At 36.6% G+C, this 71,650-nt stretch overlaps 5 protein-coding genes across 7 annotated transcripts; 3 read left to right on the forward strand and 2 right to left on the reverse strand.

The window, feature by feature from the left end:
• The first annotated feature begins 19,594 nt into the window (after window positions 1-19,594).
• On the forward strand, window positions 19,595-24,466 carry LOC107832482 (histone-lysine N-methyltransferase, H3 lysine-9 specific SUVH6-like). 3 transcript variants are annotated; one of them, XR_012707190.1, is made up of 4 exons: window positions 19,595-19,815; window positions 20,033-20,133; window positions 21,135-24,341; window positions 24,431-24,466. XR_012707190.1 is itself a non-coding variant. In XM_016660334.2 (3 exons), exon 3 carries the CDS (start codon window positions 21,178-21,180, stop codon window positions 24,220-24,222), a length of 3,045 nt encoding a protein of 1,014 aa, XP_016515820.2. In that variant the 5' UTR covers window positions 19,595-19,815; window positions 20,033-20,133; window positions 21,135-21,177; the 3' UTR covers window positions 24,223-24,386. The 3 variants fall into 3 exon arrangements, 2 of the variants coding, with proteins under 2 accessions (XP_016515820.2, XP_075104964.1); XM_016660334.2 differs by lacking the exon at window positions 24,431-24,466 and having other exon boundaries at window positions 21,135-24,386; XM_075248863.1 differs by lacking the exon at window positions 24,431-24,466 and having other exon boundaries at window positions 19,595-19,762; window positions 21,135-24,386.
• A 229-nt stretch (window positions 24,467-24,695) lies between these two features.
• Window positions 24,696-27,399, reverse strand: LOC107832483 (expansin-like B1). The gene is made up of 4 exons (XM_016660335.2): window positions 27,182-27,399; window positions 26,990-27,099; window positions 25,772-26,080; window positions 24,696-25,075 (listed from the first exon to the last, which is right to left on the reverse strand). Exons 1-4 carry the CDS (start codon window positions 27,315-27,317, stop codon window positions 24,875-24,877), a joined length of 756 nt encoding a protein of 251 aa, XP_016515821.1. The 5' UTR covers window positions 27,318-27,399; the 3' UTR covers window positions 24,696-24,874.
• Window positions 27,400-29,010: 1,611 nt separating this feature from the next.
• Window positions 29,011-29,673, forward strand: LOC142162241 (uncharacterized). Its single transcript, XM_075218570.1, has 3 exons — window positions 29,011-29,185; window positions 29,270-29,323; window positions 29,423-29,673. The coding sequence occupies exons 1-3, from the start codon at window positions 29,011-29,013 to the stop codon at window positions 29,671-29,673; spliced, it is 480 nt and encodes a 159-aa protein (XP_075074671.1).
• A 31,306-nt stretch (window positions 29,674-60,979) lies between these two features.
• Window positions 60,980-62,965, forward strand: LOC142162248 (uncharacterized). Its single transcript, XM_075218577.1, has 4 exons — window positions 60,980-61,509; window positions 62,072-62,246; window positions 62,289-62,399; window positions 62,678-62,965. Exons 1-4 carry the CDS (start codon window positions 60,980-60,982, stop codon window positions 62,963-62,965), a joined length of 1,104 nt encoding a protein of 367 aa, XP_075074678.1.
• Window positions 62,966-64,528: 1,563 nt separating this feature from the next.
• On the reverse strand, window positions 64,529-67,819 carry LOC107790386 (expansin-like B1). The gene is made up of 4 exons (XM_075248956.1): window positions 67,591-67,819; window positions 66,758-66,864; window positions 65,681-65,975; window positions 64,529-64,967 (listed from the first exon to the last, which is right to left on the reverse strand). The coding sequence occupies exons 1-4, from the start codon at window positions 67,730-67,732 to the stop codon at window positions 64,753-64,755; spliced, it is 759 nt and encodes a 252-aa protein (XP_075105057.1). The 5' UTR covers window positions 67,733-67,819; the 3' UTR covers window positions 64,529-64,752.
• Window positions 67,820-71,650: the final 3,831 nt, after the last annotated feature.

The raw sequence follows: 71,650 nt of genomic DNA on the forward strand, positions 1-71,650 counted from the left end.
GTTTTGGACAGCCTACATATCCCTGGTTATAAGGGAATCAAATCGCGTGTAGTTCAGAATTTTTTGGTAGCTGGGACTACCATGAAGCTGCGGTTTTGTTGTTACTGCTGCTGCTGCTGATACTGCCTACTGGCCTCCTTATTACACCATGAAAAAAATGAAGAAACTAGACTAAGCTATAATCTATGCTTTACAAAGATTTATTCTTAAACTTGGTCATGAGTCTATTGTTGCCTCGCTGTCTTGTTGCCTTGTGTTTCCTATGATGTTTCTTTACTTCTGGCTCGACTTGTGGTCTTCTTTATGATTTTTGCTGGGGATTTTTGTTGTAACCCTCTGCTTTACTAACTTCAAACTTCAATGTATTCCTCTATTATATGGGCGGGCTCCCAACTTCAAAACTTGAAATGTAAAGACTGAAATGTATTCCTCTGTTGTATGGGCGGGCTCCCAACTTCCGGACTTGAAATGTAAAGACTGAAATGTATTCCTCTGTTATACGGGCGGGCTCCCAACTTCCAGACTTGAAATATAAAGACTGAAATTTATTCCTCTGTTATACGGGCGAGCTCCCAACTTCCAGACTTGAAATGTAAAGACTGAAATGTATTCCTCTGTTATATGGTCAGGCTCCCAACTTCAAAACTTGAAATGTAAAGACTAAAATGTATTCCTCTGTTATATGGGCGGGCTCCCAACTTCAAAACTTGAAATGTAAAGACTGAAATGTATTCCTCTGTTATATGGGCGGGCTCCCAACTTCAAAACTTGAAATGTAAAGGCTGAAATGTATTCTTCTGTTATATGGGCGGGCTCCCAACTTCAAAACTTGAAATGTAAAGACTGAAATGTATTTATTTGTTATATGGGTGGGTTCCCAACTTCAAAACTTGAAATGCAAACACTGAAATGTATTCCTCTGTTATATGGGCGGGCTCCCAACTTCCAGACCTGAAATATAACAAATGAAATGCATTCCTCTGTTATATGGGCGGGCTCCCAACTTCAAAACTTGAAATGTAAAAACTGAAATGTATTCCTCTGTTATATGGGCGGACTCCCAACTTCAAAACTTGAAATGTAAAGACTGAAATGTATTCCTCTGTTATATGGGCGGCCTCCCAACTTCAAAACTTGAAATATAAAGACTAAAATGTATTTCTCAGTTATATGGGCGGCCTCCCAACTTCAAAACTTGAAATGTAAAGACTGAAATGTATTCCTCTGTTATATGGGCGGGCTCCCAACTTCAAAACTTGAAATGTAAAGACTGAAATGTATTCCTCTGTTATATGGGCGGGCTCCCAACGTCAAAACTTGAAATATAAAGACTGAAATGTATTCCTCTGTTATATGGGCGGGCTCCCAACTTCAAAACTTGAAATATAAAGACTGAAATGTATTCCTCTGTTATATGGGCGGGCTCCCAACTTCAAAACTTGAAATATAACAACCTCCATTCTACAGGCGGGCTCCTGACTCCTTTAACTTGAATCATCTTCTTTCAAGTGCTTCCCTCAAAACTGGTGTCTTATTCCTCCGAAAACTGCTGGGGAAAACATCGGTATTTTATTCACAACTATGTTATTTTCCTTCTTCAAAGACTACTTCCTTTAAAGCTGGTGCTTTCCTTCCACTGGAATTACTTCCCCCCGACTGGTGTTTTCACTTCTCTGAAACCTGCCGGGAATAACACTGCTGGGGAATTATCTTCCTTCTTTAAGACTAGTTACTTTCCTCCCTTTAACAATGATGGGGATGATACTGACTCAAAGACCACTACCCTTAAAACTTGGGTTATCTTGCTTCTTCCAAGATTTCTTTCTTTAAAATTTGTACTCTTTCTCCCGTAAACTGCGGGGGATTCCACTTCCTTCAAAACTTGTGTTATCTTCCATCTTCCCCAAGTGGGTATCTGATTTCAAGAAAATTTTCTGCCCCAGTTTGATAATCTTCTTTGTGGCCATGTCTTCCTACTGTCAATAATATTTCCTTTCTCTGCTTCAAATCAAAGAAAAATTTGTTAGTTTAAAACGTGGTGAGTGGTCGTGCCACTTCTGCTGGAGATGGTTTTTCCCTTTTCCCTTTCCTTGCTTTGCTACAAAACTTGTTGGGGATGATATTATTTGATGGGGATGATACTCCTATTGGGGATGGTTTTTCTTTTCACTTCCTTCCCCGCTCTATGTTGTCCGACCATTGCGGAACTTGGTCGAGAATCTGTCAGAGTTGTTCTTGTATCTCGCAAATCTGCTGGGGATCCTCATAACCTTTTAACTGTTGCTTTTCCGTTTTTCTCCAACTTCCCCTGGAAATTTGGTCCTCTTGGGATCTAGACCCATTCATCATTTGGTCTTGCGACCAACTTCTTTTTGCTTTGTCGCCTTATCTTTGTCCTGTCCTCTTTGCATTTTGCTTTGCACCATTTTGGCAACTGGTAGTAAGCTCTGAAGATCCTTTTCAAAAATAAACTGTTGGGGAGGTAAAGTCTTTAACTCAAGAAATGAAAAAGTGATGATTTCAAAAAATATAAAAAGAAGAAGTCTTTCTGAACAAATGCTGGGGAAAAAGAAAGAAAAGAACTTATCTGAATGATATAACCGATCCCAACGATCATGTCGTGCATTCCAAATTAATCAACCCGGTCTGTTCGTATCAATTAATCTTTCGGATAGCTTCATCTTGCTGGGGATAAACAAACACTCAACTTTTGCCAAATGCGGACCTTTTCCGCCAATCTTGCCTTGTCGCCTTACAGTGCCCTTCGAGAGGTTTTCACTAATAAGACTCTCTCATTTCTCTCAACTCCCGTCGCCTTATGGTGCCTGTGAAGGTTTTCACCGATAAGACTCTCTCATTTTTTTTAATCTTTTCAACTGGGGATTGGAGTGTTGCCAATATGACTCACTCTGCTGGGGATTCTTTTCGGCTATCAATTCATTTCCAGTTTATGATCCTCTTCTCTGCTGGGGATCGGGGTGTTATCCCCGACTTCTGTCTGCCTGACTTGGCACTTCTCGAATACTGATCGGGGGGTCTTTTTTGGACATCAATATGGGTTTTCGTGTCTGGCTAAAAGGAAAAAGGGTATCAAAAGGCTCAAAATAATTTTGACGGGTAAAACATTACAACTCTTGGAATCAAACTTTCTTTCCCAAAATTATAAACACAACTTCTGCCCCAGTTTTTCTTGTTTGGGGATTCTTATTTTTTGTTACACTATGACCGAGCCGTGAGGCACCTACGTATCCTTCTTTGAGGAATCAGGTCAAACGTAGTTCTCAATTCCTTTGTTTTTTTTCCTGTGACTTTTCTTTTGTCTTTATTATCATTATTTTTTCTCTTCTCTTTTTCTTTCATTTTCATTACTGATTCCAAAAGAGGGGTATGAAAGAATAAATAAGGCTCAAAAGGGGAAGCAAAGGTTAAAGAGTTTGGATAGAAGAAAGAATTGTCTCCGTCATTTTATTCTCCGATAAATGCCAAGTACAAACAAACAACAATTACAATTACAATTACAATAAATCATACATAATATCTCTTAACTGCGTCAGAATTGATAGCCATGTCGACGCATTTCCCTTCAATATCTATTAAACATAATGCGCCATTGGGCTTGCTCTGTTCAGATTGCGATAATCAACACACACCCTGATTTTTCCATCTTTTTTGGCACTGACACCACATTAGCCAACCAATTAGGATATCGAGCGACCCGAATAACCTTAGCATTCAGCTGTTTGGTTACTTCTTCCTTAATTTTCACACTTATGTCGATTTTGAACTTCCTCAATTTTGCTTGACGGGAGGAAATGCCGGGTTAGTGGGCAATTTCTGAACCACTAAATTGGTGCTTAAACCCGTCATGTCGTCGTATGACCATGCAAAATGTCTTTGAATTCAATAAGTGCTTTGATTAGTTCTTCCCTGATATTTGGTTCAATGTGGATGCTTATCTTAGCTTCCCTGATATCATCTGCATCCCCTAGATTGACGGTTTCCGTGTCATTTGAGTTGGGTTTGGTTTTTTTTTTCTTCTTCAAATTGGCTCAACTCTCTGTTAATTTCTTCGAAGGCTTCATCCTCATTGTATTCCTACTCATCATCATAATCTTGTACTATAAGTTCGAAATCAGATTGATTTTTTAGACTAGGTTGAAGATCCATCGTGCATGTCATGTCATTAGAACCAGTATAAAGAGAACTGTTCAAAAGATAAAAAGAATAAGAAAAATTAAAACAAAATAAGGAATGAAGAAAAAAAACTTTCACTTTATTAAAATACGGGATAGCAAGGTTTCACACTTTGGCAAGCACAAAAAGAAATCTGGATTACATCCCTGGAATAATCCAGACAACAAGAAAGAAAATCAGAGCCCACTACCAAGACTCCCTTCGGATAGGAAGAGGAGTAGTCATTCAATTGTTGATTTTTGCTTTCAACCCCACAAACTGTACATCCGCCTTGCTGGACCCTTCCCCCATCACCATAACTGGCTTGTCATCTACATACTGCACCACTGCTTTCCACTTGTCGGTTTTTCTTTTGAACTATTTTCAGTGGCACGGATCGTCATTACCGTTTGTGAGGGCTTCTTAAGCTCCCCTCCCTTGTGTACTAGTTCGATCATGTGGGTCTCATGGTGCGCCGATAGCGGATTCTGATTAATGTTTGGTGCTTCTGGATCCTGAACCTCGATCCTATTTGTATCAATAATCTCTTTAATGGAATTTTTCAACTTCCAACATTTCTCAGTATCGTGTTCGGGAGCCCCCGAACAATATTCACAGCTCGCTGACGGGTCAAGATTTCTAGGAAGGGGATTTGGCAATTTGGGCTCAATAGGATTCAACAGGCCTAACTACCTCAATTTGTGGAACAGAGTAGTATAGGATTCTCCCAACGGAGTATATTTCTGCTTCCTCTCATTCTTGAAAGCTTGATTCCCACGGAAACCTGACCCTGGAGGATTTCTATAGGCCCTCAGAGGTGGATATGTGTATTGTGGATGTGGGTATGTGTTTTGTGGAGATGGGTATGTATTTTGTGGGGGAGGTGCATGCCATTGCGGTTGAGCCGGAGGCTGGGTATATGCTTGGGCGTGATGGGCGGAAAAGCGTGGCTCTGATGGTGGGTAGTAGGGTTGTGGAAGGCCATATGGCATGTGTGGGTAATTTGAGTGATGAGATCTGGGCTGGTAGTGAGGAGGGGAACCTCCGAATCTGGACCAAGTACCTGCCTCGACTGTTGCGACCTCTTCTCTCTTCTTTTTCCTGAGCGCACCTCCCGTGCCGCTTTGGATAGCCTGATTTGTGGCCTCGATTGCCGAATAGCTCATTATCTTGTTGGACCTGAGTCCCTCTTCAACCATACTGCCCATTTTTATTACTTCGTTGAAAGATTTACCAACTGACGTCACCAGGTGACCGAAGTAAGTTGGCTCCAAAGTTTGTAAGAAGTAATCCACCATTTCACCTTCCCTCATTGGTAGATCGACTCTTGCTGCTTGTTCTCTCCAACGGAATCCGAATTCCCTGAAGCTCTCTCTAGGCTTTTTCTCAAGTTTCAACAGTGTGAGACGGTCAGGGACGATCTCAAGGTTATACTGGAAGTGACCTGCAAATTCTTGTGCTAGATCATCCCAGGTATACCACCTGCTAGGATCCTGCCTCGTGTACCATTCCAGTGCGGACCCGCTTAAACTTTGGCCAAAATAAGCTATCAGCAGCTCATCCTTTCCACCTGCCCCTCTCATCTTACTACATAAACCTCGTAGATGTGCCATGAGATCACCATATCCCTCATATAGATCAAACTTTGACATCTTAAAACCTGCCGGCAACTGAACATCGGGGAAGGTACACAGATCTTTATAGGCCACACTAACTTGGCTGTCCAATCTATGCATATTCCTGAAGGATTGCTCCAGGCTTTTCACTTTACGAAGCACTTCGTCCTGCTCCGGATTCTTAGCCGGCCTCTCAGTTTCTGCCGGGAGCTGAAGGTGAGGGGTGTAAGTGTATGGCTCGGGTTCTTTGAAGGTGAGTTCAGGAGGATAGTATTGGTTGTTGTGAACCTGATACACTGGTTTATCGGATGATTTTTGCAATGTGGCGGGTGGAGGTGCCACGAAAACAGGAACAGTTGGTGGAGGAGGGTTTTGTTTGGGTGGTGGAGCTTGGGGATTACAGGAAGTTTCCCCCTGATAGTATTGGGCAATGGGGAAGCTCGTTGATGGACCAGTGGAAGGGTGTTCCGGAGTCCGAGCTGGTTAGAGGGTAGGAGTAGGGGGAAGTATTGGTGATGTTTGTCCCCTAGCCCAGGCTAGGTGCATCCCAGCTATCTCTTGTCTCAACCTGTCTACTTCCTCCTTCATCATTTGTATCTCTGTCTTTTCCTCCTCAACACTTTTGTCCGAACCAGACATACTTTCCGGAATGGGCCCTTTAGATCTTGTGTGGTAATGGTAATCTGCCAGAACGTTCTAACGAGCTAACTATTTCGAAATCTCTCTCTGGATAAACAACAAACTTGTTAACGTTAGAGTTTAACACATATTGCAATTTCACATTGGGGAATGCAATGTTCCTAGGCAGTTTAACCATTTCTAACATGTCTTTGCTTCGACTACATGCGTCATTCCGGCTTACTTTGTTTATCTCTCTTTTTATGTCCTTCTTTTCCTTTCTTTTATTCACTTTGCCTTTTCTTTTTTCTTTTTAGTGGTGGTCGAATCTTATGTGGATTGCCTACGTATCATGTCCCCGCATGAATCAGATCGGGCGTAGTTCTGCCACATAAAAGGTAAACAACAATAAAACATTTTTGGAATCACTTAAAGACGAACAACAGACTCGAAAGTCAAACGGCCCACATACTCTAATCAAAAGAAATACAAACTCAAGAAAAATAAAATGATAGATTCCTTCCCCTATATGCTGATTTTAACCAAATCGCTGTTTTTGCAAACGTGGCCCTTTCCCAATTTCACATGAATTTTGAGGCCGGGAAGATTATTTTATGACACTTCACAAACTTGTCCGTTCTTTTACGAAAATAGCCTTTTGACAACTGAAAGATACTCTAAGGTTATCTCGGCAAGAACGGTTTAAGACACCGCCGAAGCTGGCTCGGCTTATTTTGAACAAAAATCTAAACGGTATTCTTGACCACTGACTCTTTTTCTTATTATTTTTCAAATTAAAATAAAAGACCGAGTTTTGCCAACGCGGCCCTTCAGCACCCCGGGGACGAAGATTTTAAGGTTGTTTTAGCTAACCGACCAAAATCCTAAAAACATGACCAAAGGTGGCCATTTATGCAAAGTCAGCCTTCCGGCGTCCTTTTTGGGAACATTCAGCTATTTCTGACAAAAACAGCATCACTCAACTCTATGACGAATTTTTTTTGGCATTTTTGGCTATTTTTGCAAAATGGGAGGTTGGACCCGATGAGGGCTGCCTACGTATCTCACATCCTATGAGAATCAAATCGGCGTAGTTCGGGCAACATAAACTATACTTGTAAACAAGACTCCTTTCTCTTTTTTTTTCAAATAAATCAAACTAAAAAAGATAAATTTTTTTCATTTTTCAAAATTTCGGCAGGGTTTTGACACTACTTGGACATTGGTTTTATTTTTCTAAAAATAAGTAGTTATCTCCCTACACTGCTATTTTCTTTTTCTTTTTTTCACAATTTTTCAAAAATTCACAATTTCAGAAGCCGGTCAACATGCAGATCTGAAGCAAATAAATGTGCAAAACAAACAGGATGCACCAGGATGGTCTTTTTCATTTCAGGTTGCTTGTCCTAGACGGACCCAACCTCTGTTTGAGTCCCCTAAGTCAAATGCAACATGATGCAAATAAACGTTCCTACTAGGGATCCGGCATGAAGTCAAGTTATTCTAGGTTCAACCTGGGTATATGTTCTAGACAGTGTACCCGAGCGGACAACTCGAGTTGAGGAAGGAGCTCCTTTCCGAGAACCAAAAGGCCAGCCGGCTTAGAAACTTTCCGAGCCTCTTTTATTTCAGGGTATGACACTAATAGAATAGGGAGTCTCAACTAGTAAACATATCCCCGGAGGTAAGAAGAGAAGGGTTTCGGCACAATTTATATACAGTTCAGATAATATCAAAACGGTAAAAGCAGCATTTAGCACATTTAAGCTCAATCACAAGATAAAGCCAAATACAACAATTATTCTAAGCTCGAATTTCTAACCCTGAACCAGTGGTTCTGGGTTAAGTCCCCAGCAGAGTCGCCAGAGCTGTCACACCTCCTTTTTTACTTGCGCCACCGCAAAGGACGCAGAAGAGAGTTTTTCCAATTAAGGGACAATCAAAACGAGATTTATTTATTTATATTAGAGTCGCCACTTGGGAGATTTATGGTGTCCCAAGTCACCTGTTGAATCCCGAATCGAGGAAAAGAATGACTCTATTTAACAGTCTACGCACCAGAAATTCGGATAAGGAATTCTGTTAACCCGGGAGAAGGTGTTTGGCATTCTCGAGTTCCGTGGTTCTAGCACGGTCGCTCAACTATCATATTCGGCTTGATTATATGATTTTATACAATTATGAACCTACGTGCAAATTTTAACTGTTTACCGCTTTGTTATTATTTATTCAAAGAATTGTAACGTCGTGAGAATGCATCTCGAATTGCGCCACATAAATGTACCCGCAATTTTTTATACGTACCAACTTCGTTGAGATTTGGATTTGGGTCACATAAATGTGCACCCAAGTTTAGGAAAATAATATTATTAAATCCGCGCCTAAAGACTAACGCGTTATTATTTTGAGAAAAGTCGTAAAGTTCGCTATGCGGCCTGTCTCAAAATCTAAGCATTCGAAATAACTATCTGTTGAGGGCCCCACAATTTGTGTATTCTTGTTTGTCGAGACTCGTCTCATTCATTATTTTTAAAGGAATTTGCAACGTCATGGACATGAATCTCGAACCACGTCACAATCAATGCACCTGTGATTAGCGACACATTTCGACTCCGTTGAGATTTGGATTTGGGTCACATAAATGTGCACCCGAGTTTAAGAAGATAACATTATTAAATACGCGCCTAAAGCGACTAGCATATCATTATTTTGGGTAGGGCCGTGAAATTTGCTAAATGGCCCGTCCCGGAATCTAAGTATTTAATACATACATTTAACGAGGGCCCCGCCATTTATGTGTTTATCCAGCGAGGCTCATCTCATTTATTTTAAAAGGACAATCCTAAAGTGACTACAGTTTTATTAAGTTTATCTCTAAAAGAAAATCTCCAAATTAATTACATGCTTAAAAAAGGGACGTGACTTATTAGTTATTAGCCTAAGACAAATGCAAATGGGAAATTGTAATCGAGCTTGTACAAAGGGAGATTATTTCGTTCCTTATTCTATTAGTTAATAACACTAAAGTTGAGTTTATGAATAGAACACGAGATTGACACCCGGTAATATCAAAACAAACCAACTACTCTTTGATTAATTTAAACTAACATTATTAGATGACTTCAACTATTGGAATTGACTATGTGTAATACAAAGTCATTTTTTTTACTCTTTTTACGACTTGTCGAAGAAATGCGTCAATGCTTAAAAAACCGACATTAGGCTAACATCAATCACTAACATTCGAGAATATTAGTTACTAACATTATTCACATGTTTGTAGAAATAGATTCAACAGTCCAGTTTATGCATTCCGCAGGCATTTGCATGATATTAATGAATGAGATATCCTAATATACAAATCAGTAGAAAAGCCAGATTAAACTTAAAGCTTCAAATCTTCATGTATATTCATGCTTATGTTTTCGGCTTGCAAATGACCAAGGTTGCAGCTGTGTACCTGGAAAATGGCAATACAAGAAGATGAAAGAGCAGTCAGCAACAGTAATAACACGGCAAGATAACAGCAACCCAAAAACATCAATTCAAACCAGATTCGACGCCTGGGAAAATTTGAAAAAAACTAAACAAGCTCAATAGAACAACCCCAAAAGTTTATAAAAGACTAAACCGCAACAACCAACATCACCACAAACAGACTCAACCACGCGTGTATTAAACCCAAAACTAAACTCGTAGACTACTTTGTTTTTGTTTTCTCTTTTTAAACTCTCTAGCACTCTCTTAAGATTTTCAAAAAAATGTTCAACCCCTCTCCAAAATGAATTCTATCCCTGTATATCCAGTGTATCCAGAGTGTATATCGAGTGCATACCTCTCTCTCCGCCCCCTCTTTTATTCTTCTCTCTATCTATTTTTCCTCTTTTTTGAACCCCCTTCTTCCTAAATTTTCTCTTCTATTTATAGCAAAATTTTCGAAATTTTGAGATTTGTTTTTTTTTTTTAATTAAAATAAATCTCACTTACAAATTGCTTTTATTTTTTTAGAAAAAGAAATCCCACCTTTATTTACTTTTATTTTTAAAATTCCAACTTTAATTACTTTTATCTTATTTAAAATCCCACTTTTTATTTTTTTAAAAGAGAATCTCACTTTATTTAACTTTTCTTTAAAAAAACAAACCACTTTCTTTTTCTTTTAAAAATGCTACTTTCATTTACTTTAAATTTTTTAAATTTTCAGATACCTTTATATTTATTTTTTAATTCCAACCTTCTTTTACTTTTTAATTTTTTAAAATTTTCACAAAACTTTTTTTTTTTTAATTTTCTACATTCTTTTACTTTTTTTTAAAAGAGAATTCCACCTATTTTTACTTTTATATTTTTTTTATTCAATACTTCCCTTTTTCTTATTTTTTAAATCATTCCCGAAATTATTATTTTTTAAAATAAATAAATAAATATTTTCGGATTTCTTTTATATAAAAAAAATAATAATAAAAAATTATTAATAGTGATAATTCACCTTTTAATTTTTTTTGGTATTTTATCCTATAATAAAAAGTGTAATAAAGCTAAAATAATAGTAGGTTAAAACCCCCTAAAATATTTACATAAAAAAGTGATAAAAAATTAAATGTTGTCAAAAATTAGGTGTTCACATTTATAATTGACCTATTGTCTGATTTTAGAACACTTTCAAACCTATGCGCATTTTTACTTTTAAACCGCTTTTATTTAGTTATTTTTAGGAAAGATTCAACGTTATCTAAAACGCGTCTTGAACCACATCACATAAATGCACTCGCGGTCCACGACACATTTTATTTAATATTGTCAAGATTTAGATTTAGGTCACATAAATGCGCACCCGAGTTTAAGGAAATAAATTTAAATAGCGCGCCTAAAGCAACTACGCATTTTCGGCTTTGCGAGGGCCATGAAAAATTTCAGAATGGCACACCTCAACTTTAAAAGAGTTATTATTAATTATTTGAGGGCCATGGATTATCTAATTTTACACTATGGCATACCTCAATTTATTTCGCGCAAATTTGTACTCAACTAAAAAATGGCATGACCTACAAATATCACAGACGGGGCAAATGGACATCTCAAAATGCAAACAACCAAACTGATTCGAATCAAAACGAACCCATTTTGCTATTTAAACATTCGTCAAACGCATCCAATAGATCAAGACCCAAAAATTTATCGGTAACACATAAACGAGATTATGCCATGGGAATGTTAATTAATGTAGTCATATATGTAATATGCATGTGAAGTTATTCTTGACAAAGTAAGGCCCAAAACTATATGCAGTAAATCATATGGTCTCATTTGACTTAATAACATCCTTTAGAGCTTTTCCTTCAGAGTTTTTCAATTTAAACTAATGATAAAATAATACTTAACTCACAAACACATGCTAAAAATAACAACACTGCAAATGCAATGATATGGACTTAAACGGTAAATAATTATCTAGAAGATCAATCCGCTAACTAGCATACAAAACAAATTTATGATAATACCATGAAACAACTGAATCTTGCTCAAACTAACAGGAACGAAAATGAAAGAGTTAATGAAAGAGAGAAAGGGACCTTGTGAAGCTTTTCAAATGTGCATTGATATGAAACTCAAATATACATCCAGGTTGAATTCCGACTGCCAAACTCGACCGGAGGAAATGGACAACAACAAAAGCTACGACCGGAACCTCAAACCGGCGACAAACTCGAATCAACGAAACATTTTCCGATGACCTCGACGAACAACCTCACCCCCGACAGTACCTCAATCATGATTTCAAAACAGATTGAATGGACGATATCTGTAATAAACCAAGTGAATCTTGAAACCATATTCACGTGCCTCTCATGCTCACAAAAACTCGACGAGTTCGCTACTGTCCCTTTCGCGTTCTGTACGCGTGTGTCGCTATGTAAGTGTTTTCCGGCGAGAGGGAGATGAGTGTCATGTTTTTCGTGACAGAATGGAAGGGAGGGGATCGACTACTGTTGTTCGTGGTTGTTCATGGTGTTGGCTGGTCGTTTGTGATGTGAAGCTTCGCCATAAATGGCAGCTTCGCGGTGAACGGAGGTCAAGCGACGACGACTGTTTGTTTGGTGTCTCTAATGGCTGCTTCAGGTTTTCAACATTTTGGTTTTCTAAGGAAGGGAACGAAGAAGATCCAAATACAGGGGTGGGGTCATTTAAATCTGAGAGGAAGGAGTTGGGGTCACTGCTCTTGGTTCTTTGTTGCTGAAGAAAATGAACAGGCGAGGGGGGGTGGGCGTTTGAGGAAGACGACGCGCAGGGGGGTGGGTCTCTCTGGTGTTTGTTTGTGAAGAAGAGAACGAACGGAGGGTCAGTTTTTTTGAGAAGACGATGCGCAACCTTTTTTGTTTTCCTTCCGCGTTCTACTTTTTTTTTTGATTTTTTAAGCACTAATTTATAGGTAGAGTCTAGGTTTAGGTGAATCTTTGTGTATTTTGCCATTAGTCCCTAGGTCTCTTGTGTTAAGTCCTTAGGGTCTTCTTTATTTATTTTTTATTCCAAAGAAGAGTCTAGAAGGGTCCCTAGGCTTAATGGACTAATCCGAATTGGGCCAAGAATTGAGTTCTAAAACTCTTAAAATTATGACCCAACACCTTAATTGACTCATTTTAAAGTAAGATGAAAATACTACCACATGCCAAAGGCTAACATGAAACTATTATATATATATTAAATTTTCAAAATTATGTAAAGATAAAAATAAGTACTATTTTTGTATATTTCTATTTGAATTTATGAAAGATACGTAAGCTAAAAATATTTTTTTTGTAATTTTCTATTTTTATGACAAAAATAAAGTAAAGAAGTTAAAAATAGTTGAAATAGCTATATTAGGCCTAAATTAAATATTTACATGCTAAAATATAATATTTTTTTGGGAAGAGTCAAAAATCACATGTCTACAGTAGGTTATAATGATGGGCGGTGCATGTGGTTGTTAATGGTGATGGGATGGTTGGTTGTGGTAGTTGAGGTGGATAAGTGTTGACTGTGGGTGAGAATAATGGTGGTTGGAGCAGTGGTGATGGTAGATGGTGATGGTCGATAATGGTGGCGACTATGATTGAGGATGATGGTGGCGTGGTGGTGGTGGTAGTTGAGTACAGTGGTGGTAGTGGCATGATGGTAGTTGATAATGGTAGGCGGTGACGACAGTTAATAATGAGTATGTGATAACATCTTAATAAAATCAAGTCTCTGTTATAGATCTTAATCATACAAACCTATTGCAGACCCATTAAGAGGTTGTGAAATGAAAAAAAACAAACACACTTAATGATTAAGATCTAATAATTAAAATTCAAACTTTAAAAACAAACACACTTAATATATAATGTCTGAGTGATTAAGATTCAGACCTACGTTAAGTGCAAACAAATAATGCCTTAGGAAACTTTTGTAGTTGCTTCCATAAATTTAGTTTCCAATTATTTTGCAGTTAATATATCCAATTTAATAAAAGGTAGTAGAGACATTTTATGCTTTATATTAAAACTTTTCCTATAAAAATAGACAATATTTGGTCATATCTATATATTATTGAAAGTAGAGGACAAAGCCCTCTCCTAAAGTCAAGTGGCATCCTAAAAAAAGCCACATGGCATAATTACTTACTAATTAGTTATTTAGTTAATAATTAGTTATTGACTAAATACACAACCTATACAGCCAGAAATGATATTATCTGACAGAGATATCGACAAGGTGGAAGAATTCCTCCAACAAATGCACAATTTGGACAAAAAGAAGACTTGACAGCTTATCAGCCGCCAGGACCCACTTAAACAGTAGATACACTGTTCATCCACAGTAGAAACACTGTTTATCTACAGTAAAAACACTGTGTAGGGACCCAGATGTGGGACCCATTTTACTATTCAAGATTCTTTTTTTGTTATATAAGGATGCTTCTTCATTTGAAGAAGGAAGGCCGGAACCCCCCCCTCTCTCTCTACTTTCTCTCTCTCTCTCTCTCTCTCTCTCTCTCTCTCAACCAACCCCCTTTGTAAACACTTAGTTCATAGCTTAGTTTATAGTTTGTAAATCAAGTTCAAGAATTAATAAAAGTTTTGAAGTTCATCTTCAGGGCCTTGCTTCTCGGCCTACAAGGTACATATTTTTATTCTTCTTTTTAGTATTTTTAGTCTCTCTCCCTAGCCGTGACTATGTCCGGCTAAACAGATTCATATCTATGTTGAAGAACTAATTTCTCTTGCATATTAACCATGAAGAATCCAGACTCTTTCAAAATATAAAGAAATTTTAATATAGTTTCTTGATTTGGTTCCAAGATGGTGGTACAGTCGGTTCTGGTACTACTCCTATTGGCTTTGCCTTAGATCTCGTGACAAACTTTTATAAAAAGGGGATATATAATTCAGACTTCCCAAAAATCTTATTGCTCGGACAAATTGGAAAAACAATTGGACAAATTGTTAATCTTATTGTAGATATATATATATATCTTATAATTAGCTATAATTAAAAAAACAAATATAAAAATATATATAAAAATAACTAACATTCAAATTGGTGGAGGTAGTTTCAAGTTGAAGTTTTAAAATTATTTTAAAATAAAAAATAAAAAAATAAAAATAAAATTAGCTATAATGAAAAAACGAAAAAAGAAGAAAAACTACCTATTCAAATAGGGGATTAGTTTCAAGTTGAAGTTTTAAATAATTTAAAATATAAAACGAAATTAAAAAATAAAAAATTATCAATTCAAATTCGGGAGTAGTTTCAAGTTGAAGTTTTAAAATTATTTTAAAATAATAAAACAAAAACAAAAATAAAAAAACTTTTGATTCATATTGTGGAGTAGTTTTTTTTTCTAATAAAAAAACTTTTGTAAATCATTTTCATTTTTCTTTTTTTGAAACAAAAGTGTATTTATTCATTAAAATTCAAACAATATTATTGAGAAACATATAATAAAAATTAAAATAAAAAATATTTTCAAGAGTAATAAAATATATATCTTTTATTATATTACAAAACAAATAGCAGAAAAAAATATTAAACAAGTAATATGCTAATAATTTTTATTAACAATATAATTATACTAAATATTAGACAATATAATAAACAAAAGTACATAACCAAAAAGGTATTTGATGACTATATAAGTGCCTTTAATTTAATAGAGATTCTATAAATTAAAATTTAGACATATCGATTCTATTTATATAGAATTGCCAATACAAATCTATATCTACATCTGCTATATATATATATTATTAAAAGCCAAAGAAAAAGGCACCGCATTAATCCAAGTGATAGCCTAGAAAAAATCCAAATGGCATAATTAGTTTATAACAAAGAAATTATTTATTAAAAATTAACAAATATATTAACTACCTAAATAATCTACTCAAAAATGGGTGAGGATTGGTTCAGGTTAGTTACTTTCTTTATTTTATTTTTTAAAATTATTTTCGTTTTTCCTTTTTGATATAAAAAGTGAATTTAATATTAAAATTCAAACAATTATTATTGAGAAAAATATAATAAAATTTAAAATAAAAAAATATTTTCAACAGTAATAAATATATATATCTTCTATTATATTACAAAAAAAATTAGTAGACAAAAATATTAAATAGGTAATATGCTAATAATTTCTATTAACAATATAATTATACTAAATATTGGATAATATAATAAACAAAAATACATAACAAAAAAGTTATTTGATGAGTAAAAAAGGTTTGTCTGCTAAATTTTCTTAAAAAAATAAAAGTTATTTGATGACTATATAAGTCTCTTTAATTCAATAGAGATTTTATTCATTAAAATTCATACAATATCTATTTTATTTATATATAATAGGAGAAGCAAATTATTGTGATAATTCCAAATGTAACATCAAAAAATTAACATAGTGTCAAATTTTAGGACAAAGCTCCAACAAATTTGAAGATTCAAAATTTATTTACAAAAAATGATTAAAAAAGACACAACAAAATTAACTACCTAAAATTAACTACTCAATATGGGTGCTATAATAAAGATAAATACAAAACAAAAAAGTTATTCGATGACTACATAAGACCCTTTAATTTAATCGAGAATTTGTTAATTAAAATTCACACAATATTATTGGGAACAATAGAATAAAATTTAAAATAAAATTATTTCAAGAGTAATAAAATATATATCTTCTTTATATTACAAAAATAAAGTAACAGAGAAAAAGAAAAAGGCACCGCATTAATCCAAGTGGTAGCCTAGAAAAAAACCACATGGCATAATTAGTTAATAACAAAGAAATTATTTATTAAAAATTAACAAATAAATTAACTACCTAAATAATCTACTCAAAAATGGGTGAGGATTGGTTCAGGATAGTTACTTTCTTTATTTTATTTTTTAAAATTATTTTCGTTTTTCTTTTTTGATATAAAAAGTGAATTTAATATTAAAATTCAAACAATTATTATTGAGAAAAATATAATAAAATTTAAAATAAAAAAATATTTTCAACAGTAATAAATATATATATCTTCTATTATATTACAAAAAAAATTAGTAGACAAAAATATTAAATAGGTAATATGCTAATAATTTCTATTAACAATATAATTATACTAAATATTGGATAATATAATAAACAAAAATACATAACAAAAAAGTTATTTGATGAGTAAAAAAGGTTTGTCTGCTAAATTTTCTTAAAAAAATAAAAGTTATTTGATGACTATATAAGTCTCTTTAATTCAATAGAGATTTTATTCATTAAAATTCATACAATATCTATTCTATTTATATATAATAGGAGAAGCAAATTATTGTGATAATTCCAAATGTAACATCAAAAAATTAACATAGTGTCAAATTTTAGGACAAAGCTCCAACAAATTTGAAGATTCAAAATTTATTTACAAAAAATGATTAAAAAAGACACAACAAAATTAACTACCTAAAATTAACTACTCAATATGGGTGCTATAATAAAGATAAATACAAAACAAAAAAGTTATTCGATGACTACATAAGACCCTTTAATTTAATCGAGAATTTGTTAATTAAAATTCACACAATATTATTGGGAACAATAGAATAAAATTTAAAATAAAATTATTTCAAGAGTAATAAAATATATATCTTCTTTATATTACAAAAATAAAGTAACAGAGAAAAATATTAAATAAAGTAATATGCTAATAAAAATTCCTATTAACAATGTAATAATACTAAATATTGGATGATATAATAAAGAAAAATACATAACAAAATGTTATTCGATACCTGTATAAGTCCCTTTGGTTTAATAGAGATACCATTCATTAAAATTTAGATAATATTATTAAGAATAGCATCATAAAACATAAAATAAAAAATATATTTCAACACTAATAAATTATATATCTTCTCTTATATTATAAAAAGAAAGCAAATAGACAAAAATATTAAACAAAGTAATATTCTAATAAATTTTTTCTATTAACAATGTAATAATACTAAACATTGGATAATATAATAAAGAAAAATATAGAACAAAAAACGTATTTACTGACTATACAAGTACTTTTAATTTAATAAAGATTTTATTATTAAGTATATCGCATTGACAAATAAGATGACAATTGAAATTTATTAAAGCAATACGATCTAATAGGATCAAACAAGCCCGATCACAATTTAATTTAATTAATATTTTTCAATATTGATCGCGCATGATAATGGTTCATGCTAGTAGCTAGTAGTGATTTGTAGTGGCGATTATGATTGGGGATGGTGGTGGTGGGTGATGATAGTTAATAATGTCGGGTGGTGGTTTGTGATGGAGGAAGATGGTGGTAGGTAGGGGTGTTCATAAAAATCCGAAAACCCGAACCAAACCGAAAACCAAACCAAACCGATACTTTTTGGTTTGGTTTAGTTTTGGTTTTGAAATTTTAAAACCGATCAAATTTGGTTTGGTTTTGGTTTTAATAAAAAAAAAACGAACCAATCCGAATATAGAAGTAGCTATTTTAAATTTATTATTACACTTATATATATATATATGTATTTTTTTTATACACAATTTCAAAATTTTTATAGTAAATGTTAATCGTTTGCACTTTTAGTACAGGTCTTTACTTTTACATTCTAGTTTGATTGGTAGTTTTCTTTTGTTAAGTGTAAGAATCTATTTCATGTTAAAAATAATATATTTTTAATTGAGTCCTTCAATTATTCATCACTATTTGATTCAATTATCATCAATATATCTTGGTAAATAATAGATTTCTCAAAGGGTAATTGATTTGATAGTGTTACGTTGAAAATGTGATCGCCGAAATATGTGTTTGGTAGTGTATGTCTTATATTTAAGAAAAAACCGACAAATAACCGAAAAAACTGAAAAACCGACAGAATCAAGAAAAACCGATTTAATTGGTTTGGTTTGGTTCTAATATTTGAAAAACCGACTAACTTGGTTTAGTTCTTTTTACGGAAAAATCGACCCAAACCGAACCATGAACACCCCTAGTGGTAGGTTTACCACATAGGCGGTGCCGGTTGTGGTTGTTAATGGTGATGAGGTGGTTGGTTGTGGTAGTTGAGGTGGATAAGTGTTGACTGTGGGTGAGAATGAAAGTGGTCGGAGTGGTGGGGATGGTAGATGGTGATGGTCGATAATGGTGGCGGCTATGATTGAGGATGATGGTGGCGTGGTGGTGGTGGTGGCATGATGGTAGTTGATAATGGTAGGCGGTGACGACAGTTAATAATGAGTATGTGATAGTATTTTAATGAAATTAAGTCTCTGTTATAGATCTTAATCACACAAACCTATTTAGACCCATTAAGTGATTGTAAAGTAAAAAAAATAAATACTTAATGATTAAAATCTGAATAATTAAGATTCAAATTTTAAAAACAAACAAATTTAATGTATGATGTCTGAATGATTAAGATTAAGACCTCCATCAAGTGCAAACAAATGATGCCCAAGGAAACTTTTGTAGTTGCTTCCATGAATTTAGTTTCCAATTATTTGGCAGTTAACATATCCAATTTAATAAAAGGTAGTAGAGACATTTTATGCTTTATATATTAAAACTTTTCCTATAAAAATAGATAATAATATTTGGTCATATCTTATTTACAGCGGTAACTCCTGTTTTATCCAATTTCTTTTACTGTCTTTCACTCGGACAGTTTCCAGAAATGGTTACAGTTACAAAAATTGTCAGTAAGCAGAAGACCACCAACGCCATTTTCCATTCATGAACCCTTAAATTGTTGCTCCCACTCAAATATCTTAACAAACCCACGTTCACATTATTTGTTAATCAAATGCCTCTTCAATTTTCATCACATTACTGGAATCGGTAGCTGACTCATTGCTTCCTTCTCCCTCTGTTTCTACACCTTTTTTTTTCTGGTATTTTTTTTGCTAGCAATCCCATTTTTTGTTTGCTTCTTTTGAAGATATTACTGTTTCAATGAGTTTATGTGAAATGCTTTGAAGTTTTCTGAATTTTTACTAATTTTTCCCACTTTTCCCCCTTTTTCGGGCTCTTCATTTCTTTGCTGAGTATTTTGCATTTTTGCATTTTGTGAACTGTTTTTCATACTTTTTGCATATTTGTTTATGGTAGGAAAGCAGCTGGTTGTGTGGTGTGTGGTGTGTGGTGAAGGATTAACTATCATCTAGTTCCCTGAAGTGGAAACGTGGAAGTTCATTCTCAAAATCGGCATGGTTTAGTTCCTTATTCTCTGCTTTTTCCTAGCATGATAAACCCTAATGTGCTCTAAATTCTTTGTCTGTTGTAGCTTAGCTTCACTTTGTTTTCTGAAATATTTTTAATTTTTAATTCTAGGAATAATCCCTTTATTCTACTCCACCACCTTTTCTGGGGGCCCCTTTGGTAAATGGGTTGTGAATATGTTAAGGGCTATCTAGAATTTGAATCTTCTTCAGCTGACATTTTACTTATTGTTTTTTTGGTTTCCCACCCGGCGTCCGGTATCCGCATTGGAGTCCGACTATATAAAAGTCTCATCCACTGCACCACATCCTTTGGTGGTGACATTTTACTTATTGTTATTGGTATATTTTGTATACAATGTAGTCTAAACATCGAGGGCGGATGTAGAGTGTAATGTCTTTGGCTCGGACCCCGTATATGTGTTAAAAAATTCACTATAAATAAGTACAAATACTGATTTCGAGCCCAGTAAGTCACTGGAGTTGTGGTAGAATCCAAACTTGAATCCGCATAGTTCAAGTTCTAGATCATACCGGGTTCGTACTTTTTGCTCTTGGAGAAAATAGAAGTTTCAGTCATTATCATTTAGAGTTTTAGGCTAAGATAGCAAGAAAGGCCCCAAGATGAATATCCATCAAGGTCATTAACAGAATTTGGTTAGAAAAATGTCACATGACCCGTGTGACCTTTTTTTTATTTTTTATTTTTATTATTATTTTTTTCTTAAAATTGTTTCTTGTCTTTTTAATTTGAGTACTCATATGTGAAGCTCAAAATTTTGTCTCACTTCTCATTCACCACATAAAAGCAAATTAGTTAGAAGATACTTAACCAAAAAGATTTTAACAATGTAAGTACCGAAAAACAACTCACACTTAAAACTGGTAGAGAATCAGAATGTTATCCAACTTTCAATGATCATAGTATGTCACATAAAGCTTTTGCTTCTCCGTTATCTATTAATTCTAATATAAAGTATTTGTTGTTTCAGCATTTCAACTAGCCAAAACAAGGATTCATTCATTTGGTGGAGGATGGTGTCACTTTCAAATAATGGTTTATCCGATGAATGCATGAAGAAGCGGCCATCAGAAAATGGTTATCACACCTTGCATTTTGGCGTTACTCCAAAACATAAAGTTCGAAAAGTCTGGGCTGTGCGGGATTTCCCCTCAGGTTGTTGTAGAAATGCTCCAAAAATTGACTTGAGCCACAAGGAAAATGCTGTGGTCACCATCAGTGAAAATATAGCGGATAAGCTGGTGGCTCATGGTGGGAATGGTCCTAACAACGGGATTGAGTTCTGTTCTGTTGAAGTTGTGGACTGTCTCTCTAACATCCAAGAGAATGAAGAATTGGATAAGTTGGCCGAGAACGCATTAGCCAAAACCACGAGTGTGGTAGAAAACAGGGTGGAAGAACCAACAAGTCATGCCAGATCTCTTGGATTTGAGTTGTCTAAAGATATTGAAAGTAGTGAAATGTCATTGCTCAAGAAAGCAAAAGTCATTCAGTGTGATGAATTGGTGAAGGAAGTTGATGGGGAGAGAAGTTCAATTTTGGTTAAAAATGTGGTCAGTATGACTGATGGGGCAATTCCTGTTTGTGATGTGAAAACTTTCTCACCACCTCAGTGGCCAGTCAAGAATGGAAATGCTGCAGATAACAGTTCCTCCTTGCCAAAGAATAAGTACTGCCAAAGAAGAGTCTTCGCTGTTCGTGACTTCCCTCCATTTTGTGGAAGAAATGCTCCTATGCCAACTGAACAAGATCGCTTGGGTGGTAATGAAGCAAGCAAGAGAGTGGTTGTGCTCGATAAGGAAGTTACAGAAAATGAATCGATTGAGACGTCGAAAAATGTTATGGGTACTGGGACATCGCACATGAAGTTGACTGCAAGTCAAGAAGCTGATTCTTTGAGTAAGATAGAGGTTACTGGTTCCAAATGTAGCTTAATGGAACGAACAACAGTTTGCATTGAAAATCCCGAAGGTGTCCATGACAGTTATATTGGGAGGAGCCAACTTGAAAGAACTATAATTTTGCCAGAGACAGTGACGAAAAAGGAGAATGATGATGCAGGAAAAATTGTGGGGAAGGAGAATATCGTATATTCACAGAATGAGTGTGAAAAGGCTACTACTGCAAGGCATGCTCTTGGTTCTGTAAATGAAAATATTAGGCCAATTGTGCATGATCTGATGGCAGAGCCATACTGTCCCTGGAAGCAGATGAATCAAACTAGTTTAGATGGTGTGACGAGGAGAAACCAAGTTCAAAAGCCTAACATGCATCGGCAGAAGAAATCCTTAGCTGTTGCCAGAAAAAGTATTCCTAAAACAAAATTTTCACGGAGACAATTTGGCAGGACTAAATCAGGTTTCATTGGTGAAGTTGCGGAAGGATATTCAAATGCACTGGTTGCCAGCAACGGTAGAGCATGTGGTTTGAATAGGGAGGCACTACCTGAAGAATCTCCAATTGGACGGGGGCACCGTGAATTTAATGTGAATCTGCCCCCTTTTGGTTCCAGCAGCAATGATGCTCGTAGTAAAGTCAGAGAGACTCTTCGTCTGTTTCAGTCTATTTGTAGAAAAATCTTGCGAGGGGAAGAATCAAATGGAGAAGTAAAACCTAAGCAAAAAGATAAAAAGAACAGAAGGATTGATATTCAAGCATCGAATTTTATCAAAGAAAAAGGGAAGGAAGTTAATACAGGACCCCGGATACTGGGAGAAGTTCCAGGAGTTGAAGTAGGAGATGCGTTCCAATACAGGGTTGAACTTGCTCTTGTGGGAGTTCATCGCTTATATCAAGCCGGTATTGATTTCCTGAACAATGGAGGAATGCTGGTTGCAACTAGCATTGTTGCTTCAGGGGGCTATGACGATGATTTGGGAGATGCTGATGAGCTGATTTATTCTGGGCAAGGTGGAAATTTGACTGGCAAGGACAAAATCCGTGAAGACCAGAAACTTGTGAAAGGTAATTTAGCCTTGAAGAATAGTATAGCTACAAGGAATCCTGTTCGGGTGATTCGTGGATCTAAGGCTGAATCCACAGATGGAAGAGCTAATTTGGTGACAACTTATGTGTACGATGGCTTGTACACTGTTCAAAATTATTGGACAGAACGAGGGCCACATGGTAAGATGGTCTTTATGTTTAAGTTGGTGAGAATTCCCGGACAAGCAGCGCTTACTTGGAGAGAAGTAAAGTCATCAAGAAAGTCCAAAGTGCGGCATGGTGTTTGTGTTCCTGATATTACAGAAGGAAAGGAGTCATTGCCAATAACTGCTGTGAATACAATTGATGGTGAGAAACCCCCACCATTCAATTACATCAAGAAGATGATATATCCGGATGGTTTCCACCCTGCTCCACCTAAAGGCTGTGATTGTATTGGTAGATGTTCTGATGCCAAGAGGTGCTCATGTGCAGTTAAAAATGGAGGCGAGATCCCATACAACCGCAATGGGGCTATTGTTGAAGTTAAGCCTCTTGTGTATGAGTGTGGTCCTTTATGTAAGTGCCCTCCTTCGTGCTATAATAGAGTGAGCCAACATGGTATTAAAATTCCGCTGGAGATCTTCAAGACAGATACAAGGGGCTGGGGTGTGAGAGCTGTAACTTCTATCTCTTCAGGAACCTTTATCTGTGAGTATGTAGGAGAAATTCTTGAGGACAGAGAAGCCGAACAAAGAATTGGTAGTGATGAATATCTTTTTGATATTGGAAAGAACTATAGTGATTGTACTGCTAACTCTTCTGGACAAGCAGACCTAAATGAATTAGCAGATGAGGGTGGTTTTACCATTGATGCAGCGCACTATGGAAATATTGGACGATTTATCAATCATAGTTGTTCACCCAACTTGTATGCACAGAATGTTGTTTATGATCACGAGGATAAGAAAATGCCTCATATCATGCTATTCGCAGCAGATAATATTCCTCCCTTGAAGGAGCTTTCTTACCATTACAACTATGCTGTGGATCAGGTTTATGACTCTGATGGCAAGATCAAGGTGAAGAGGTGCTTTTGTGGATCTTCAGACTGTACTGGTAGGATGTACTAGGATTCGTAAAGTTCCGCTACTGTAGTTGAATGGAAGAATTACTCATATGTCATTGTCTTTTTTAGACCTGAAATATGTTTCTGAATAGTGTTACCAAGTCAATTTGTGCAATTGCATGAGTGGCTGCTTGTTCAAGTGTATTCTCTTATGTAATGGAGCTACAAACCTCTTTTGTACCTACTGCATCGTCTTGATGCCGTCAATGAAGCTTCTTACTTTATAAAAAGCTTGTATAGGCTGACTAGTGTGATCCCATTCGGAACCAGACATTTTTGCACCAGTACTCGGCCTTTTTGTTTGATCTTTTAGACAACTTTATGAATCGGTTAATTTGCTTTCTCATCTCCTAATTACATGAATCAGGTTTCACTTTACTCTTTTCAGTTGCCAAGAATAGCATTTTACATCTCTAGTGGAGGATGCAGGATTTCTGCGGTTGACATGTAAGGAAATGTCAAGACAAACTGCACGAATAACACAAGATACGGCAATGTTTTATTTCATATTCTCTTTACAACAATACACGAATTTCAGCCTTATTATTAACAAACAAACATTTGGTTAAACCACAATGGCTGATGACCTACACAAACTTCATTTGACTCCAAACCATAACAGAGAAATTACAAACTAGCGAATTATATATACTTGTTCAAGGAATCTGAATGTCAGTTTCATAGGCAGATCCAGCCTTCCAGTGATCAGGGATAACAGTCTTGTCAGACTGCACCCATTTGGTTTTTCCATCTTCTTTTATTTGGATCTTCAGCTTCAGATTTCCCTTTGGTGGGTTGGACAAGTCGAATACTGCTCCATATGACCTCCTCATTGCTATCCATTTGTGGCTTTTTTCCTGTGTATATCAACCCATAATTTTAATATCAAAAACTAAGAATAATTTATTCATACGTATTCAATCAATTCATTTTAGTATATTCTTTTGTTCAATGGTCGGTATCCATTTTCCAAATTAGAGCTTATACATATTAATAGCTAGCTACTCAATTGCTTAAACTAAGAATGCCTAGGGGCGGCCCTTCCCTAAAGCAGGTAAAACAACTGCTTTAGACCTCACATTTGTGGGGCTCTATTGTTTTTTATTACACCTAATCGGCTATATATAAGTTAAAAAGAAATTTCGTGAATGGAAAAAGTAAAATTACATGGGAAGTTGTATAAAAAGAGAAAACAAATTTGACCTATATTGTCAATTGAGAAAGACTTATTAAAAGAAATTGATTATAAGATAATTATTAATAACTTTGCATCTAAAAAAGTAGAAAAATAGACTTCAAATAAGATAATAATATTTTTTTTTTAAAAACGTTAAAGGCCCCTCATTAAAGTTTGGCTTTAGGCCACAAAATTTGCCGGGCCGCTCCTGAGAATACACAGTGAATATATAATAATATTTATTATCCATGTATAATCAATGTATAATTTATGTATATCGAAAAGTATATAATGAATCTAACTGGCTATTTGTGTAAAGATTCCAAAATTAATCATCAAATTGAAGTTTAGAAATGGGCATATATAGTAGATATACCTCGTATATTTCTACGGCTAGGATATCAGCGTAACCACCGTTGTTCAATAGAAGTATGGCAAGGTAGCCATTATAGTTGCTATGTTCATTGACCTTGATAATGAGATTGCCATATTTGCAAGAAACTCTTTTGTAATCGACATCGACCACGCCCTTTGGGAACAACATGTGAGCTAACTTAGGATGTTTAGCCATTTTGGCGAAAGCATCTGAGCTTAGAATGAAGTCAGTTCCTGGCCCTTCTCCACTGTCTGTCACCTTCACCTTAACTCCCACGTCACTGCATAGTGCCTTGTCCTTGCACCTCACCTGTTAATATTTCGTGTCGGAAATACTGGGTTAAATTGAAGTTATAGAAGATAATTATTAAACTCTATTCGGCTCTACTTGCAATAAAATCTTATAATCAGCTATATATACTTTGTGAAACACACATGTATAGACTTAGGAAATTTGGGTCCACCATAAAGGTGAAAATAACACGTACTAGACAGTTTTTGGACTGACAATTGAAAAATAGTCAGCGTTTGCAAGTTCATTAAAAAATAGCGACTATTAATTTGCTGAAACACAGAAAGTTCCTCCAGCATAATATGCTGGATTATGGAGCTCATGCGTATAAACTTCCAGCATATTATGGTGAACTCCCGCACATTATGACATTCAACACATTATGTTGGAATCTCATATGTAAAATATTCGAACTCCAGCATATTATGCTAGAATTTTTTCGGATTTTAAGGATATTTTTGTTCAAATTTTATCTTTATGTGAAAAAGTAGCTAAATTCCCATTACTTTCGAAACTGTGACTATTTTTCAATTACCAATTGTAAATCTGGCTATTTCCAACTTTTTTTCCTATATAAGGGAGTGTTTTAAGGCCCGTTAGAGTTATTAGTTAACCTTACTATTCTCTATATAAGTACACTTATATAGTACAATGACTTATATAGTACAATGAAATATACTCTCTGCACTATAGTTTTACGCTCTTTCTTTCTCAATCCCACTCAGGGTTAGGTGGTTACTCCAACATATCGTGATAACCATCGCCGCCCGCCGGTCAGTAATTCCAGCCGCGGTTCGCTTGCTCCCGCTACGAAGAACAAATAATTTCTCTTTTACGTTTTACGCGCTATCTACTTAGCATAGATTAACGTAATCCTTCATAGACTTTAATTATGACGTAAAGTAATATGCAAGTATTTAGTAGTACCTGATAACATGCACCACAACCAACTCCATTCTTATAGAGTTTCCAGGATGCGGCGGTAACCAGCCCATCATTCACATTTCTGCCATACTCTCCATAACCACAAGCTCCACCTGTTCAAATATTGCAAATTCAAATGTTAATAAAGCAGTTATACAAGAAACTAAAAACAGTTGAAGAAACAAGTCAACTTACTTGGTGTTCCTTTGCCATCGGAGGTCTTATAAAATGTAGCTTTGGAATCATAGCTCTGAGTACCATAGCAAAGTGCAGGCAAAAGCAAAATCATGCAGATCATAAGAGTGGAAAAATAGTTGACAGAAATAGCCATGTTTTCTTGTAATTGTGCTTACTAGAAGATAGACTTGAAATGGATGCTAAAAATGTAAAGAAACTAGTTTTTGGATGAAGAGAAGTGCAGGAATGAAAATCCCTATTTATAGTTGAGTGTCCTAAGGGCAACTATTGACTTTACTTCATGGCCAACTTTGTAATAGTCTTAATTAGCTTTAATTTGATACGTAACCAAATATTCAAAGTACCATATGGTTTTGGTCTTCTGACCCAATTATAAAATTTAGATTATCAGATCATGGAAAAATACTTGCTTTCTGATGTTAATTCCCATAGTTTTAAAATAGATTAGCGATACTTGGTGCTAGAACAAGCCATTATTTCTAATTAATCAATGGGTGGCGCTTTCTTTTCTCGCGTACGTTTGCTTGACTATATATTTATCTTAAAATCTGGTTTGGGAACAGCTCATTGTTTGGGAATTTAAGTCATATGTCGTACAGGAATGTCTTTATTAATCTTTATTAATTTATTGTTTAATCGCTAGACTTGTAATTTATGTTTTTTTAGACTAGGCATACACTTCTAATTATAATTTTTGTATAAAATCCCTATTTATAGTTGAGTGTCCTAAGGAAGGTATTGACTTTGTATTAATCTTGGCTTTATCCAAAAATAAATATTCAAAGTACCATATGTTTTTGTGCTTATAAAATATGGATCACACCATGGATTTTTTTTCAATTCTGATTTTAGTGTAAGCTAACAATTTCACGACCTTCTGCAAAACAACAAATAGCTAAAGATGAAAACAACTCATTGATTAGGAGTGTAAAGTCATATGGCATCGAGGAATTAATATCTTTATTTCTTGTTTAATCACTAGACTTGTAATTCAGTAATCAGACTGGCTATAGACTTGTTATAATTTGTGAATGGCATACCACACATGCTATCTTCGAGTTCAAATTGTTTTTCCACATTTTCATGGCTTTTTGTTGAGCTAATGGAGTACTTGGCTTCTAAGCTAAAGCACAAATAGTTACACATAGCAGTAGCAGTTGTTTATTTAATTTGTTCATTTGGGCCATTTTATATATTAGGCTATTTTTGTAGTAATTGTATTTAGTGGTCGCAGTATTGCCGGGTTGGCAGTTTTATGCCTAGACTATAAATAGAGTATGGTGGCTGTTTGTAAGACCGATCGAGTCATTATTCTTTACACTCTAAGAGACAGATAATAAAATAGAGCTTTTTCTCTCTAAAGATACATTCAAAACCCTAATCAAATCCCTTCAATTTCTGCTCATCTCACAATGTTTTCATGGTATTAGAGCGGTGATTCTGGTGCATCTCGTGCTGCTTGTTCTTCCGATCCTACCCCGGTCAAGTTTGGTTGTGTTTTCTTGTCTTCGATTGTTTGAAAAATCGGAGATTTTTCTTTCAAAAGGAGCGAAATTTTTGTCGATCTATACTCTACACCAGTGTTAGGGTTATTTTCTGAAGTTTTGGGTTGAGGCTCGACAAGTGTTCATTTGCTCAGTGTTTGGAGATATGGTTACAAATGTTTTCCTTTATTTGCAGACCGTTCTTCTCCGGTAGTGAAGAAGTTGGGTAAATTCGCTCCTCTTCTTATGTTTAGGACTGCTGCATGTATCTTTGTTTGTTGAAATCTTTGTTGCAATTTTTTCTACCTGTACTCGTCGTTTTGTCGATACCGTGTGATAGCCATGGGATCCACTAATACATTTTCTCCTGATACCTCAAGTATCCTGTTTGTACATTCCTCTGATATTCCTGGTATTTTGTTAGTTCCTACTCCTTTTTTGGGTAGTGATTTTAGGGGTTGGAGAAGGAAGATTATAGTTGCTTTATCTACTAAAAACAAGATAGCTTTTGTTGATGGTATATTCCCTCGACCTGTTACTGCTGGGCCTGAACACAAATTATAGGATAGGTGTAACAACATGGTAATATCATGATTGACAGGCTCATTATCCTCTGAGATAGTTGAAAGTGTGCAATACTCTGAGACTGCTCAGAGTATTTGAGTGCAATTACAAACTAGGTATGAGACTGCAAATAGGACCAAAATATTTGAACTAAAAAAGAAACTTTCCTATACTTCACAGGGTGCATTAGATATAACTTCATACTTTAATAAACTGAAGATGTTATGGGATGAGTTGGGAGTAATGTGTACTAACCATGGGCAAAGATGTACTTGTGCTGCAAAGCCTGGTATTCTGCACGAGGATGAGGAAAATAGGTTATTTCAGTTCCTCATGGGGTTAAATGAAACATGTATGAGGGTAAGGAGTAATCTTCTTATGATGCAACCTCCACCTATCCTTGACAATGCTTATAACATCCTTCCTAATGATGAAAAGTAGAGGCAAGTCCAGTTCTACTTTCAGTTAAACACTGACTTTATGTCCTTCAATATTAGTACATGGATTAAGCATGGCTTTGGTTTTGGTTTTAACCCTAGTGCCACTTCCAATCTTCCTCTTCCCAGACCATATGCACAAAGAATTAACTTTGATTAGAATAGAGCACCCATGTTCTGTAAATATTGCAAGAAATCTGGACATCTGGTTGACAAGTGTTATAAACTCCATGGGTATCCACATAATTCCAAGTTTAACAAGGGTAAAAAGGCTGCAGCTCATGCATCTACTGCAACACCTACTAACTATGAAGGTAGTGTTCTTGAACCTGCTGGCACTTTAGATGAGGGAATCAATGCTGCTTTCAATATTGATGGTCAGGGATCCATTATTCCTGAGCAAGCAGTAATATGATCAGTTGATGAATTTGTTACAATAGTCTCATATGGGGGATTCTTCCAATTTTCAAGCCAATCTCATGTGCTCTGCTAATTTTGCTGGTACTTTGTTAACTGAAAGCCCAGTTTGTGATTCTAAACTTTGCTTGCTTACTCTAATTAATTCTGTCACCTGAATAATAGATTCATGTGCTTATGATCACATGACTTCTAATAAAGAACTATTTTTTGATATTACACCTTTAACTATTCCTTACCTTGTAACTCTTCCTAATAAATACAAAGTGAAGGTGACCTCCACTGGTTCTTTTGCTTTGACTCGTTCAATCATACTTCATAATGTGTTATTCATTCCTTATTTCCAACACAACTTAATTTCGGTTCGTAAGCTAATCAAACAACTACATTGCATAGTGTTATTCACTACTACTTCTTGTCTATTGCATATATTACATGCCCCTTCTCTGAATATACCTCTGGATCTTGGTAAGGAGGAGGATGACCTGTACAAGTTCACTTGGGTGCAACCATCAGATTCTTCATTTTTTTCTACTTCCAATTCATGCAGCACTATTCCTGTATGCCTTGTAGTTGAATCTTGCAAATCTGTTTTTCCTTCTAGTTCCAAGAATGTTTCGAGTACTAGTTCTTCTTTGTGTAATAATGCTGCTATAAATGATATAAACTTTGTTAGTTTGTATGAGTCCACCAAACCGTAGAGTGCCTGGTCCTCTACAAGATTTTGCTGAGAATGCTGATAAAACAGTATGTAAATAAGGCAGAGAATTTTAACGTGGAAAAATACCACCCAAGGGGATCAAAAAAATTACGACCTACACCTGTAGGCTTTTAACTTCACTAACTTGTAAAGAATCAATTACAAGCCACTTTGCAATGACTCCTATTGCAAAATATTTACTCAACTAACTTGTGGTACTCTTACCACAAGCCACTTTGTGACTTCCTAGTTACTTGTGATGTTCTCACCACAAGCCACTTTGTAATTCTATAATTACAAAGACTTTTGCTTATGACTAAATCTAGTCACAACATAAACTTAAGGAGTTTACGAATTTACAAGAGGATTCCTAATCAAACGCTTCTAGGTAAGAAGTTTAGGAGATACAATAAGTACAAAAACAAGGTTACAACTCAACTAGGACAACAACAGGCTATCTTTTAGGAACTGGTCCGTAGTTGCGTTCAACCTTGTTCTTCAAGCTTGTGAGGATTGATTTCTCTGTTTTTGCAAGAAGCTTGAATGAGAAACAGAAACCTTCAAGTGATGTTTTGTATAAAACTCATTGTAGGTACATCTTGATCACATCACTTGACATGATGTGAGTACTTTGTTTGGTTAGAGAATGAGTGGGCGCTGGAGATAGTGCAGTGCGGCAGAAACAGTGCCGTGAGTCACTTTATTTCCAACTATGTCCAATTGACTCTGTACTGCTATGAGGAAACCACAAGAGTTCTTTGTGTGGGTTCCTAGCTCCTGAAGCTGTAGCAGTTCACCTTTAGCTGGAATCCGTTAAAACTTGTAGTAGTCCAAGTAGGTCAGGTTCCCTATCTGGTTCTTAACAATAAGTTTGTTATATTATCAAAACATAAGGCAAAAGTATTTAAAATCTATTAATTTCCCCCTTTTTGATGATGACAAACTTAACATTTATTGATTGGAATTAGGGCAGTAAGAACCAGTTTTAAAGTATCAGGGGAATACAGAGTCCCCCATGAGACTATGCCTTATCGTAATAATAGTTCACATGGTTAGAGAAGTAAGAACCAGTTTAAGTATCAGGGGACCACCGAGTTCCCTTATGTGTTCCCCCTAAGTATGATTTTCCCCCTTTTGGTATCATTAAAAAGAATAACAACACAAAGAAATCCAGTTAAGCTAACTCATGTCATATTTGTGCACACAATCATGACAGAGAATAGAACACAGAAAGAGAGTACTGACATAATAAAATGAGGATTAATATTAATAAAGATTTAATATGCCTCTATTTTTGAAAATGCGAGAGGAAACATTGAACTTGTTAACGGGAGCAATAGTATTTCATCCCAACCACAAAAAAGAACACCAAAATTTCTGCCAAACCATCAACAAAGAACAAAAAAAATATAACAAACATATCCAGAAAACTGGTCACTGAAGGGGTATTTAGAGGGCACTAGTAGTAAAAGGCTTGGTAGTTGCAGCAAGTGTTTGGAGAACAAGGCTTATTCGGGCGTTTGCCGACTTTTTCTCATTGAGTAGTTCTGCTTTCAGGTTCTCTACTTGCGCCCTGAGATCAGCATTTCTGGCCTTCAACCGATGAATTTCCCCAGCTGCACTGTTCTGAGCATTGATAAGCTGTGTGTCACACCTCCTTTTTCGCCCGCGCCGCCGCGAAAGGGGCGCGGAAGGGAGTTTTTTCCAATTAAAGGACAATCGAAACGGGATTTATTTATTTATTTCAGAGTCGCCACTTGGGAGATTTATGGTGTCCCAAGTCACTGGTTGAACCCCGAATCGAGGAAAATATTGACTCTGTTTAACAGTCTGCGCACCAGAAATCCGGTTAAGGCATTCTGTTAACCTGGAAGAAGGTGTTAGGCATTCCCGAGTTCCGTGGTTCTAGCACGGTCGCTCAATTGTCATATTCGGCTTGATTATCTGATATAATACATGTTGAACATAAGTGCCAATTTTAACTTTTAACCTCTTTTATCATTATTATTATTTTTATCGAGAATTGCAACATCGTGAAAATATATCTCGAACCACGTCACATCAATGTACCCGTGGTTATCGACATATTTCGACTCTGTTGAGATTTGGATTTGGGTCACATAAATGTGCACCCGAGTTTAAGAAAATAAATTGTTAAAGGCGCGCCTAAAGCGACTAGCGTATCATTATTTTGGGTAAGGCCGTGAAATTTGCTAAACGACCGATCCCGAATTCTATACAATTATTAACCATTTATTGAGGGGCCCGCAACTTGTGCGTTTTATTAGGTGAGGCTCATCTCATTTATTTTAAAAGGATAATCCTAAAGTGCCTACATTTTTTCTATAAAATTTGTCTCTAAAAAATGAAAGAGAAAAGGTCATAATTTATTTACATGCTTACGAGTTGTTATAGTCGGGTTCCGAAAGCAATTTGTTAAATCAGAATGTAAACACAATATGGACAGCCCATTGGCCAACGTGGACCCAGGCCCAACGTGTATGGCACAAAACTGGACCTGGGCCATCTCATTCACATGTTACTACCTAGTTATATTATACTAGGCATGCTCACAGTTTGTCAAATTAAAAAAAAACTTGGCAATATAATTTTAATCCTAGACCATTTACATGCTGAAATTAACCAATAGTATCTAGCTAAACAATATTCCTACAAGTTCCGAAACGGTTTATTCGTTTAATGAGCTAACTGTTGAATGTTTAAGAATAGTCTAAATCAGCTAACATGCTTTTTGAGACATGATAATCATCAAACAATAACGAACTAACTGAACAGAGTTACTACACCATTTATTTATTTTTTAGCAATACATAGACTGTTCGTCCACTAAGCTACTGTCAGATGTTCCATTATATATCTTAAACAACTGCATGATTCTGATTAGAGGAAGCTAAATAATGTATATATACAACTAAAATTCAGAATATAACTAAGATAAATTCAGAACTTCAACTCTTCATTTCATATTGATGCTTCATGTTTCAGTTTACAGTAACCAGCGTGTCAGTTGTATACCTGATATTGGAAGCAAAAGAAAAGGAAGATCAGCAGAAATGCAGTAGCATACAACAACAACAACACCCAGCAACAGATTTAAAAACCGAGCAGAAATCCAGCCACACCCAATGAAACAGTGGCAAATAGCCAAATAGCAACCCAGGAAAAACCAACTTGAAACCCAGCAATACCAAACAATCACAGGCAGAATGCAGATTGAACCAGAAGCAAAAGATGCAATGGAATCGTTCTGATTTTTGTTCTTTTAGCACTCAAAATAGAACACGCTCAAACTACTGACTCTCAAAAAGAAACTGAATTCTTAACGTTAAAATCTAGTTCTTTTCTATCAAATTCTGACTCTCCAAGATTTAAAAGTCAGTCAATTTTTAACTTGAATTCTGAATCTCTTCTCCTTCTTTTTTTAATATTCAGAAAATTCTTTCTTTTAAACTCTCTTCAAATTCGAATCCTCAAAAATCTTTTTATCTTTTCGAATTCTTCTCCCCTTAATATTCAGCCAATCTCCCCCTATTTATGTCCAAAAACAGACCACTTTAAACAATTAAACAAATAAAGAAGAGGTCCCATCTTCTTGAGCCCTGTAATCCCACTACTACATGTCTTGTCCCCCACTTTTATTAAACAAATGTATTATTCCCCACTAACATATGTCTTTTCCTTATTTAATTCCCTTATTGCCCCACTACCGCATACTTTGTCCCCCATTATATTAAACAATGTATTAATTTCCCACCATTATGTCTTGTCCCCCACTACGTATTATTTTATGTATTATTTTAATATTATTTAATACTTCTTGGACAAAGCACTCATTAATTATTTTTTAAGACTCATTTAAAATCTCGAAAATGCCCTTGAAAATACTGCAATTACCATTCTACCCCTGAAAATACTGTAATTTACCATTCTACCCCCATCAGCTATAACCAATTCACCTAATCAATCTAACCAAAATACAACAGCTATAACCAATTTCTAATCAAATTTCGTCAACAAATTTAGGCTAGAAACTCAATATTTTTTTGACTGAACAATATTCTTAACAACAAACATACTTTCAGATTCAATAACAGTAACAAATTGAACATAACAAACAAGTAGATTCAAATCACTAAACTCAATAATCAATTGAACCTTAAATTAAATCTGACAACATGATTAAATTAAACACTTCTATATTAAAACTAAACAAGAACATAAAACAAACTGAAGAAATAATCAAGAAATGATAAACAACAAACAAGAAAAGAATCAAACATATACTGATTTCAAATACGAGAATATCAAACAAAATACGGACAGAAATGAAACTTAAACCAACTAACCGGAAATGAACAATGACGAACTCGAACGGAAATGGAAAACTCGGACAACACCCTCGACGTACCGGATCTCGACTCAACGAAAAACCACCTTCTCTTTTAACCTTGACGAACTCAGACTGGACCTCACCGAACGACGAACAACAACGGACTCAAACAAAAACAAATGAGACCTTGACAGAACTTTGCCGGACTTTAACCGTACTGCTTCGCTTTTCCTCCGTGTGTGTGCGTGTGGTCGTGGAAGCAGCAGGGTGGGTTCTTGGGCGTTCTTTGCTGGAGGTCGACGAGGCAGTGGACATGGTGAAGAAGAAGAAGCAGCAAGGTTTGGTTGGAGCTCGACGAAGGCAACATCAATGGTGGTTTGGGTGGTGTTGTTGTTTCACCGGTCGTTCATGGCTGCTGGACGAAGAAGAAGAAGCAGCAAGGGTGGTCGACGCTCGACGAAAGCAGCAACATGCTGCTCGTTAATGGCGGACCACGGAGGAGGGTCGACTGGTTTTTCCGCGACTGGAGGGGTGTTGTTCGTTGATGAAGATGGAGCTTGGGCAGCAGCTGGTCATGAGGAGGAGGCTGTGGTCGTCATGGGCTGGGTGAAGCAGCATCAGAAGGGCAGCCATAGGAGGTTGAAGAAGAAGAAGAAGAGATGGGGGGGGGTGACTGGGTGACTTCAGGTTTTTTTAGGGGTTTTTTTCAAAATAAATGTCCAAATGGAAGAAAGGGTGGGGGTGTTTGCTTGGGGTTAGGGGCGGACCGGGTCGGGTCGACCCGGTAGGAGTTTATTTGGTTTGGGCCTGGTTGATTTAAATTAAAAGGTGGCCCAATCCGATTTTTCTTATATTTTTTGCTCTCTTTTCTTTTACTTTCTAATTAATAAAACTAAAATTATAAATTAAGTTATAAACTAAATTAACTTATAAAAAATACTAATTAATTCCTAGCAACAATTATCATACATAATTAAACATCAATTAAAACAAAAATGCACAATTTGACATTGAATGCTAAAAATGCAAATGTGACGTGTGTGAAAATTTCAGGTCATTCAAAAAGAAGCCAAAACCTGCTTGTTTAAAGAATCAAACTCTTCCTGTCTGCTTTTTCTTTTTTTATTTTATGATCGAGGAAACCCTTTTTGTTATATGCCCTATACCCACCCAATTTCTTATGTACACAAGAAGGATACTTCTAATTGTAGAATTATATCCTAAATGCAAATGCGGCATATTTTTGTATTTTTTATTAATTTAACAAATAAACATGCATGGACAAATACAAATAATTATCCAAAAATCCTCAAAATTGCACACAAAAGGAAAATTGTTTTATTTTGAATTTTTGGGAGTAATTCTCATATAGGCCAAAAATCACGTGCTTACAGCTGCCCCTCTTTGTCTGAAAACACGAAGAGTTTTCGTGCAAAGATAAAGTGAGCGATTTTTGCCCATCCGAGTACTCCGTGTGAAGCATTTTTTGAAAAAGATTTAACCGAACCTTTGCTTCAAAGGTTTCGTACATATCCCTGGCTAAAAGGGAATCAGGTTAATGTAGTTCGGGAAGTTTTGGTAGCTGGGACTACCATGGGATAGCAATGTTACTGCTGTTGCATGTTGTTATTACTGCTTGCCGACTTCCTTATTACACCATGCTGAAAGAAAACAAGAAGCTAGACTAAACTATAGTCTATGAATTACAAAATCTTATCTAGATATTCAGCCATGCTCTTGTGTCTCTTGTTGCTTTTATGTCTCGGTGACTCCTCGGGTATTTCTTTACTTCTGATTTGTCTTCTATTCTCCCTTGACTGCCGATCTCAAACTGCTTATTTCCTTCTCGGGAGCTTCACATTATTTTTCCATCGAGTCTTGGACTTCCTTCCTCTGCTGGGGATTCTTGTTGTTTCCCGCTGGGGATTTAGGTTGTATTCTTCTGCTTTACTGACTTGAAATGTATTCCTCTGTTATATGGGCGGGCTCCCAACTTCTTTAACTTAAAATGTAAAGACTGAAATGTATTCCTCTGTTATATGGGCAGGCTCTCAATCTCCACAACAACTTCAAAAATAAATCGCCATTCCTTTCTTCAGGCAGGCGAGATTTCAACAACTTCGAAAAATAAATCGCCATTCTGTTCTTCAAGGGGGCTCCTGACCTCAACAACTTCAAAAAATAAATCGACATTCTGTTCTTCAGGGGGGGCTCCTGACCTCAATAACAACTTTGAAAATAAATTGCCATTCCTTTCTTCAGGGGGGACTCCTGACCTCAACAACAACTTCGAAAAATAAATCACCATTCTGTTCTTCAGGGGGGCTCCTGACCTCAACAACTTTCTTAAATTTTAACACCTCCATTCTCCAGGCGAGCTCCTGACCTCAACAACAACCTTTTGCAAAACTTCAAACTTCAATGACTCAACTTGGAAGTGCGTCTCCTATGACTGAACTATTGATTTAGGAAGTGCTTCTCCTATAGTGAAAATAAACTTAGGAGGAAGTGCGTCTCCTATGGGTAAAATAAACTTAGGAGGAAGTGCGTCTCCTATAGGTAGAAATAAACTTAGGGGGAAGTGCGTCTCCTATGGGTAAAATAAACTTAGGGGGAAGTGCATCTCCTATGGGTAAAATAAACTTAGGAGGAAGTGCGTCTCCTATGGGTAAAATAAACTTAGGAGGAAGTGCGTATCCTATGGGTAAAATAAACTTAGGAGGAAGTGCGTCTCCTATAGGTAGAAATAAACTTAGGGGGAAGTGCATCTCCTATGGGTAAAATAAACTTAGGGGGAAGTGCGTCTCCTATGGGTAAAATAAACTTAGGAGGAAGTGCGTCTCCTATGGGTAAAATAAACTTAGGAGGAAGTGCGTCTCCTATGGGTAGAAATAAACTTAGGGGGAAGTGCGTCTCCTATGGGTAAAATAAACTTAGGGGGAAGTGCGTCTCCTATGGGTAAAATAAACTTAGGAGGAAGTGCGTCTCCTATGGGTAAAATAAACTTAGGAGGAAGTGCGTCTCCTATGGGTAAAAATAAACTTAGGAGGAAGTGCGTCTCCTATGGGTAAAATATAACTCGAAAGACCCAGACTAGGAAGTGCGTCTCCTAGGGGTGAAACTTCAATGATTCGAACTAGGAAGTGCATCTCTTACGAATGCACTTAGATGAACCATACTAGGAAGTGCGTCTCCTAGGAATGAATTTAAATGACCGAGACTAGGAAGTGTGTCTCTTAGAAGTGAGAATTTTAGTGACTAAAACTCATATGATCCAAAATAGGAAGTGCGTCTCCTAAGGGTAAAATCTCAATTTAGGAAGTGCATCTCCTACAACAAAATATAACTTGAAAACCCAGACTAGGAAATGCTTTTCCTGGTGGTGATGTGTGATCTTCTCAATAGCCTTTGCGTAAGTCGAATTGGGGAATTACACCTGAAAATTTCAACCTTCCAAGCTTTGATATGAACATAGCTTCCATCCCTGTTTCAAACAAAGAAAACTTGTGAGTTTAAACATGGTGGTTGGTTGTGATACTCCTGCTGAGGATGCTATCAACCATTTTCCATCTATGCATTGTCTGACCGTCTTGAATTGGGCTAATACCTTCCGACCTTCTTGACGATTCCTTATTTACAAACCTCTTAACCATTTTTCCAGTCTCCTTATCTGACTCATGTATTTTCATGCCAGCTAATTTCACTTGAAGATCTTGCATGTTCATTGATTAACCACTTCCTCCATCGTCTGTGTTACTGAAATACCCTTTCCCGGTGTAGACCCAATATCTTCTTTTGCGGTACTGTCCGTGAACTTGGCATTTCCCCAACCTTTGAGTCTCCTATGAATTTCCCAATTATGTCCATTGCTTTTCCGCGTTGTTCTTTCTTGATTTTCCGCTGGCCTTGGCCTTATAACCCTCGATTTCTGATGGGGATATCCTTCTTGACGCTGGTCCATCCTTTTGTCAATCTCATCATCGAATATACCCTCGGCTCAATCCCGTTAGCCCTCTTTTTGTTGCACTGTACCTGAATTGATATGGACCAATCTTGGGTATTTTGCGCAAACCTCAAAGCACGTTGACTATTACCAGCTCATTGCGCTTGTTCTTTCCTGACTTATACCCCTTAGTCAGATCTCGTCTTGCATAATTGGAAAGTTGATGGCAAATTTTGAAATAATTTCTCACTTGTTCTGACAAAAGAGACTCAAGAAGAAGAAATGACAAAGGTAAAAGGAACAGAGTAAAAGACAAAGGAAAAGATGACTCCTAACGAGAAAAACTACAAAGTAAAACCTATCAGATGTGGATGCCAACTCCATTGGTCATGACATGCATATGTGGCCTATCCTTCGTTGTTAATCGCCTTTCACAATCTTCGTCTGGTGCTTTCCTGTATGACTCTCAATCTTTATTTGTCTTGTAGTGCCCGAAGGGTTTTCACTATCAAGCCTCTCTCATTTTGGTTTTTCTCTCAACTTATAGTTGCCTCAAGGTGCCCGTGAAGGTTTTCACCGATAAGACTCTCTCATTTTATTACTTTTCTGTCGGGGATTAGAGTGTTATTCTCGACTTCCATTTGCATGACTTGGCATCTTTCGAAGACTGGTCAAAAGGTCTTTCTTTGGACCGTAACGTGGGGTTTTGGTTAGGGCTAGAAAGAAAGGGTACTAGCGGCTCAAAACGAATCAATTTGGGTTCAAAATTTACAACCTTTAGAACCGTATTTCTTTACCTCAGACACAACTTCTGCCCCAGTTTCTGCATGAGGATTCTTGATTTTTTGTTACACTATGCACACTATGACCGAGCCGTGAAGCGCCTACGTATCCTCTTTGAGGAATCAGGTCAAACGTAGTTCCCAATTCCTCTCTTTATTTTATTTTTTTCATTTACCTATTATTTTCTTTTCTTTTCTTTCTCTTTCTCATTTCTCCTTTTCTCCTTTTCTCTTTTGTCGTTTTGTTGTTTCTGTTATTTTCTTTTCTCTTTTTTTCCTTCTTTTTCTTTATCTTCCATGCTTGTGTTTTCTAGTCTTTGCTACTGATTCCGAACGAGGTGTACGAAAGAAAACCAATAAGGCTCAAAAAAGGGTTAACGAAGTATAAAGTGTTTAGATAGCAGAATAAAATGTCTTCGTCATTCCAATCTTTAAAACATGCCAAGCACAAACAACACCATTAAATATTCGCCACATCTTCTGATTGTGCCGGACTTGATAACCATATTCATACATTTGCCTTTTCATTTGTCATTTTTTTAAAATACCGTTGGGCAATACTCTCAATTGATTTTATGGTTTTTCTTTATGTTTTGCTTTCCCCAGTTTCACGTGGCTCGGGATTCAAAGAATCTCAAGTTGTTCCTATTTTCCTTAAGTATTCCGATCATCCCCCGATGGCTTTATAATTAACTCTTAAGATTAGGCCCAAACTTTGCATGCATGTCATGTCACTAGAATTAGCGTTTGAACAAGGACAAAAAGGATAAAAGAATTAAACAAAGAAGATGACTGAAAGTAACATAAGACCGAAATTTGCATTATACAAGTGGTGAAACGGTTCGTATAATGAAACAAGCAAAACAACTGGGGTACGACCTTGGAACAAACCCCAAAACAAATCCTAGACAACACTAAACAAACCACTATGACAAAATGGAAGGATAAAAGGGTTTGACACAAGACAATATCTGGATTACAACCCTGCAAATAATCCGAACAACAGAAATGATAACAAAATGAACCACCAAAACTCCTCCCTGACCAACCAAGAAAGGAGCGTCTTTCCAATTGCCAAGCTTGGCATCTCAACCACTGGGTTCCCCATCAACATTGCCAAAACCATTAACAACTTCAATATCATTAACTTCAGTCCGCAAATTCCCAAGAGGATTCGCATGCTCCTTGTCACTGTCATTGATCATAATTACCCCTTCTTGAATCATTCTTTCTATTTCCCTTTTCAAAGAACGACAATCTTCAATACTATGCCCTTGGACATTAGAGTGGTACATGCATCGTACAGTAGGATCAAAGCCTTTTGCATATGGGTCTAGAGCCGAGGAATGGTTCAATCAGGCCAGAATGCTTTAACTTTTCAAACAAGCTTGTGTAGGACTCCCCAATTGGCGTGAAACTATTTCTTTGCCTTTGTTCCCCTCCCTGCCCCTGTTTTCTAGGGTCGTTGGGTGCTCGAAAACGTTGTGAAGGCAAGAATGCATTATGTGGTGCTGGCGCTCGCCATAGGGAGTGACCTGATGGTTGGATATATGACCGGACATTGTTCGGAGGATAATACTGAAGTGGATTATGTGGATCTCGGGGACAGGTTTGGGCGTGATGGGCGGAAAATAGTGGATCTGATGGTGGGTAGTAGGGTTGTGGAAGGCCATATGGCATGTGTGGGTAATTTGAGTGATGGGGTCTGGGCTGGTAGTGAGGGGAAGGACCTCTAGATTTGGACCAAGTACCTGTTTCGACTGTTGCGACCTCCTCTCTCTTCTTTTTCCCGAGCGCACCTACCGTGCCGCTTTGGATAGCCTGAGTTGTGGTCTTGATTGCTGAATAACTCATTATCTTGTTGGACCTGAGTCCCTCTTCCACCATGCCGCCCATTTTTACTACTTCATTGAAAGATTTACCAACTGATGTCACCAGGTGACCAAAGTAAGTTGGCTCCAAAGTTTGTAAGAAGTAGTCCAACATTTCACCTTCCCTCATTGGCGGATCGACTCTTGCTGCTTGTTCTCTCCAACGGAATCCGAATTCCCTGAAGCTCTCTCCAGGCTTTTTCTCAAGTTTTAATAGTGTGAGACGGTCGGGGACGATCTCAAGGTTATACTGGAAATGACCTACAAACGGTTGTGCTAGATCGTCCCAGGTATACCACCTGCTAGGATCCTGCCTCGTGTACCATTCTAATGCAGACCCGCTTAAACTTTGACCGAAATAGGCTATCAGTAGCTCATCCTTTCCACCTGCCCCTCTCATCTTACTACAGAAACCTCGTAGATGCGCCATGGGATCACCGTGTCCCTCATATAGATCAAACTTTGGCATCTTAAAACTTGCTGGCAATTGAACATCGGGGAAGGGACACAGATCTTTATAGGACACACTGACTTGGCTGCCCAATCCATGCATATTCCTGAAGGATTGCTCCAGGCTTTTCACTTTACGAAGCACTTCGTCTTGCTTCGGATTCTTGCTAGCCTCTCAGTTTCTGTTGGGAGCTGAAGGTGAGGGGTGTAAGTGTATGGCTCGGGTGTTTTGAAGGTGAGTTCAGGAGGATAGTATTGATTGTTGTGCACCTGAAACACTGGTTCATCGGATGATTTTTGCAATGTGGCGGGTGGAGGTGCCACGAAAACAGGAATAGCTGGTGGAGAAGGGTTTTGTTTGGGTGGTGAAGCTTGGGGATTATAGGAAGTTTCCCCTTGATAGTATTGGGAAATGGGGAAGCTCGTTGATGGACCAGTGGAAGGGTGTTCCGGAGTCCGAGCTGGTGAAAGGGTAGGAGTAGGGGGAAGTATTGGTGGTGTTTGTCCCTTAGCCCAGGCTAGGTGCATCCCAGCTATTTTTTGTCTCAACCTGTCTACTTCCTCCTTCATCATTTGCATCCCCGTCTTTTCCTCCTCAACACTTTTGTTCGAACCAGACATACTTTTCGGAATGAGCCCTTTTGATCTTGTGTGGTAATGGTAATCTGCCAGAACGTTCTAACGAACTAACTGTTTTGAAATCTCTTTTTCTGGTGGAAACAACAAAACTTGTTAGCGTTAGAGTTTAACACATATTGCAATTTCACATTGGGGAATGCAATGTTCCTAGGCAGTTTAACCATTTCCAATATGTTTTTTCTTCGATTGCATGCATCATCCCGGCTTACTCTTTCTTTTTATGTCCTTTTTTCCTTTCTTTTATTCACAATGCCCTTTTTTTCTTTTAGTGATGGTCGAATCTTATGTGGATTGCCTACGTATCTCACATCCGGTGAGAATCAGACCCGCGTAGTTCGGGACACGACAATAAACTAATTCTGACAACAAGACTTGTTTAAACAAATACACTTAAAAAAACATTTTTTTTCCACAAAATTTTGGCAGAGCTCGCCGGTAACTCAGAATTATCTTTCTACACTGCTATTTTTTTTTTCTTTGTCACAATTTTTCAAAAATTCCTGATTTCAGAAACCGGTCAGCATGCAGATCTGAAGCAAATAAATGTGCAAAACAAATAGGATGCAGCAGGATGTTTTTTTTTCATTTCAAGTTGCTTGTCCTAGACGGACCCAACCCCTGTGTTGAGTCCCCTAAGTCAAATGCAACATGATGCAAATAAGTGTTCCTACTAGGGATCCGGCATGAGGTTTTGTTATACTGGGTTTATCCTGGGTGTTTGTTCTAGACCTGGCTTACCCAAGCGGACAACTCGAGCCGAGGATGGGAACTGCGTACCGGTAACCAAAATATCATCCGATTTTGCAACTCCTTCGAATCCTCGTTCTATTTTTGAATAGGACACTAACAGAAAGAAGTCACGACCAGCGTGCACTCCTCAAGAGAGAGAAGAGAGGGATTTCGTAGCAGTTTTTATATACAGTTCAGATAATATCAAAGCGGTAAGAGTAACATTTTGCACATTTAAGCTAAAACATGTAATAAAATCAGATAATAAATGAAGCCAAATAATAACAATTATTCTAAGCTCGAATTTGAACCCTGAACCAGAGATTCTGAGTTACCTCCCCAGTAGATATTCAGTCCCCTAAGTCAAATGCAACATGATGCAAATAAACGCTCCTACTAGGGATCCGATATGAAGTCAAGTTATTCTAGGTTTAACCTGGGTATATGTTCTAGACAGTGTACCCGAGCGGACAACTCGAGTTGAGGAAGGAGCTCCTTTCCGGGAACCAAAAGGCCAGCCGGCTTAGAAATTTTCCGAGCCTCTTTTATTTCAGGGTATGACACTAACAGAATAGGGAGTCTCAACCAGTAAGCACATCCCCGGAGGTAATAAGAGAAGGGTTTCGACACAGTTTATATACAATTCATATAATATCAAAGCGGTAAAAACATCATTTAGCACATTGGGCCCAAACATGTAACAAAATCAGATAAAACCAAATATAACAATTTATCTAAGCTCGAGTTTCTAACCCTGAACTAGTGGTTCTGGGTATAGTCCCCAGCAGAGTCGCCAGAGCTGTCACACCTCCTTTTTCGCCCGCGTCGCCGCGAAAGGGGCGCGGAAGGGAGTTTTTTCCAATTAAAGGACAATCGAAATGGGATTTATTTATTTATTTCAGAGTCGCCACTTGGGAGATTTATGGTGTCCCAAGTCAGCTGTTGAATCCCGAATCGAGGAAAATATTGACTTTGTTTAACAGTCTGCGCACCAGAAATCCGGATAAGGAATTCTGTTAACCCGGGAGAAGGTGTTAGGCATTCCCGAGTTCTGTGGTTCTAGCACGGTCACTCAACTATCATATTCGGCTTGATTACTGATATAATACATGTTGAACATATGTGCCAATTTTAACTTTTAACCGCTTTTATCATTATTATTATTTTTATCGAGAATTCAACATCGTGAAAATATATCTCGAACTACGTCACATCAATGTACCCGTGGTTATCGACATATTTTGACTCTGTTGAGATTTAGATTTGGGTCACATAAATGTGCACCCGAGTTTAAGAAAATAAATTGTTAAAGGCGCGCCTAAAGCGACTAGCGTATCATTATTTTGGGTAAGCCCGTGAAATTTGCAAAACGAACGATCTCGAATTCTATACAATTATTAACCATTTATTGAGGGCCCCGCAACTTGTGCGTTTTATTGGGTGAGGCTCATCTCATTTATTTTAAAAGGATAATCCTAAAGTACTTACATTTTTTCTATTAAATTTGTCTCTAAAAAATGAAAGAGAAAAGGTCATAATTTATTTACATGCTTACGAGTTGTTATAGTCGGGTTCCGAATGCAATTTGTTAAATCAGAATGTAAACACAATATGGACAGCCCATTGGCCAACGTGGACCCAGGCCCAACGTGTATGGCACAAAACTGGACCTGGGCCATCTCATTCACATGTTACTACCTAGTTACATTATACTAGGCATGCTCACAGTTTGTCAAATTAAAAAAAAACTTGGAAATCTAATTTTAATCATAGACCATTTACATGCTGAAATTAACCAATAGTATCTAGCTAAACAATATTCCTACAAGTTCCGAAACGGTCTATTCGTTTAATGAGCTAACTGTTGAATGTTTAAGAATAGTCTAAATCAGCTAACATGCTTTTTGAGACATGATAATCATCAAACAATAACGAACTAACTGAACATAGTTACTACACCATTTATTTATTTTTTGGCAATACATAGACAGTTCGTCCACTAAGCTACTGTCAGATGTTCCATTATATATCTTAAACAACTACATGATTCTGATTAGAGGAAGCTAAATAATGTATATATACAACTAAAATTCAGAATATAACTAAGATAAATTCAGAACTTCAACTCTTCATTTCATATTGATGCTTCATGTTTCAGTTTACAGTAACCAGCGTGTCAGTTGTATACCTGATATTGGAAGCAAAAGAAAAGGAAGATCAGCAGAAATGCAGTAGCATACAACAATAGTAACACCCAGCAACAGATTTAAAAACCGAGCAGAAATCCAGCCACACCCAATGAAACAGTGGCAAATAACCAAATAGCAACCCAGGAAAAACCAACTTGAAACCCAGCAATACCAAACAATCACAGGCAGAATGCAGATTGAACCAAAAGCAAAAGATGCAATGGAACCGTTCTGATTTTTGTTCTTTTAGCACTCAAAATAGAACACGCTCAAACTACTGACTCTCAAAAAGAAACTGAATTCTTAACGTTAAAATCTAGTTCTTTTCTCTCAAATTCTGACTCTCCAAGATTTAAAAGTCAGTCAATTTTTAACTTGAATTCTGAATCTCTTCTCCTTCTTTTTTTAATATTCAGAAAATTCTTTCTTTTAAACTCTCTTCAAATTCGAATCCTCAAAAGTCTTTTTATCTTTTCGAATTCTTCTCCCCTTAATATTCAGCCAATCTCCCCCTATTTATGTCCAAAAACAGACCACTTTAAACAATTAAACAAATAAAGAAGAGGTCCCATCTTCTTGAGCCCTGTAATCCCACTACTACATATCTTGTCCCCCACTTTTATGAAACAAATGTATTATTCTCCACTAACATATGTCTTTTCCTTATTTAATTCCCTTATTGCCCCACTACCGCATGCTTTGTCCCCCACTATATTAAACAATGTATTAATTCCCCACCATTATGTCTTGTCCCCCACTACGTATTATTTTATGTATTATTTTAATATTATTTAATACTTATTGGACAAAGCACTCATTAATTATTTTTTAAGACTCATTTAAAATCCCGAAAATGCCTTTGAAAATACTGCAATTTACCATTCTACCCCCATCAGCTATAACCAATTCACCTAATCAATCTAACCAAAATACAGCAGCTATAACCAATTTCTAATCAAATTCGTCCACAAAATTAGGCTAGAAACTCAATATTTTTTTGACTGAACAATATTTTTAACAACAAACATATTTTTAGATTCAATAACAGTAACAAATTGAACATAACAAACAAGTAGATTCAAATCACTAAACTCAATAATCAATTGAACTTTAAATTAAATCTAACAACATGATTAAATTAAACACTTCTAAATTAAAACTAAACAAGAACATAAAACAAACTGAAGAAATAATCAAGAAATGATAAACAACAAACAAGAAAAGAATCAAACATATACTGATTTCAAATACGAGAATATCAAACAAAATACGGACAGAAATGAAACTTAAATCAACTAACCGGAAATGAACAATGACGAACTCGAACGGAAACGGAAAACTCGGACAACACCCTCGACGTACCGAATCTCGACTTAACGAAAAACCACCTTCTCTTTTAACCTTGACGAACTCAGACTGGACCTCACCGAACGACGAACAACAACGGACTCAAACAAAAACAAACGAGACCTTGACAGAACTTTGCCGGACTTTAACCGGACTGCTTCGCTTTTCCTCCGTGTGTGTGCGTGTGGTCGTGGAAGCAGTAGGGTGGGTTCTTGGGCGTTCTTTGCTGGAGGTCGACTAGGCAGTGGACATGGTGAAGAAGAAGAAGCAGCAAGGTTTGGTTGGAGCTCGACGAAGGCAACATCAATGGTGGTTTGGGTGGTGTTCATGGTTGAGCTGGGACGAAGAAGAAGAAGCAGCAACGATGGTTGTTTCACCGGTCGTTCATGGCTGCTGGATGAAGAAGAAGAAGAAGAAGAAGCAATGGTGGTCGACGCTCGACGAAAGCAGCAGCATGCTGCTCGTTAATGGCGGACCACGGAGGAGGGTCGACTGGTTTTTCCGCGACTGGAGGGGTGTTGTTCGTTGATGAAGATGGAGCCTGGGCAGCAGCTGGTCGTGAGGAGGAGGCTGTGGTCATCATAGGCTGGGTGAAGCAGCATCAGAAGGGCAGCCATGGGAGGTTGAAGAAGAAGAAGAAGAGATGGGGGTGACTTTAGGTATTTTTAGGGTTTTTTTAAAAACAAATGTCCAAATGGAAGAAAGGGTGGGGGGTGTTTGGTTGGAGTTATGGGGCGGATCGGGTCGAGTCGACCCGGTAGGAGTTTATTTGGTTTGAGCCTGGTTGATTTAAATTAAAAGGTGGCCCAATCCGATTTTCCTTATATTTTTTGCTCTCTTTTCTTTTACTTTCTAATTAATAAAACTAAAATTATAAATTAAGTTATAAACTAAATTAACTTATCAAAAATACTAATTAATTTCTAGCAACAATTATCATACATGATTAAACATCAATTAAAACAAAATTGCACAATTTGACATTGAATGCTAAAAATGCAAACTATGCATATTTTTTGTAATTTTCATCCTTGTAAAACAAACTTAATTACTTCTAATTGTAGAATTATATCCTAAATGCAAATGCAACATATTTTTGTATTTTTTATTAATTTAACAAATAAACATGCATGAACAAATACAAATAATTATCCAAAAATCCTCAAAATTGCACACAAAAGGAAAATTGTTTTATTTTGAATTTTTGGGAGTAATTCTCATATAGGCCAAAAATCACGTGCTTACACTGTGAAACGGTTAATGTACTTCCTACCCCCCATACTTTTCCACACACTCGCACTCTTCCAAAGTCGTATGTGAGAAAGTCTGCTTTCGAGTTCCCACTTTGCCCGTCCCCAGTGGGACTTTAAAGAATTTGAACACTGGAGTAAGCAAGAATCCATAGGGAAGACTATGATTACCATCCTTGAAGGTGGCAACCTTTTGCATGTGCTAAATCATAATAGCAGGCAGACTCACAGGAGTGAAACCATCCAGTTGATTCATTAGGAATAGGTTAGACTTAGAAGTCACTGACCTCCTCTCAGCTCGAGGCAATAAAACTTTGTTAACCAATTCAAACAGCAACTGGTAAATAGGGAGTAATGCTTTCTTATGGATCTGGTCCCCTTTCTGGTTAGCATTGTCTTTTATCACTGCATTTCTGAAGTTATACTGACACACATCTTTTACACTAGACACACCAGCTATAGGAACTTTTAAGATCTCTCCAAGCAATTTTACATCAAAGACGATGTCCACCCTATTGACCAAAGCACAAACATGGTCAGTATCAACTTGAAAGAGGCTAGCAAAGAAACTTTGTACCTCCTTCTCATACACATTAGGTGCATCAATTTGAAATAGATGCACCCAACATTGAAACTCGACCATTTCCAGAATTTGGCGCATTCCAGCCATCTCAGAGATTGCTGGGTCAAACGTATAACCCAACAGAACTTTTTGATGCCTCAGGCGCTCAGAGCCAAAGCTGACTTCACTTCTCATTTTCTTCACAGAACTAGGTTCTTCAAAAGATTCAGACTTGCGTTTTCCAAACTTCTCTCCACTGACTTTCCCTTTTCCCTTGGATTTGACTAGGACATCCTCATCAGACATGGAAAACTCACTCACTACCTCTTTCATCTTAGACTTAGATGTTGACCCTTTCTCTATTGAAATAGGCTGTCTTTTTCGAAGATCGCCTAACAAGTGAACCAAGTTCCTCTGGGGTTCCCTCTTCCACCTCGACTACAGGGATCGCCTCATCACTTACAGGTATTCTATCTTTCACCAACTTTCTTCTTTTCTTCTTACTACTATTCTTGCTCTTTTGAAGAGAAGAATCGTAGGCCACTTTAACTTGAAGCCTGGTAGTAGGTCGTTTGATTTCAGACTCAGGGGTGGACACAACCCTCCGCTTACTTATGAATGCATCAAGAGCCACATTATCTAGGTCTTCTTCATCGCTGGATCTTATTTCAGGTGCTTGAATTTCCAGGGGCACAATATCGAATGCAGGAACAACACTATCTTGGGGATGAGAGCCCTGACTTGGGTCCTCCAGAGAAGGATCAGATTCCTCATGTGATTCCCCAGTAGTAACTGCTACTACATCCCCTTCAACAGCAACAATGTCCCCTTCTCCCTCCACACTTTGTGTCTCATTTTTCTGAGATATAATCTCATGAAACACACCATCAGCGAATACCGCAAACACGGTAACATTTTTCTCTTTCTCAACCGGTGCTTCCACAACCATGGAATCAGTGGCAATGGTGGCAGAACTCTTTGTGACCTTAGTATTTTGACCTTGTTCTCCACTTAGGGTTTGACTGGTGGGAACATCAGATGATGGGGAGAACAGAGCAGTAGTTTCAAGGGTTTTTGAATTGGGAAGAGATTGGGAAACTGGGAAAGGTGTGACTGTAGCAGGAGTAATAGAGGGTAATAAAAGCTCAGTGAGAATGGAAGGTTCCATAGATTGATCAGTGGTAGTTATAACTGGGCAGGGAGATCGAAAGTCTTCTCAACCATTGAAAGAAGTGGTGAGACGATCCTCCTTTTTGGATGATTCTAGTGTAAGTCTTATGGTTAAGAAAAGCAGAAGAAAGGCTTTTTAAAAGAAGAGGATAATTATGAAGAGAGAGGAATAAGCACCGGTGACGGTTGGGCGTGGAGAATTGCAATGTTTCAGAGGGAGATGGAACATTTTGAAATGAAGAGATGTGACAGCTGTCACACCTCCTTTTTTACTACACTCCGTAAAGGGCATAAATATAAGGGAGTTTTTCCAATTAAAGGACAATCGAAACGGGATTTATTTATTAAAGATTTAGAGTCGCCACTTGGAATAATTCATGGTGTTCCAAGTCACCAGTTGAATCCCGAATCAAGGAAAATATGACTCTGTTTAACAGTCCGCGAACCAGAAATCCGAGTAAGGAATTCTGTTAACCCGGGAGAAGGTATTAGGCATTCCCGAGTTCCGTGGTTCTAGAACAGTCGCTTAACTGTTATATTTAGCTAATTATCTGATTTTAAACAATTATGAACTTATGTGCAAATTTTAACTTTTAACCGCTTTTATTTAATTTTTAAAGAAGATTAAACGTCGTTTAAAATACGTCTTTGGATTGCGCCACATGAAATGCACCCACAATCCTAAACATATCTTATTCAACGTTTTAAGATTTGATTTGGGTCACATGAAATGCACACCCGAGTTTAAGAAGGTAGAATTATTAAATAACGCGCCCTAAAGCAACTAATGCATCTTTAACTTTGCGAGGGCCATGGAAAATTCAACTAAATGGCACGCCTCGAATCTACCTTAAGAGTCTAATTAATTCATTAAGGACTATTTATGGGAATTATAATTACTTTAACTAAAAGTTTGACCCCACTAATTAACTAGACATCGTCGTATTAAAAGACCAACTGCCTAAAGGAAAACTATTTTGACAACAACAACTGCACAACCCCATTTGAAAATGCCTTCAAGATTGGGCCCAATATGAGCCCAAGTCCTTGGTGGAAAGTGAACGTTTAAAACCGTGTCACGTGCAACCAAGTCTGGCCTTGATCTTTCATCAAATGGCTGGTATTAGGCCCAAATCTTAGAATCAACATTTGCTCACAATCAATTAAATACGAATCAATTAAATGATAAGAAGATATGAAATTGCACCAGCATTGTGTATTTTTTTTTAATCTTAATTAATCAACACAAATTGACTAACTAAATTTCTACTTTCATTGTTGGAATGCATTTTTCTAGGTCGAATCTGCTATGAAAGGAAGACACAGCAGTAGAACGGATGAGCCATTGGGCTCGAGAAGTGAGCCCAAGCAGCAAAGGCACACCATTTCCCTTGCAAATGACCTCGAAGCCCAGGCTCAAGAAGCCCAACCTTTGCTAAGATTAGAACTGAGGATCAGGACTCAGCATCGCATCGAGCCCTTACCAGCAACAAGACATCCATTGCGCCTCACAAAAACACGACAAACTTCAACACTTAACTGGAACGTAAAGAAATTTCCAAAAAAAACTACTAAACGTATGCTCAACTTTAACTACACTAGCAATGAAATCAACACCTATTTATGCTCGAATTCAAACCTACGTTAACTTACTAACGCAACATGAAACTCCAAACCAACTAACTCCTTTTCAATACCAAACAGTAACAAATCTAAGGAACTAACACAGTTTACTTGAATCAAAAAATCAAAACCCAAATTCTTAAAGAGCTCAAGTTCACATAGGCAGCGTGCTAAAGAAATGAAACAACCAAAATAACATGTGTAATTCAATACTTATTACAGAACACTAAAAAGTCAAGGGAAGACAAATGCGATAAAATTCAAATGCGACTTGTATTTATTCAGGCTTCAACTCAAGATACATCACTTGTGGACAACGATTCAGAAGATACCTGGATATAGAAAAATAAAACCAGAAAATCAACTGGAGATCAAGAATAAGCAGCAACAAGAATAATTCAGCAGTGAAGAAATGAACAGCAGGATTTGCTCAAAAGTTCAGCAATGGAACAGTGTCTTCCAAATAGTAAACCCAAACCAGCTTTAAAATATCCAGAATTCAACCCATTTTTAGCCCAAAATGCAAAACTATCAAAGGTTCAGTGATTTCAACTGACTATTAAGAATAGAACAACCAAAACCCAAGCAAAATTTCCAGTAGTTTCTCAGCAAATCCCAGAATTATAAGTTATTTCAAAATTTCTTCAAGGCAGCAGTCGTTTTTTATTTTTCTGGACTTTCTCTATTCATTCCCCTCTTTTTTCTGACTTGAAAGGCAAGTTATCGTGCCTTTATAGGCAAGTTATTAGGGCAGCTTTCAGATATTAGTCTTTGCCTTTTGCCCCCTTTTGAATGTTTGGTTTTAACTTAGATACCCTTAGTTACACCTCAGAATTTCAAAACAGTCCCCCTCCCCAGCTTCCTAGAAGCTTCCTAGTTAGTTAGAACAAGATTCCTTAGGCCAATTCCCCAGACTACCCTTCGAACCCTGATTATTTACTCTAAGAACCCATATGGGTCAGAGTGACCCGGTATTTAAACCAACGGTTGGGCTCAATTCCGACCCAATGAACTAAATCAACCCCCCTTGGGGTGAGGTCTGCAATGGCTTCAAAGCCCAATCAAGACGAACTAAATCAAATCACTCAAAAAAAAACAAAGGGCAAACATTTGAATGATTTTGAGAATTAAACCTACACTAATCAACTGATTATTACACAAATAAACAAAAAATTAACCAAGTCATCAAAATAATCCTAATCAAATTAACTAGGTGACTAAACGGGATAAGAAGTTAGACCTTTAAACGAGCTGATAACTTGACTAAGGAAACAGAGACAACTTTCACACAGAAAGACGAAAAAAGGAAAATAACTAACAGAAGATAGCCTACACCCGGAGGATTGGTCAAGTTTCAAATAGACTAGTAGAAGAAAATTAAACCAAAGAAAATGGAAGGAGAGGAAAATAAAATAGTGCAAGAAAGACCAGACAAAAGAGGAGAAGAGAACCTACCGATTCAGACTCGAAATCTATCGGAGACACAGGGCCTAACAAAACTAACGCTGATTATTTGAATCCAGACTTCAAAACTCGAAGAACTGCCCTTCTGACCATGCATGCACCAAGTCCGATAGAAAAGGGCTTTTGAACTTTCAAGGCTCGAAACCAGATCTAAGATTCGAGAAGCTTCGGCAAGATTTGAGGGAAACGGAGTGAGGATACGGCATGAGGGGGTCGTAGTGGCTATGTGGTGTTAATCTGGGGTTGAACAGAGGTGGCACCGCCACCGGAGGAAATGAGGGCGGCGCTAGGGTTTGTGACTTCACCCTCAGATTCGAGGGATTCTGAGTGTGTTCGAATGAAGTTGGTTGTGTATTGGGATTGTGGAGGGGATGCATAGTTTAGGGTGTGAATATGGTGGTCATCAGAGACCCACCGCCGGCTTAAGGTGACAGATAACAAGGAGGCGTCTCTTTAGGGTTTCTGATGCAGAGGGGATTGTGAGAGATGAAATGAGGGGGGTATGGTAGCGTTAGGACATATAAATATCCTTACCTCCCCAGTTCTGGTCCGTCTGATCAGACCCGTTCAACGGTCCAGATGAAGGGAATCAGAACGACGTCGTTTGGTTGAGTGGGGGGAACCAGACCGGGTCAAGGCGTGGGTTGGGCCGGGTTTCGGGTAATTTGTACGGGTAAGGGGAAGAGATTTTGGGCCTGGGTGACTTGAATTAAGACTGGCCCAACTATTTCCCTTCTCATTTTTATTCAAAACCAATTTAATTCAAAATCTTTTTTGTTTTTTCAAAAATTAATTAAAATCAGAATTAATTCCTAGAATTAAACAAAAACTAATTAAATCTAAAATGATAATTGACACAATTAATTAAAATAAATTAACAAAGGAAAGCTACTCCAAATCAAAGCTAAAATTAAAAGTGCAAATTAAACTATTTTTTTTATTTTTCCATTTTATGCAACAATTAATTTTCTAATTAATCCTAAAATGTAAAATTAATCCTAAATGCAAATGCAACATATTTTTTGTATTTTTCACTAATTAAAATGAACAAACAAAGTGCAAACAATTAACAGAAAACGCCACAAAAATCCCCAAAATTGCAAACACTGAATGAAATTATTTTGTTTTGAACTTATGTGAGTAATTCATATAGGGCAAAAATCACGTGCTCACAACAGCAGGATCTGAAAAGTTGATGATATGGCAGTTGTATTTTGTACCCTTTTTAAGACGTGTATTAAAGGATGCATAGAACTACTAACCTTTGGTACGAGAACCAGGTTCTTGATTTTTTTTTTGAAAAGAACCAATCCTCTTTTATCATTCATGCACTGCATCTATCGCCTCTATACTCATCATGCGTGTTTACCTGCAACGGTATTGAAGTGAGTTAGACATGACCAGAAAACACTTTGAGCCAGTTATTTCTTAAGGGTAAAAGCCAGCTAAAGAGGAATTAGGTTCTCAATTTGGATTCAACAGCCCCAGCTTCACTCTGTTTCTTTCAAACTGCTCCCTACTTAGCGCCTTGGTGAAAATGTCTGCAATTTGGTCTTTTGTGCTATAGAACTTCATACATATCAACCCTTTCTCCACATTGTCTCTCAAAAAATGATGCCTTACATCAATATATTTTGTCCTTTTATGTTGAACTGAATTCTTGGCCATGTTGAGTGCACTGGTGTTGTCACATAGAAGGGGAACACTCTCAGTGAGTACCCCAAAGTCCTACAGTTGCTGCTTGATCCATAGAAGTTGAGCACAAGAGGATGATGCAGCTACATATTCAGCTTCAGCTGTTGAAAGAGCCACTGAATTTTGCTTCCTTGTACCCTAAGAGATAAGACATGAACCTAAGAAGTGATCCATTCCAGAAGTGGTTTTTCTGTCCACAAGATAACCTGCATAGTCTGCATCAGCATACCCAATCAGATTAAAACGGTCACCTGATGGATAATACAACACCAGGTACTGTGTTTCTTTGAGATATCTCAGTATTCTTTTGGCAGCCTTCAAGTGAGATTCCTTGGGATTTTATTAAAACCTCGCACACAACCCCACGCTGAAAACAATATCAGGTCAACTGGTAGTGAGATAGAGGAGAGACTCAATAATGCCTCTATACATGGTTTGATTCACAAGAGATCCAATTTCATCCATGTCCAGTCGAGTGGCAATTGCAATGGGAGTGTCTATCACCGTTGATTCTTCCATGTCAAACCTCTTCAAGAGCTCCCTGATGTATTTTTGCTAATAAATGGATATACCCTTTGGGGACTGTTTTACTTGAAGACCAAAGAAGAAGTTTAATTCCCCCATCATGCTCATTTCAAATTCACTTCTCATAAGTTTTACAAATTCTTCACACACAGAGTCAGTTGTTGCTCCAAAAATGATATCATCAACATAAACCTGAACAATGAGCTGGTTCCTTCCTCGTTTCTTTAAGAAAAGAGTATTGTAAATTTTCTCTATCTTAAAACCATTTTCCAAGAGGAATTTTGAAAGTTTTTCATACCAAGCTCGAGGAGCCTGCTTTAGCTTGTACAGATCTTTGTCTAGTTAAAACACATATTCAGGGTGCTCATGATATTCAAACCCTGGGGGTTGCTTCACATAGACTTCTTCCTTAAGAAGTCCATTCAAAAATGCACTCTTGACATCTATTTGGAACAAGGTGAATTCCATATGAGATACAAAAGCGATTAGAATTCTAATAGCTTCCATGCGAGCCACTGGAGCAAATGTTTCATCATAGTCAATCCCTTCCTTCTGATTGTAGCCTTGGACAACTAGCCTGGCCTTGTTCCTTGTGGTAATTCCATGTTCATTGAGCTTGTTTCTGAATACCCACCTGGTTCCTATAATAGTTCGGTCTGGGGGTCTAGGTACCAGGTGCCACACATTGTTTCTCTCAAACTGATGCAGCTCGTCTTGCATGGTTGTAATCCAATCTGCATCTTTCAAGGCTTCCTTGATATTTTTGGGTTCTATCTGAGAGAGAAAGGCTGAGAAGGTAAGTGAATTTCTGGCTCTTGACCTGGTTTATACTCCGGAATCTAGAGGAGTGATAATGTTGTCTATAGGATGAGAGCTTTGGTGTCTCTAGTTAGACGCCTGAGGTTCATTCTGAGAGGAGGAAGGTATGTTTGGATGATTTTCCTCTATCCTTCTCTCAGGTGCTAGTGGAGTTCCTTGAACTGCATCAACCACTCTTTCTTCAGCTTTAGTAGTTGTAATTGAAGCTCTTGGTTCTGTTGATGATGAGGCATCGTTGTCTTCATTTGGATCCTTTACTTGACTCATCATATCTGCCTTTCCGTTTGTCATGTTAATGACTTCACCAGGAACTAGTAAGGGTTCTCCATCTTGATCTTCCTCAGCACTCTTCTCAAATGATGGATAAGATTCATCAAAAATAACATGGACACTTTCCTCAACACATTGAGTTCGCTTGTTATATATCTTGTAAGCCTTGCTTTGAGAAGAGTAGCCCAGAAATATTCCTTCATCACTCTTGGCATCGAACTTACCAAGCTTATCCTTTCCATTGTTGAGAACATAGCATTTGCATCCAAATGTTCTTAGGTGAGTCAGCTTGGGTTTTCTTCCATTCAACAATTCATACGGGGTTTTGTTTAGAAGTGATCTGATCATGCACCTGTTCACTAAGTAGCAGGCAGTGTTGACAGCTTCAGCCCAGAAGTTCTTTGCAATCCCACTGTCAATCAACATTGTTCTTGCCATTTCTTCCAGAGATCTGTTCTTTCTTTCTACTACTCCATTTTGCTGGGGAGTTCTGGGAGCTGAGAAGTTGTGAGTGATGCCATTTTCATTACAAAATTCATCAAATTTGACATTGTCAAATTCTGTCCCATGATCTGATCTAATGCATACAACTCCAGACTCCATCTTCACCTGGATTTTCTTCACAAAGGTCACAAACACTTCAACAGTTTCATCTTTGGTTCTGAGAAACATAGCCTATGTGAATCTAGAATAGTCATCCACGATTATGAAAATGTATCTTTTTCCTCCCCTGCTTTGCACTCTCATAGGTCCACACAGATCTATATGCAAAAGATCTAGTGGCTTTGAGGTGCTCACATCTCTTTTAGACTTAAAAGAGGACTTCACATGTTTTCCTCTTGCACAAGCATCACAGACTTTTTGCATCTTGAATTGTGACATAGGCAGACCATGAACCAGGTCTTTCTGAATTAGTTTGTTCTGAAGGGAAAAGCTTGCATGGCCCAGTCTTCTGTGCCATAGTTTAGCATCATCATCAACAACCTTCAAACAACTCAGATCACCACTCTGTAAGGATTCGAAATCAACAATATAGATATTTTTGTATCTTTTTGCCACCAGTACTATTTCACCGGTTACAAGGTGAGTGACTGTACATATTTTGGTCAAGAATTTCACCTTGTTTCCTTTATCACATATTTGAGAGACACTCAAGAGACTGTACTTAAGCCCATTGACATAGTACATATTTTTAATAGAATGAGTGAGTGATTTCCCAATTTTTTCAACTCCAAGAATGTACCCTTTTTTACCATTGCCAAAGGATACACTCCCTCCTTGCAGGACTTTTAGTGAAAGAAAGTTTGTGGTGTTCCCAGTCATGTGTTTTGTACACCCACTATCCATGAACCATTGTTGACCGCTTCCTTTCACTATTCCCTGCACAAGAGATTAGGAGTTAGTTTTAGGAACCCAAACAAGTTTGGGTCCCTTATAGTAAGCAAGAGGATGAATATGAGTTCTTTTAGTCCATGCAGGTAATGTGCATTTTTTGTGAGTGGAACCTGGTCCCTCTTTTGTAGTCACTGTTTCAGCACACACTTTGTCTTTCTGAACTGATTGATTCTTGGCCTGGACATCTTCCTTGAAGCGCCCAGTATTCCCACATCGGGTACGAGGACAGTTATCAGAGACAATGACATACTTGATGTGAGGGTTGTGAGGAGTTTTCTCCCTTTGGAACCCTGTTCCTTGCCTTTTTCACAATCATTAGTAAGCAAGGCAGTGGTAGCTTCTGAGGACCAGGTCCACTTTAGGGACTTTTCAAGATCATTCTTTACTCTTTCTAGATTAGTTTAGAGAAGCTCATTTTTCTCAATTTCAGCACACATCCTAAATCTCATAGCTTTCGCCTCATTTTCAAGCCTAATGTGTTCCTCACTTGCTATCTCCTTTCCTTTTTTAGAACTTTCAGGTTTTGACTTAGTCCATGGTTTCATCATTGTTTCCCTTTGGTCTGCAGTTTTTGCCAACATATCACTCTTTTCTTTTCTAAGGATTTCAATGATTTTCTTATAATTAGTAACTACAACCACTAAGTCGTCTCTAGTTTGTTCAGATTCTCCTAATTCTAAGATCAAAGAACCCCTATCCTCCAGAAGACTATGAAATGCAGTGATTAATACATCAGCTAAAGACATGAATTTTTTTGGAGAATAGGATTTCAGATTTCTTTGAACATCCTTGAGCCATCAAAGCAAAAGTTGAGTCATATCCAATCTCCTCGCCTTCAACAACCATCATGGAACTATCACTAGTATCAAATTCATCTTCAAACTGTTTTACTTGTATAGTTTCCTCATGAGTTGTTTGCAAAGCTTCCCATATCTCCTTGGCAGTGTCGCAGATGGAGATTCTATTGTACTCTTTAGGTCTCATTCCACATACTAGAATTTTCTTGGCACGAAAATTCTTTTCAACAGCTTTCTTGTTTGCTTCAGTGTACTCTTTGCTGGTTTTTGCCATTGAAAATAGAAAATCCTCTAGTACCTTGGTTGGAACATAAGGTCCATCGCAAATGATATTTCATAGCTCATAATCCTCAGCCATGATAAAATCATGCATTCTAGTTTTCCAGCACCAATAGCATTGTCCATTAAACTTGGGGGGTTGGTATATGGATTGACATTCTTCAAAATTTGGTGAAGCCGCCATGAGGATCTTTCCTAGGTGTTAGCCTGATAGGAGGTCTGATACCAATTGTTAGTTTGTATAAGTCCACCAAACTGTAGAGTACCTGGTCCTCTACAAGATTCTGCTGAGAATGCTAATAAAACAGTATGTAAATAAGGCAGAGAATTTTTACGTGGAAAAATACCACACAAGGGGATCAAAAAAATTACGACCTACATTTGTAGGCTTTTAACTTCACTAACTTGTAAAGAATCAATTACAAGCCACTTTGCAATGACTCCTATTGCAAAATATTTACTTGACTAACTTGTGGTACTCTTACCACAAGCCATTTTGTGACTTCCTAGTTACAAAGACTTTTTCTAACTTGTGATGCTCTCACCAAGAGCCACTTTGTAATTCTACAATTACAAAGACTTTTGCTTATGACTAAATCTAGTCACAACATAAACTTAAGGAGTTTACGAATTTACAAGAGGATTCCTAATCAAACACTTATAGGTAAGAAGTTTAGGAGATACAATAAGTACAAAAACAAGGTTACAACTCAACTAGGACAACAACAAGTTATCTTTTAGGAACTGGTCCGTTGTTGCATTCAACCTTGTTCTTCAAGCTTGTGAGGATTGATTTCTCTGTTTTTGCAAGAAGCTTGAATGAGAAACAGAAACCTTCAAGTGATGTTTTGTATAAAACTCATTGTAGGTACATCTTGATCACATCACTTTAAATGATGTGAGTACTTTGTTTGGTTAGAGAATGAGTGGGCGCTGGAGACAGTGCAGTACGGCAGAAATAGTGTCGTGAGTCACTTTATTTCCAGCTTTGTCCAATTGACTCTGTACTGCTATGAGGAAACCACAAGAGTTCCTTGTGTGGGTTCCTAGATCCTGAAGCTGTAGCAGTTCACCTTTAGCTGGAATCCGTTAAAACTTGTAGTAGTCCAAATAGGTCAGGTTCCCTATCTGGTTCTTAACAGTAAGTTTGTTAGATCATCAAAACATAAGGCAAGAGTATTTAAAATCTATCAAACTTTATTTGGCATCAAAGATTGGCACACATTCCTTTTGCAAATATGAGATATATTTCTGTTTTGTCTTCTTCGTTTTCTTATAGGAAATCTTTTTCTTGTTATGTTTGTCCTATGGCTAGACAAACTAGACTTTCTTTTCCTGATAGCTTAATTAGTACAATCAGGCCTTTTCAATTAATTCATATTAATAAATAGGGACCCTATCATACAACTATTTCCTTCGGTTGAAGGTACTTTCTCACCATTATTGATGACTTTTTCAGGGCCACTTGGACTCATTTACTGGGTTCAAAAAGCAATGTTTTCTATATGATCAAGGCTTTCTTAGCCATGGTCCAAATCCAATACAATGCAAAAGTACAAACTATTAGAAGTGACAATGTTTTGGAATAGGCTCCAGCAATGATGGTCTTCTTTCTTCAGTCAACTTGGTATCATTCACCAAATTAATTGTCCTCACCCCCACAGAAAAATGTGGTTGTTGAAAGGAAACACAGAACACTTTTTGAAGCCTGTAGAGCCTTATTGTTTCAATCCAAATTACCCGTTACCTTTTGGGGAGATTGTCTTCTCACTGCTACATATTTGTTAAGCAGAATTCCATCCAGAATCCTTAGAAATAAGTAACCTTATGAGATTCTATATGGGAAACCTCCCAGTTATTCTCACTTTGAAGACTTTTGGTTTCCTGTCTTATGCCATTGTTCCTACTCCTCAAAGACATAAGTTGCAGCCTAGAGCCATTCCATGTGTCTTTATAGATTATCCTTTTGCTAAAAAGGGATACAAGCTATACAACTTAGATACTAAGAAATGATATCTATAGGGATGTCATTTTTCATGAAACATGTTTCCCTTTTGCTACTCCTACTTCTTCTGTTCCTTCCTCTTTCCCATCTCATCTACCTTTTTATGTTCTTTATCAGGACCCTATGCTTTTTCCTCCCATGTTCCTTCTTCTTCTCCTTTTCCTCATGCCTCTCCTACCTCTGATGTATGTTCACCTTCTATTTCTCCTCTGCATTCTCCCTTACAACCTTTTCATCCTGATATGTCCTCTCCTTCATCTATCCCTCCTCATTCCCCAACACTTAGAAAATCTTATAGGCAGAGCACTGCTCATTTTTACTTGAAGGATTATGTTTGTCAGCTTCCTTTATTTTCTGGTTCTTCCTCTTTACCACCTGTGGAAATTAAACCTTTCAGTTACTCTCAGACTGCCTTAGTTCTAGCCTGGCAAGATGCCATGAGAAAGGAATTTGATGCCTTAGATGCTAATCATATTTGGGACATTGTGACTCTACCTTCTAGTAAGAAACCTATAGGTTGCAAATGGGTCTACAAAATTAAGTACAAAGCTGATGGGAGTGTGGAGAGGTACAAGGCTATACTTGTTATTGGGGGGATACTCAGGTTGAGGGAGTTGACTTCACAGAAACCTTTTCTCCTGTTATCAAAATGTCTAGTGCTAAATGCTCAGTAGATGCGGCTATCAAGCACAATTGGTCTCTTTCCCAATTATATATCAACAATGCTTTCCTTCATGGAGATCTAGATGAGAAGGCCTACATAAAGTTACCCAGGGTTCAAATATTTTTGTTCCCTCTGGTTCTGCCCCTCTTGTGTGCTAATTGAGGAAGTCTCTCTACGGGTAAAGACACGAATCAAGGCAGTGGTATGCCAAGATTTCTCAAGCACTCTAATCCAAGGGATATACTCACTCACTCAATGACGAGAAATTTTATTTTGTGTCTCATACTAGTTGTATGAGGCTCCTTTTTGTCTCACAAATTTGTGGACCCCAATCTTACACTTCTGGGTCCACAGAAATCTGGGTCCACAAAACTGTGAGACAAAAAAATTGTCTCATACAACTAGTTTTATATGTATGAGACACAAAATAAAAAATTTCCTCAATGACTATTACTTGTTCATAAAGATGCTCCTGGCAACCTGGTCCTATTAGCAGTTTATGTGGATGGCATCATCATTACTGGGATGACACTGCTGAATATTCTACTTTAAAGCAGTTTTTGGATGCTCAATTTAAAATAAAGGACTTGGGCTGCTTACACTACTTCTTGGGTATTGAGGTTTCTACTTTCCCTGGTAGGGTTATTCTAAATTAGAAAAAGTTTGTTTCTGATCTATTTCAGCAATTTGACTATACTTTTGTGTCCCCTGTTGTATGCCCCTTAGAGCTCAACTGTAAGTTACATGCAGATGCTGGTGATTTGTTACTTTTCCCTGATCAGTATAGAAGTTTGGTGGGCAAGCTTCTTTTCCGTACACATCACGACCTGATATATGCTTTGTTGTACAACATTTGAGTCAATTCTTGAAGAGTCCCAAGTTTCCACACATGACTACCGAACTCCATGTTTTGAGATATCTCAAAGGGACTATGGATTTAGGACTGTCTTACTCAGCTTCTCTTGACTTTTTTATCTATGCATATTCATATAGTGACTGTGATGCTTACCTTGACACTCGCAGATCTGTCACGAGGTTTTGTATTATTTTAGGTGGTTGTCTCATTATCTAGAAATCCAAAAAGCAACCAGTTGTTTCTTTATCTTCTGCTGAGGCTAAATATAGGGCCCTTAGCAAAGTAGTGGCTGAGCTTACTTGGTTTTCCAGGCTGCTGTCTGATTTTGGTCTTACTGTTTCTCTTCCCATTTTTATCTTTTGTGATAATCAAGTTGCTTCGTACATTGCTAGGAACCTTGTTTTTCATGAACGAACCAAGCACATCGAAGTGGATTGTCATTTCATCCGGACCAAGTTTCATGATGGTCTGATTCATCTTTCTCATGTGCCTACTTCTCAATAACTATGATATTCTCACTAAGCCTCTCCTTGGTGTTATCCATCATCATTTTTTGGGCAATTTGAAGGTGGTATCTCCCTCCAACTTGAGGGGAGAGTGTTGAGCTAATGTAGTACTTGACTTCTAAGCCAAAGCACAAATAGTTACACATAGCAGTAGCAGTTGTTTTTTTTAATTTATTTATTTGGGTTGTTTTGTAGTGTTTGCATTTAGTGGTCACAGTATTGCCGGGTTGGCAGTTTTAGGCCCAGATTATAAATAGAGTATGGTGGTTGTTTGTAAGACCGATCGGGTCATTATTCTTTACCCTCTAAGAGACAGATAATAAAATAGAGCTTTTTCTCTTTGAAGATACATTCGAAACCCTAATTAAATCCCTTCAATTTCTTCTCATCTCACAATGTTATTCACTTTTTGATGCAATAGTATATGCAATGAAAATGGTTCTTATAGTTGAGTGTAATGCGTATGTATATATATATATATATATGATTATTTATATTTTCATCCTTGTTATTGGTCAATATTATCAGTTATTTTTCCAACAACTCCTAGTGGAAGCGCTTCCTTCTTTAATTGGTCTTACGTGACACGAATCTGAATGAATGAGATTATTGGGTTTTGGATACGGGATAGTTAAAGAAAATCTTCTTATAGAGCATGACCTTCCAAACTATATCATATCGTGGAGTATGGGACATGTGAACTCACACTCCTCTCTTTATACTACATATAATAATATTGTATTTCTTAAAAATTACATAAATATATATGTTTACACCCAAGCTCAAAGGGTCTTATAGTGTAATAATTATTGGGTACATTTTTATAAGTGAAGTTAGAAGTTCAAATCTCATTTTGTAGGCATATTTAGTGTCCCCTTGTGTTTTAATTTCTCCCCGAATGGTGATTAAGAATTTTATATGGAATAGAGAATAGAGACTTAATAGGTAGTAGTAGCCCATAGGGCCACCCATTTTCCGGTCACTTCATTAATTCCGTGTGAGACTTTGATGAAGGTTGAAGTACACAAAAAGCCTGGGATGGTCTTGAATTTTTGTGTCGCTTGTCTAATGGATAGAATTATTAATTTAACAAGGGTTGCCCTTCAATGGGCAACACTTCTAACTTTTGACTTTAAAATTTTCATGGGGAAAACGGAGGTCAAAAGTTAAAGACCACCCTAAAAAGTGTCATATTTATACAATTTTTTCTTTGATGAATATACACTTCTAATAGGAATAACTCTATATATTATGTTTTAAATTCTTTTAACACAACCCAAATGCAAAGCTTAGCGGACAAGGGGGTTCAAAGTCTTTATAAAGTCATTGGTTCAATTCCCACTAGCTACAATCTTCTTTTAACTTCTTCTTTTTTAACCCCCTTAATAGGAAATTCTGCCTCCGCCTCTAGTCAAGACTAAATCAAATATCCCTCCAAAAAGCATCATGTTTCTACAATTGTTTTTCTTTGATGACTATACTTTTAATAGGAATAACTCTTGAAATGATTCTCATTGTACAATCTAAAAGTTTAGATATGTATTATAAATAAGAAAAAAGATTACTAAAAATCTCACTATTTATTTATATCACCACAATTTATCGCCTATATATGCAGACCATACACCATCATAATTTTCTTAATCTTCTATCGTCTTATTCGATGAATATATCTTTAGGTAAAACACTCAACGAGAATGCAATCACATGACATTGAAGAACAGAAACTGAAAACAAGAAGAAAGCAAGCCAAGCCTAGTGCCTAAGTAGTTCTCTATGGGGAATTTAGTCGAGCAGAAGGTTGGTGTCATAAGCAATGCCAGCCTTCCATTCATCAGGAAGAACATCGGCGAGCTGCACCCACTTGACCTCACCAGAGACGCTGACTTGAACCCTGAATGTGAGTGATCCTTTTGGTGGATTTGGCATGTCCCATACTGCTCCATATGCCTTTCTCATCCCCCTCCATTCCTTGCAATCAGCCTGCACAAAATTTATGGGTTAAGATTGCTAACGATAAATCCGCTATATTTTTAAAGTTATTAGTTCATATCTATTAGTATTTATTTTTATATATAAATAAATACTGAGTTAAATGAACCCAATAAAGTAAAGCTGCATCCGGTCGCGGACACACAAGACTTCTATACTATAAAAAAAATTTCTTCCAATTACTGATAAAGTGCTGATGCGGCAAGTAACATGCCATAACTTTGCGCTGGAATCTTAACCTTACGGTCATTTGAACTTTTAGAGTAATTCATGCACAATTTGTTACTTTAACTTAACCAAAAAAAAAATGCGACTTTACTATTACGGTGGATAAAGTTCAATAAATTATGAGGGAACACACCATAGTCTATCATTAACTATTATTAATATCAGGACGGATCTAGTGCATTAGTTTCAAGTTCCGTGAATTCAGTAATTTTTGTGTAGATCTTGTATTTGTATTGAAAATTTCATCAAATATATAAGAATATTTAGCTTGAAGACCAGTACGTTAATCCAATTATCATTGTATATTAACTTGAGATTTCTGTAAAAACCCATAAACTTAAAATTTTGTATTCGCCTCAGATTAATACTATCACTAATTTGGTTTAGAAATAATATATATATATATATATATATATATATATATATATATATATATATATGTATGTATGTATGTATGTATGTATGTATGTATGTATGTATGTATGTATGTATGTTTCAACGTCAAATGCACCACTTTGATAGATTGGGACAATGGCCAAATAGTTAGAAAACCTACTGTTTTCATGAACTTTAATCATTAAATTGTAACCATAATAACGGCAAGGAATCCTGCGATATTCAACGTCAACAACTCCATAGGCCAATAAATGATTAGCCATTCCTTGACTAGCCATTTCTGAATAGGCACGTACACTTAGTATAAAATCTGTATGGTCTCCATCCCCATAATCTGTCACTACTATTTTTGTACCCTCGTCTGTGCAATGACCTGCTATCTTGCACCTAACCTATAGTTTGTAATTTACAGAAACAAAATTAAATTATATGAAGAATATCAACATATATAGGAAACTAATAAAGTGCCAAAATAATATAGGAAATGAAAATTTTGTTTCTTTTTGGGTCGTTTTTTAATCTTTTTATGGTCTCTGGTGGAATTAGAAAGACGTGCGAAATGGTGGTATTTTGATCACCAGACTACAACTCCAATCTCGAAAAAATAGAAATTTTGTGAGGGAAAGATGAAATTAATTTTCATTCTTTTTTGTGATTTTCTTATCTAAATATGGTCATAACTTTACCGGAAATCAAAAATGAGAATGCATGAACTAATATTTTGATTCCAAATTTTAAATAAAAAATTTCACCAAAACCCTTTTCCACCCTTTGTAATGGTTAAGTGGGTGTCGCTTTCATTGCTATCTAAAAGTTCAAAATTGAAAGGCTTATTATTATAGTTACTATAAAATACTTAAGTTGCTTATTACTATTCTCTCCGTTTATTTTTAATTGTCCATTTTTTACGTTGCATTCCTTTTTAAAAAAAAGTAAATAAACTATGTATTTTATAATTTTAAATACATAATAATGATAACATTTCAAAAGGTTTTAAAAAATAATTTATTAAATAAATAGTTAATGATTAGGATAATACAGGAGAAAAAGATAGTCTTTCTTTTAATTTGTGGACAAGTAAACATAAAAATATACTTTTAATAGTGGATAAGTAAAAGTATTTACGAATATGAAAGAAGAAACAAGCGGCACAAAAGAATATATAAAAAAATACCTGGTAGCAAGCACCACAACCAGTTCCATTTTTGTAGAGTCTAGAGACTCCACTCACTTTCCCATCATAAATTTTCCTCCCATATTCACCAAATCCACATGCTCCGCCTGTTTTATGTTGTAACAACCACACTTTTAATTACCTTAATTATACCATAATATAAGAAAAATATCGCTTTATAGGCATACAATACGAGTTATGGAACATACGATACGAGTCTTCTAACTATTAGCAACATAATTTTACACTTATAGTACAAAGGTATTTAACTCCCGGCTCTGTGTGTGTGTGTTTACCTTCTGGTTTATGATTTTTGCTGATTTTGGTGCATTTTAGCTTTATAAATATATCACTTAAGTTGGAAATGACTATTTGATGATGCGGGTACAACCCATTCTTAACCTGAGCAAATTCAATCTAAAACACGTGTTTGCTGGTGAAGCCAAGGATTTTGCAAAGAATATTTAAGGTTTAATATATATCTATACATTTTTATTTTTGATCTACATAAAAATGGCAGCTCGATGCACAAAGCATCTCGCATTCACACAGGGTCGGAGAAATGGCAGCAACCCCAAGAGGTGTAATGTAAACAGTCTACCCTAGCGTAAGCATTAGTGGTTGCTTCCACTGCTCGAACTCGTGACATATAGGTCACACGGAGACAACTTAACCTACATACATAGTATAATTTTCTATATATTCAATATAACTTCCTATGAAGGATGTTCAACTGAATACACTTCACTATATGTGGCTACGTCACCACGTTTGCCAAAAATGCTAGTGCAGATGATAAGAAGAGAATGTTAAAAAAGAAATAAAATACATACTAGGGGTTCCATAGCAATCGGGGCTGCCATAATAGGTTGCTCTAGTGTAGAGGGAATTGGCTTCTTCACAATAGCAAATTGCAGGAAAAATCAGTGTCACTAGTAGAATAATGCAGTGGTTTTTGAGTGTTATTAAACTCATATCTAATGTTAAAGTTCAAACCTACTTAGACAAATATCCAAAAGGAATATCAATCAAGATTCTAAGTAAGAAGTGGGATGTGAAGTGTTGAAATGAAAAGGCTATATATAGTTGAAGTTTTGAACTATTGAAAGCAGCCATCGAGGGTATTTTAATTTTTTAATTTATTTATGTATTATTTTTTTTCTACATGATTTATTCCACTAAGGAAGAGGAATTCGAAGCAAGTGGAAGATGGGGTTAAGTACTTAGACTTGATACATTATTTTCTGTAGAAGAAGACATCTGTATTGACTCCAAACGACCATTTCATCATGCTTTACTCCAACTTAATGGAATGTGATATAATATGAAAAGTAACAAAAGGCATAATTTATACAAATAACTAGGTATGTATAATTATTTCGTACTAACAGGGCGGCCCTTCCATAAAGCAAGTAAAACAATTGCTTTAGGCCCCACGTTTGTGGGGGACCCATTTTTTATTGTACCTAATAGGTTATGTATAAGTTTTAAAAAAGTTTTATGAAGTGAAAAAGTTCGATTTCTTTTTTTTAACAAATATTAAAGGTGTTAAACGAGTGGGCCGGGCCGCTACTTTTTGGACCCGTATGGGTTACGGGCCGGACCGGTTACGGATTGGTTCTTAACGGGTTTAACGGGTTCGGGTTCATCCGGGTAAAAATTGAACCGTAAGGGTTACGGGTTGAGGGGACCGGGCCGGGTTTAGTGTATTTTTTAATTTTTTTTGTATTTTGAATAACTATTGTAAGTTATATTAATACTTTGTATTAATTTAAAGATTACAAGTTATATTAATACAAAAGTATTAATATAAATTGCAAGTGCTACATTTATTTCAAAATTCAAAATTAAAGTTTGCATTTAAAAAGTAAATTAACAAAAAATAGTAAAACTAAATTTTCATGCATAATAAATTAACAATACTTCAAATTAATCTAACAAACTAAAACATTAAGCATAAATACGTCTAATAATTTTAAAATAACACAAATTGTCTTAAAATCTTAAATACGAATTTCCGCAGGACGCTCAAGACAATACTTTATATGCCTCCTTAAACTGCATGTGCCAGACTCTGAACGAAAATTTAAGACTTGACCACAGTTCTTGCACTTTACTTTCTGACCTTCTTCTTTTTCTTCTACCACTTCAAAGTGTTGCCAAACATATGAGCACACTCTAGAAGTACGAGGCATGATTTAAATTGAATTGAGATTTGAGAATTGAGAATTGAGAATTTGAGATTGAGACTTGAAATCTTGAAAATTGGAGAATGAGAGAATGAGAGAAATTGAGATTGAGAAATGAGAGTTGAGTGAAGAAATGAAGAAGAGGGAGGTATATTTATAGTTTTAGAGAAGGTTAATTTTGTAAATTGAAAAAGGGTTAAAAATTTTAAAAAAAAGGCTATTTGTGCAATATTTCTGTTGGCCAACGGACCAAAACATGGTCTGACCGTTGCCAACGGTCTGTGGGGCCCACCAGTTCGAAAATTTTAAATATATATATATATATATAGCCATTTGAACCGGGCCGGTCCAGGCCGGTTAACCAGGTAAGAGGTACTATTCACTCTACCGGGTTCAACCAGTTCCGGTTACCCATTTGGGCCAACTAAACCGAGCCAACCTCCCCAAACCCCCTACCCAGCCCCCTATTACCGGTCCGGGCTGGTTCCGGGTTCTACCGGTCTGGGCCAGTCCGGAACCGGTCCAACCCAGCCCGTTTAACACCTTTAACAAATATAGAGAAGAAGGATTTGCAAATGCTAAGATTTTTGCCAAGGAAATTTACTCTTGAAATGAATACAACAACAACATACCCAGTATTATCCACACTGTGGGGCCCGGGGAGGGTAGTGTGTACGCAGACTTTACTCTTACCTTGTGAGGATAGAGAGACTGTTTCCAACGGACCCTCGGCTCAGGATACACTTGAAATGAATATCGAACCTAAATTTCATAAGAAATGTGTGATACTGGAAGTAACAATTTGATGAGAATGTTGATAATGAAATCTCATAATCTTTCGAAGAGTCCTTTAGAGGACGGGTTATTCACATTTCATTTGATGGAGCGAACTAAAAGCTAAGCAGTGGAAATTTTAAAAATTCCCCGAAAAAAAAAATAGAGATCTCTCCTACGTTAACCATCGATTACTTTTATACATAGTAGACATGGTTATTTTTTAACTTCAAAATAGATTTGAGCAATTTGAAGCATATGAAAGTATTTTTGATTTTCTATTTAGCGGTAAAAACTAAGATCACTAGCTAGATGATAAAAATTTAAAAAATATATTGCCCTTAATCTTGAATGTTCCTTAAAGCATAATAATCAATTTGATATTGATAGTTTAGATTTATTTTCTGAATTAAAAGTATTAAGGAAAATATTACAATTAGAAGATAAAAAATTTAATTGATACACTCAATCAAATAAAAAGATCTTATTCTTTTCCAAATGTCTATATTGCTTATTGAAAAATGTTAATAACTCAGGTTACCGGTGCTTCAGTGGAAAGAAGTTTTCAAAATTAAAATTAATAAAATCTTACTAAAGATCAACAATGTCTCAAGAAAAGTTAAGTGGATTAGTTATATTGTCAATTGAGAAATACTTATTATGAGTTATTGATTATAATAAAATTATTAATAATTTTTTATTTAAGAAAAGCTAGAAAAATAGACTTCAAATAAATAAATAATTTTTTTTAAAAAAAAGTTAAGGTCCCTCGTAACGTTTGGCTTTAGGCCACAAAATTCGTCGGGCCGCCCCTCCGTACTAAACATTTATTTTCCAATTAGTTAACTCATTGTGTACCTTTTAGCTACCACTTGTACCTGCTGTTCTATTAGTGACAACAATAAATATCTTTACTTGCACTTCTGATTTAAACAATTTAATGACACTTTTCATCATAGTCACATAGTTTTTTTTGTTGTTGTGGTAAATATGAATTTTATTTATCAAGGGAAAATATGAGCAAAACAAAGAAAAACCCCCCAAAAAAAAAAACTTCTTGATTGGAAATTATTGCATATTCCTCAAGGTCTTCATAGCTATAACCAGCAGCTTCAAATGTCCACTTTGCCTTCAGTAGCCTCCTCATCACCCAATGTATTTTGTTCATTTTAAATCAGTAAATGTATAATGCCATTGTACCGACTTTTTTGCAGTAACATATTCGTACTTAATGTAAATATAAATTTAATTCTATATATGGAAAATGACAAAGGGACAAAATTGCTCCTGAACGATACGAAATGGTATACATTTGCCCTTCATGTAGCTCCTAAATTATATTGATTGGTTAAGCTAGTGAATAGGAAAGTATACGATCGTCACCACTATCCAGATTGCTTTTTTCCTGTTTATCCTCCTATATATGTGTCTTAGAATCAGTAGTGTGGCGGCTAAGAAATAAAATCATAAAAAGAAAAGTTGGAAGAAACTGGACATTATAATAAGATAATATCTCATTGTTTAGTACCGTCATAACCCTTGATTATGTCATAACGTCTAGTACTAATTTACATTATGAAAAACGTAATCATGACGATTGCCCACGAAATCCTATCCCTCCCAACTATGTGTTTCAAACTTTTGCAAGCCAAATTAACTTGAACAAATCGACATTTGGCTCAAAGCTAGGTTATTTTACAAAACATTTGCAAGTCATTCAACTAAACCCAAATGGTATAATATACTTGCTTAGAGCTTAAGGTGAAAGCAGATAATGAGATTGCAGGTGTGAAATAATACGAATAGCAAACCAATAAGGTAGCGGGTGAAGCAGCCCACAACAATTATAAACACTTTTATGAAATTGCTGCATAATAATACTATTATTTATTTATCTCTATATGAAATAGCGAAAGATAAAGGCATAATG

This window comes from Nicotiana tabacum, chromosome 1, assembly GCF_000715075.1.
Source record: "Nicotiana tabacum cultivar K326 chromosome 1, ASM71507v2, whole genome shotgun sequence".
NCBI lineage: Eukaryota > Viridiplantae > Streptophyta > Magnoliopsida > Solanales > Solanaceae > Nicotiana > Nicotiana tabacum.

What these genes read in the sequence shown, in the direction of transcription:
- LOC107832482 (XM_016660334.2), top strand. Translation starts at nt 21,178, where the DNA reads ATGGTGTCACTTTCAAATAATGGTTTATCCGATGAATGCATGAAGAAG.
- LOC107832483 (XM_016660335.2), bottom strand. Translation starts at nt 27,317, where the DNA reads ATGGCTATTTCTGTCAACTATTTTTCCACTCTTATGATCTGCATGATT. An exon ending in CGATGGCAAAGGAACACCAA is followed by an intron (nt 27,100 to 27,181) that starts GTAAGTTGACTT and finishes ATATTTGAACAG; the next exon opens with GTGGAGCTTGTGGTTATGGA. An exon ending in GTTGTGGTGCATGTTATCAG is followed by an intron (nt 26,081 to 26,989) that starts GTACTACTAAAT and finishes AAATATTAACAG; the next exon opens with GTGAGGTGCAAGGACAAGGC.
- LOC142162241 (XM_075218570.1), top strand. Translation starts at nt 29,011, where the DNA reads ATGGGATCCACTAATACATTTTCTCCTGATACCTCAAGTATCCTGTTT. An exon ending in CAAGATAGCTTTTGTTGATG is followed by an intron (nt 29,186 to 29,269) that starts GTATATTCCCTC and finishes CATGATTGACAG; the next exon opens with GCTCATTATCCTCTGAGATA. An exon ending in ATACTCTGAGACTGCTCAGA is followed by an intron (nt 29,324 to 29,422) that starts GTATTTGAGTGC and finishes AGGGTGCATTAG; the next exon opens with ATATAACTTCATACTTTAAT.
- LOC142162248 (XM_075218577.1), top strand. Translation starts at nt 60,980, where the DNA reads ATGTTTCCCTTTTGCTACTCCTACTTCTTCTGTTCCTTCCTCTTTCCC. An exon ending in GCTGATGGGAGTGTGGAGAG is followed by an intron (nt 61,510 to 62,071) that starts GTACAAGGCTAT and finishes TTGTTCATAAAG; the next exon opens with ATGCTCCTGGCAACCTGGTC. An exon ending in TTTCTACTTTCCCTGGTAGG is followed by an intron (nt 62,247 to 62,288) that starts GTTATTCTAAAT and finishes GATCTATTTCAG; the next exon opens with CAATTTGACTATACTTTTGT.
- LOC107790386 (XM_075248956.1), bottom strand. Translation starts at nt 67,732, where the DNA reads ATGAGTTTAATAACACTCAAAAACCACTGCATTATTCTACTAGTGACA. An exon ending in CGATTGCTATGGAACCCCTA is followed by an intron (nt 66,865 to 67,590) that starts GTATGTATTTTA and finishes AACATAAAACAG; the next exon opens with GCGGAGCATGTGGATTTGGT. An exon ending in GTTGTGGTGCTTGCTACCAG is followed by an intron (nt 65,976 to 66,757) that starts GTATTTTTTTAT and finishes TACAAACTATAG; the next exon opens with GTTAGGTGCAAGATAGCAGG.